General features: G+C 45.4%; 1 protein-coding gene across 1 annotated transcript; it reads left to right on the top strand.

The window, feature by feature from the left end:
- The first annotated feature begins 29,508 nt into the window (after positions 1–29,508).
- LOC104571536 (pikachurin) lies at positions 29,509–60,493 on the top strand. The gene is made up of 11 exons (XM_088535449.1): positions 29,509–29,850; positions 34,016–34,133; positions 34,604–34,739; positions 41,083–41,249; positions 45,007–45,122; positions 45,354–45,642; positions 49,885–49,938; positions 52,248–52,348; positions 53,291–53,391; positions 54,484–54,628; positions 60,260–60,493. Exons 1-11 carry the CDS (start codon positions 29,509–29,511, stop codon positions 60,491–60,493), a joined length of 1,803 nt encoding a protein of 600 aa, XP_088391575.1.
- The last annotated feature ends 11,596 nt before the right edge of the window (positions 60,494–72,089 follow it).

The raw sequence follows: 72,089 nt of genomic DNA, 5'->3' as shown, positions 1-72,089 counted from the left end.
TCCATCTGGAAATCATTTCCTTTATCTATCAAGATGCTTCCTCTTTTCTAATGTGCCTTTATAATCTTCCTGTCTGTGGTTATGCTAAAACCTTTCCAGGACTTTAATCATGTAGCTTCATCTTTTCCCTGCAAACAAAGCATATTTCTATTCCTTCTTTTTCTCCTGTTACTTTCTTTTCCTATCTTCCATCTTTATAGTGTTTCCCTTTCTGTTTATATGCTAGGCTATATGAACTCTTCCTCTGTCAAATCTCTCTGATGAGCATTTTGTGATTCTTAGGATGGTAAGTAGCACATAAAATTAGACATCTTACTGTGTTGTGAATAAAGAAGCACCATTCTCTTGTGTGCAACCCTCACTTGTGTTTTTTCTTCCTTCCTCCTAGTGATTCCTCTTGAGTATGCAATACTTTGATTATGCATTTTCTGTGCAAATGGTTAATTAAGCATATTTCCATGCACTATTTTGGCAATTTCACATATTTACCTTGCTTTCATAGAATCATAGAATGCTTAAGGTTGGAAGGGACCTCTAGAGGTCATCTAGTCCGACCCCCCTGCACACGCAGAGTCACCTAGAGCACGTGGCACAGGACTGCATCCAAGCGGCTTTTGAAGATCTCCAGAGAAGGAGACTCCACAACCTCTCTGGGCAGCCTGTTCCAGCGCTGTCACTCTCACTGTTAAAATTTTTTTCCTTAAGTTCCTGTGGAACTTTTGGTGCTTCAGTTTGTGGCCATTACCTCTAGTTCTGTCAGTGGCCACCACTGTAAAGAGGCCAGCACCATCCTCCTCACTGCCTCCCTTGAGGTACTTATAGACACTGATTAGATCCCCTCTCAGCCTTCTCTTCTCCAGGCTGAACAGGCCCAGCTCCCTCAGCCTCTCCTCATAGGGCAGATGTTCCAGGCCCCTGATCATCCTTGTGGCCCTGCGCTGGACTCTCTCCAGCAACTCCACATCCCTCTTGTACTGGGGGGCCCAGAACTGGACACAATACTCCAGATGTGGCCTCACCAGGGCTGAGTAGAGGGGCAGGATCACCTCCCTCGACCTGCTAGAGATGCTCTTCTTAATGCATTCCAGGATCCCATTGGCCTTCTTGGCCACGAGGGCACACTGCTGCCTCATGGTCAACTTGTCCACCATGACACCCAGGTCTTTCTCTGCAGAGCTGCTCTCCAGAAGGTCAGTCCCCAGCCTGTACTGGTGTCTGGGATTATTCCTCCCCAGGTGCAGCACCTTGCACTTGGCCTTGTTGAATTGCATGAGGTTTTTCACCGCCCAGTTGTCCAGTCTGTCCAGGTCCCTCTGGATGGCAGCGCAGCCCTCTAGGGTATCAGCTACTCCTCCCAGTTTGGTATCATCAGCAAACTTGCTGAGGGAGCACTCTGTGCCTTCATCCAGGTCATTGATGAATAAATTGAACAGGACTGGACCAAGGACTGACCCCTGGGGGGCACCGCTAGCTACAGGCCTCCAACTAGACTCGGCACCGCTGATCACCACCCTCTGAGCTCTGCCATCCAGCCAATTCCTATTCCACCTCACTGTCCACTCATCTATCCCACACTTCCGGAGCTTGCCCAGGAGGATGTTGTGAGGGACGGTGTCAAAAGCCTTGGTGAAGTCGAGATAGACGACATCCACCGCTCGCCCCTCATCTATCCAGCCGGTCATTCCATCATAGAAGGCTATCAGATTAGTCAGGCAAGATTTCCCCTTGGTGAATCCATGCTGACTACTCTTGAGCACCTTCTTGTCCTTCACGTGCCTGGAAACAACGGCCAGTATGAGCCGTTCTATCACTTTTCTGGGGACAGAGGTGAGGCTGACTGGCCTGTAGTTGCCTGGGTCCTCCTTCTTGACATTTTTGAAGACTGGCGTGACATTGGCCTTCTTCCAGTCCTCCGGCACCTCCCCCGTTCTCCAGGATCTTTCAAAGATGATGGAGAGCAGCTTAGCTATGACATCTGCCAGCTCCCGCAGCACTCTGGGGTGCATCCCATCAGGGCCCATGGATTTGTGGGTATCGAGGTTCCTTAGGTGCTCTCTGACCCAATCTTCCTCTACCCAGGGCGAGTCTTCCTCTCTCCAGGCTTCTTCTCTTGTCCCTAGGGCCTGGGACTCTAAAGGGCTGCGCTTGGTAAACACCGAAGCAAAGAAGGCATTCAGCATCTCTGCTTTTTCTGTGTTATTTGTAACAAGGGTGCCCATCCCATTCACCAGCAGACCCACGTTTTCCCTGATCTTCCGTTTGCCGTTAATATATTTTAAGAAGTTTTTCTTGTTATTTTTAATGTCTCCTGCCAGATTGCGTTCCAAACGCGCCTTAGCTTTCCTTGTCGCATCTCTGCATTCCCTGACAACGTTCCTGTATTTCTCCCAGGGGGCCTGTCCTTTTTTCCACGTTCTATATACCGCCGCCTTCTGCTTGAACATCGCCACAAGCTCCTTGCTCATCCATGCAGGTCTCCTGCCCCCTCTGCCTGACTTCTTACACACAGGGATGCACTGTTGCTGAGCGTGGAGGAAGTGCCGCTTGAACACTAACCAGCTCTCTTGGGCCCCGCCATCTTCCAGAGCTCTAGCCCATGGGATTCTTCCGAGGAGGTCTCTGAAGAGGCTAAAGTTGGCCCTCCTGAAGTCCATGGTTGCAAGGCTACTTACAGCCCTGCCTCCTCCTCGTTGGATCCTGAACTCCACCAGCTCATGGTCACTGCAGCCGAGGCTACCTCCCACCTTCACATCTCCTACAAGTCCCTCTCTATTTGATAGCACGAGGTCCAGTAGCCCACCTCTCCTCGTCGGCTCCTCCACAACCTGCGTCAAAAAGTTATCGTCGACGCTCTGCAGGAACCTCCAGGACTGTTTGTGCCTGGCCGTGTTGTCCTTCCAGTTGATGTCAGGGTGGTTCAAGTCCCCCATGAGAACCAGGGCCTGTGACTGTGAGGCAATATCCAGCTGACTATAGAAGGCCTCATCAACCTCCTCGTCCTGGTCAGGTGGCCTGTAGCAGACACCCACCACAGTGTCTCCCACATTATCCTGCCCTCTAATCCTTACCCACAAGCTCTCAACTCGCTCATCATCCACTCCCAGGTTGAGCTCCATGCATTCCAGTCGTTCTCTCACATAAAGAGCAACTCCACCACCTCGCCTTCCCAGCCTGTCCTTCCTAAAGAGCACATAGCCTTCCATGGCAGCGCTCCAGTCGTGCGAGCTATCCCATCACGTCTCTGTGATTCCAATGAGATCATGACGCTGGGACCGCACACAGATCTCCAGTTCATGCTGCTTATTCCCCATGCTTCGCGCATTGGTATACAGGCATTTCAGGGAAGTAATCGAGCCTGCAGGTTTCCCAGGAGGGGTGAAAGAGGACCCTCTGTGATCATTTCCTATCCTCACTTCCCCACTAGTATACTCCTGCTGGAGGCCATCTGACCTAGGCTGCGCCGTACTGTTTGCCGTGTCTGTGTGACACTCCCCTTCCCCCTTCTTGTCTAGTTTAAAGCCCTCCTAACCAGGTTGGCCAGCCTTTTGGCAGAGACGTGTGCCCCTCTTGCTGAGATGGGTCCCATCATTCCCCACTAGCTGGTGGTCATAAAAGAGAGTCTCATGGTCATAGAAACCAAAACCCTGTTGCCAAGCCCAGTGGCGCAGACAGTTGTTAATCTGCCATATCCGCCTTCTCCTCCTTGAATCCATTCCCCTCGTTGACAGGATAGAGGAGAACACTACCTGGGCTCCCATACCTTTGATGGCCATCCCTAGGGCTCTGAAGTCTCGCTTGATATCCCTCAGTTTCCCCATGGCATCATTTGTGCCCGCGTGAAACAGTACGAGCGGGTAATAGTCAGACTCCTGAACAAGCCTTGGGAGCCTTTCTATAACATCCTTTATTCGGGTCCCTGGCAAGCAGCAGACCTCTCTGGATGAGGGGTCCGGTCTACATATCGGTGCCTCCGTGCCCTGTAGCATGGAGTCACCCACAACAATCACCCGCTGCTTCTTCCGGGTGCTCCTTTTCTCCTTAGGGGGAGCAGCCTCGCAGCATGGACCTGACTGCCTCTCTGTAGACAGCCCCCTAGATGGGCCTTGGTTCAAGGCCTCCTCTCTCTGATCCCCAAGTTCCAGGGCCTCGTACCTGTTGGATGTGGTCACAGGTGGAGGTGAGGCGGGCCGTGGAAGGGTTCTCCTGCCACCTCGAGTAGGGACCTGTTTCCATTGTTGATCGTCCCTTGATACTGTTAATTCTGACCCCTCTGCCCTATGGCAAGAGGGTACTGGATTTACAGACTGAATTGGGGGGTTCTCTGGGTGGCTTTCCTGGGAAGACTGCAGAACACAGCTCCACCAGTCTATTTCTTTTTCACATTCCCTGATGGCCCTCAGCCTTTCTACCTCCTCCTTTAGCTCCACCACCAGGCTGAGCAGGTCATCCACCTGCTCACACCTAAGGCAGGCTGTGTTTTCACTACTCCCCGGTAACATGGAGAGGCTCAGGCATTCCCCACAGCCAGAAACCTGGACCGCTGCATGTTTCTGTGGCGGTTCAGTCTGTGTCACCACAGTCTTCCTGGGGGAAGCTCTCTGCCAAGCGGAGACCACGGCTTCATCTGATCTCCCACTGCCGGAAGAGTCTGGGGAGAGGATTCTTTTCCAAACCTGGGAGGAGACACCCTGACCCCTGCCTGCACCACGCTCTGGTCACCGCGTTCCCTGGGGGCAGCTTTTAAATTCCCGCCTGCCCTGCTGGCTCCGCCCCCGCTGAGTCAGAGCCGCCTCTGGCCGGGAGCTCAGCACTGCCCGGACGGGGGTTGGCGATGGGGCTGCCTCTCGCTCTGTTGTTCGCCTCTAGACAAGGAGCTCCAGCACGAGCATCCGCTCCAGAGCCCTTCCTTTTGAGATCTGCTTTGAAGTGCTGGCTTTCACTATTTAATGAATTAGCTATTTACATTGAAGATCATGGCATTCGGTCACTAGAATTTGCACATTTCACATTTCCACCAACTAGAAATGCGCCTGTTTTGACAAAATAGTGCTTAATGGGCTACACAGACTGGAGATCTTCCCCTAGGATAAGTAAGGGACATCTCATAGAGCCAGTATCCTACAAGCAGAGCAAAATTGGCAAAAGTCCGTGCCCATTTTAAGTCACAGTTCTTCCCTTTCTGCAAAGAAAGGTACACTACTGCTGTTACTGGTGTAGATGTCTTTCTTTTTAGCACTTCCTTCATTTCAAAGGGTAAAAGACCAAGTAAAAGAGACATATCCCCTCTCAGCCCATGCAGTTTCTGCCCAACTGTTTGAGAGGATCAGCAGCAGCCACCACAGCACATGGTTGTATCTGAGAGTTATGGGCAATGCTCCACGGCAGGGCTCATGGAGATGGGGGTCACTGGAAATGGCTATTGGAGGGAACCAGACTGTGAAGGAGAAAGGAACCTTTAACCTTTTGTATTGGAGATGGAAATTTCTGTGATCTGTAGAGTCATAAAAATCTCCTGTGGGAAGCAGAGGCCAAACCTTGTGAAAGAAGATGTTTGCCTGCCTAGGCTGAGCGATAAGGAGCATGGATGCAGCTGCTCAGCCTGGTTCACAGGCAGCCACCCCGGAAACCTGTTGAAGCCGGCCACTCGGCCGGGCTTGTAGCCAACTTAACCGCAGATGTCCTCCAAACTAGCTTTGGAGGTCAAACACGTGGAAATGAGGAAGAAGAGGAGGAAGGCAGGACCCTCGAATTGAGAGCTGGGACCCCTGACTGGTATGAGCGCCTGCACGCCCAGGGTGGGGGAGAGTTGCGCAACTAGAGGCGGAGTTTGTCTGCCCCCCGGGCTGCCTCCTGGGTCGTACTGACCCTACGTGCCAGGATGCACAGGGCATAGAGAGGACAGTGCGGAGAGAGCGGGCGGGGGGAAAGAGAAACTCGTAACTCTGAGGCCTGTGCTGTCTCCGCGGGAGCCAGTCAGCAACTCTCTCTCTCTGATCTGCCAGCTCGAGAGGATGTTCGGGTCCAATGTCTCGCCGGCAGGTATCATCTCGTGAGTAGTTATCCATACTTTGCTGCTTTTATGTGCTTTCACCTGAATAAATGCTCGATGTAGTCACCTCGTTCTGGCGTGATTATTGCCAAATCCCAAGCCCATCCGGAAAACCTTTCCTTTTAGTTCACTTTTGGAGATCAAACCATTTTCCTGATTGTGCTTCTTTCCTTTCTCTCCTAGTCACTTGCTGGGTATATTTCCTCAGAGTTTTCCAGCTTTCTGATCCTCTTTTCTTCCATAGGAGAAAAAGATTTTTTTCTATAGGAAAGCCTCTCTAACCCATCAAATCTAGGAGAAGAGAACAAACTCTGGGGCTGGACTCTGAATCTCCAGTATAAGCTGCACTGGACAAGAGGTAGCAGCATCACCTCAGGTAGAAACCAAAGAGTAGGTTTACCTCCTGACCCCAATCTTGTTCTGAGAAGTATCACTTCTCTAAGTAATATATATATATATATTCTGCTTCAGTCACCAACTGTTGTGTCTTTTTGGTTGTGCTCGACAGAGAAAATTGTATTTATTTAAAATGTAAAATCTGAATCAATTTAGCATCAGTTTATTAGTGAGTAGAAAGGTTACAGTATTAGTTTTGGATGGTAAATATCAATGTAATATCTCTCTAAATAAAGGCAAAGTCATGTTAGGCTCTTAAGTGTGTGCCACATGCATAAAATCCAGTATATTTGGTTAATCCTGATCTTGAGTCATTGACAGTCTATGGAAGAGTGAAACTGCTTATTGGACAGAGAGGTTAAAAGAATGATCCTGGAAAAAAATGGAATTTTATTGTATGTAGAGAGGACAGCATTAGACAGATCCAGATGTATCTCTCAATAGAAAGTAACATGGTTTACCTCTGGGATTGGTACAGGAATAGAAATAAATCAAAGAAAAATGATTCCCAGAAAGCTACAGAACAATAAGTTTGGAGAAGAGTAGACCTGAATATGCCACCAGCAAAATAGGGTTCAATATCTTTTAAATTGGCTTCATCCAAGAAGCAGCATGATGTGTCACAGGTGTGATACAACGGATGCAAACCTCGATCCATTATCTATTTAACAAAGTGCACATGGAAGCCCATGTAGAACTGAAAAGTCTTTATGGGCTTAAGCTTATTCTGAACTTCTTTCTTTTGAAAATAGATTTTTTTTCTTTCTTTTTTATTTTTTTCCCTGAAAATAGCCTAATGGAGAACAAACACAAATATATATTCGCTGTGTGAAGTAAAAAGTAAAAATAGTTTGTAAATATAATATTAAAAAACTTTTAGCTAATAGAAAGACAGTGATCATTAGTCTTTCATCTGGATCAGGTGAGAAAAGAAAACTTGAGGATTTTGAGGAAGGATTTGGAAAACACAAGCAACGTCAGCACTAGAATCATCTATTGTGAAGAGGCTCTCTCTACTCCTCATGCCACTGCAGACTAATGTGCCAGGGCCTGACCTCAGTCACAGCAAAAGGGTATGTTTTTTCTGAAACTGCAGTCTCTGGGGACCTGTCCTGGCTTAAACCCACAGAGGATCTAAACTAATATGCTACAAAAAACAGTATAATTGATGTAAAGAAGACATGCATTTATAGCCTTGTTGGCTGTCTGTCTGTTCAGTAGCAGTGATAATGATGTTGGGAAGGTGGCTGCAAAACAAAGACAATTGTTCGTGGTCTTTGTTATCACAGGTCCAGATGAAGCCATAAATTGAGAGTTGTATAGTAAATATCTCAGTATCTCCTCTTAGTAAGATCCTTGGATTTTCTGTATACCCAGTGGTATGAGACTGACTGTTTTATATGGGGGGTCCTTTTTGCCAAAAAAAAAAAAAAAAAAAAAAAACGAAAGAAAAGAAAAGAAAAGAACAGTATAATACTATGATTTACTAGGTAGAATACTGAAAAAATAACCCGGTTCATTACACTTAATCTATATTTATTTATATGCCCTTTATCACTGCTCTGTCTAGAGCCTGATTCTGAACTGAAACATGGTGGTTTAAATCCAGAATAGCTTCACCGATATAAGTAGACATGGATAGATTACTCTGTGTGTTTTCATTTTTCAGACTGTGTAAAGGTCAGTATTTGCTTCCTTCTCCATTATTTAGAACAGTTGCTATCATTCTTTCCACTAAGGCACGTATCAATTGTATGAGACATGGCAAATACATACAAGGGATTATGATTACAGTTAGCACTATACATCCCATTACAAATATTCCTTTGAGTCCGGTTCCCCAGGTGCGCCAAGGTTATCCACACATTCTCTCGAGGTTGAAGTGGTGGTGCTGGCATTGCAGTGATCACTTTGGTTGCATCAAGTCCATAGAGGATTAGTCCTCCGATGATTGTTGGAACTCTTCCTCGAGATCTTCTCCTCTCTCCGCAGCTGTTGGTGTTGATAATGCCAGCTTTATCCATCGCACTGGTACCTGTAGAGAAATGCTGTGCTGAGGATCTGCACCACCTGCGCCTTGCTGATAATGTACAGGGGAGTGTTAGTGAATTGTCCTTGGCCGGTGGGGAATGAGGAGCTAGCCATTTCGGGTAAACAACTTTGCAGAGCTGAGAAGAGCCTATGCGGTCGGGACCTAGCAACCCTCCTAGCAACCAATCATAACTAGCCTGGAAATCCCTCAGATGCTTGTAGGTATAAATATATGCGCACTTCGGCTAATAAATGGAGCAAGACCTAACCTCATATTGAGTCCGCGTCTTGTAATCTCAGCCCGGCTCCTACTAGCCCTTGTGGGTCCCAACATCTGGTGCCCGAACAGGGACCCAGCGAGGAGGGGGCTGCGACGGGTGAACGATCCCCGAGGTCGCTGGATGCGGGGGAAGGAAGAGTGGGAGCCGGGAAGCGGCGGTGAGTGCAATGGCACGCCGGGACTAGGTGCAAGGGCACAGGTCCGGGGGCGAAAGTAAGGGGGCCCTTCCGCAAAGACCGCCTTAACCATGGATAGGGAGGCGGCAACACAGCTGCTATTGCAGATTCTTGCCAAGTGAGAGGCGGCTGTGAGTACGAAGAAACTCTATGAGTTGTTAAAATGGGCCAGAGAATGAGGCCACCTTTCGGATCCTGCCAGGATATTTAGCGTTACAGAATGGCGGGAGATCGGGGACTCGCTTTGGGAGTCCACGCTCAACGGGAGCAAATCAGCTAAAGAGATGGGGGTCCACCTGGAGAGAGGTTGCAAATCACCTCCGACAGATGGCCGCTGAGAAAAAGATGGCTATGGCAGCATCGGAGATGTTGGGGTCTGAATCGGAGGTTTCGCCATTTAGCAACGGTGTCAATGCCACTCCAAGGGGCATCGTTGCCAGATCCCGAAAGACTGCAGCAGATTGCTGATGATGAACAGACCTTCTACAAGCTTTTGATCTGGTGCAGAGAGAATGGGTTCAAAGCTGAGTCCCACCTAGTATTCGATGTGGAGATGTGGGAGAACGTAGGGCGGCAGCTCTGGAATCATAGCGCTGACGGGGATAAGCAGGCCAGGGACCTTGCTACTACATGGCAGCTGGTCCTTGCTACCTTATCCGATGTGAAAGCCAAAAAGAAAGTGGCCGTCGGAGCCACGTCCGCCTTTGCGAGCACTTCAGGACCGGGAGCACCACGCCACCAAAAACCGCCGGTGTGGTGTTCGGAAGATCTATCGCCAACCCCCCACCCGCATCCTCGCCTGTGCCTGCAGCGCCTGCACCGTCTGTGCCCCTGCTTCCGGACCCACCCCCCGTCACGCCTGAAGAACGGCCTGGCTGGGTCCAGGACTTGTTAGATCACCTTGAAAAAAAGGAGAAAGGGGGGCCGGGGAAGAGAAGGCGAATGAGATCAAGGAGACTTACGTTGCTGCGGGCTTGACAACAGCCAGGGGGGAGGTCCAGGGGAATTTGATCCGTCTTTTAAAGTGGGGGTTGAAGAACTGTAATGCTTTAAGTGAGGACAGAAACCGTTATTAGGGCTATTATTTCTATTTGCTATGTCTATCTCTATTATGTGTTGTATTGTATCCTTTGTATATTGATGCTGACATGAGGTATGGTTGAAAGCTGGAAATTCGTATGATCTGTAGAGTCATAAAACTATTGTGCGAAATAGAATCCAGACCTTGAGAAAGAAGATATTTGCCTGCCTGGGCTGAGCGATAAGGAGCACGGAGGCGGCTGCTCAGCCAGGCTCACAGCCGACCTTCTCCGAAAGCAGTTGAAGGCGGCTGCTCGACCGGGCTTGTAGCCAACTTAACTGCAAACATCCTCTAAACTAATTTGAAGGTCAAACACCCGAGAGGGAGGGAGATGAGAAAGGCAGGACCCTCAGACTGACGGCTGGGACCACTTACTAGTATGCGCACCTGCGCACCCGCGCACCCAGGAGGGAAGGTTATGTGACTGAAGGCGGAGTTTGTCCGCCCCCCCGGTCTGCCTGCTGGCACGTACTGGCCCTATGTGGCAGGGTGCACTGGGCATAAACAGACAGTGCAGAGAGAGGGGGGGTGAGACTCCTAACACCGAGGCCTATGTTGTCTCCGCAGGGACGCCCGCCAAGTTAGGAGCCTGTCAGCAACCCTCTAATCTGCCAACTCGAGAGAATGTTCAGTCTCAGTATCCTGCCAACAAATATTACCTCAAGAGTAATTAGTCATACTTTGCTTCTTTAACGTGCTTTCACCTGAATAGCCGTAGCCACCTTGTTTTGTGTGATTATTGCCGAATCCCAAGCCCATTTGCAACCTAATTGGCAATGAGGATGGGATTCGGCAATTGAGACAGTGGAACTCACTAGTGGAGTGCACAGCTACGTGAGGTCGTGCCACTGAATAGAAACTGTGTTTGTGCTGTTTGTGTCTGTGGTCTGTAGATCTTTATTGTGTAATATATATCAACAGAGAGGGCTGACTAAGCACAACAAGTAAATGCAGAATTTGAAAGCGAGAAAGCTAGGAATAACTCAGACTGCGGCACCCCCCCCACCTCCCTCGCCCACCCCCCCCACCAGTGGAGGACTGGGAGCCGTACTCTGACTTGTATCCTTGGAAAGAGATTAGGGAAATACTTCAGCATGGGAAATAAGAACTACACTTAAATGCGGATCGCTTAAATGCGGAACTACGCTTAAATGCGGATCGCCTAAATGCGGAAAATCCCCTCGAATCTGCATCCCGAAGACGCTAGTTAAGGAGGCAGACGGAGGGGCGGAAGTCAGAAGCAGGCAGGCATCTGCGGTAGCAGATAAGCTGGACCCGGCCCCCCCCCAAAAAAAAAAAAAAAAAAAGGCACGGAGCTGCAACAGTCCTTACGAATTGTAAAAGCCTCAATTGCTACTGGAGCGAAGGCCTCCTTAATATATGGAAATCCCAAGCAATTTTTGGGGAGGAAACCAAATTGAAGCTATGCAAACATAAATAGAAATGGAAATAGAGAACCTTCCAAAATGATTGGGACATCTTAATAATTGATTTAAAAGATTGTTTTTTCACCATACCATTGCCTCCTGAGGACCATGACATAGCGGAACATATGAACCAAACGCTGAAACGCCAGCTACAAAAAACGAAAAATTGGCAAGAGCAGTATATGTTTTAAATTTTTTGAGATTACCCCAGGACAGCCTAGTCCCTCTGATGGTCAAACACAGGGCTGGGCTAAAGGGAGCCCTGACAGAAGTAAAGTCGGGTCCGTGTAAGGTGATGCTGAGAGACTGGAACACGGGAAAATGGATGGGACCTTTGGACTTGATAACCTGGGGAAAAGGGTATGTTTGTGTTGTTACAGATACTGGAACCAGATGGGTGCCAGCAAAATGGCTGAGACCTTGGCTGGAAGCAGACTCGCATACATCAGACGTAGCAGGCAAGCAGCCGGTACCCTAGCTGTGGAAAGTGTGAGCCTGCAGAAGAACAACATGGGAGGAAGAAGTGTTACTATTATTATTAGCTGTATATTGTGGCCTTTAGGAGGTAATGTTGCTTTTAACGCTATTATAGAAGCTGATGCTACTTTTAACGCTAATGGATATGTTATGCTTCTTAGGCATATTGTTAATTATACCCAAATTAAGAGTTGTTGGCTTTGTGGGACAGCAGATCAATTTTGTGCACTGGTGTTAGGTATTCCTCTAAGCAACTGGACAGGCCTGAATCCATATAGCCTACTCAATACATCATATCAGTGTAAAAAAAGGGGGAATTGTGGGAGCATATCTAAGTAACGGAGGCTTCCCGATAGAAGACGGATACAATGAGCCGGACTGAGACCAAGGTGAAAAGATCATGGGAAAGTCACCAGCGGCAAGAACATAGAAGTAGGAGAGGAAGAACCTGTAAACAAGCTTATCAGTGCAGGATAGAGGAATGTGTGCGGGGCAATCATGTAAACGTGTGCCCCGATATCCAGGAACAATGCATCCATCGCCTAGGACAGCTCATCTCCACCCAGTGGGCAGGACGGCGATGCTCTGAGCTTCCGATACGTCTCATGGTCGTCTCCAACCCAATCTTGGTGTTTGCCCTCATCATGCAGTGGCAAAAGAAAAAAGGGGGAGAGGATGATCATCACTACACTCATCGCTTTATCATTCTGGAATGGGTATTTTTAGCAATGCAACCAAAAAAGAGTGTTCAAACTTGAATGGAAGCGCTCAGTGAAATAATCAAAAAGGCATTAGAGATGTGGCAAATGGATGTCACACATGTACCTGAATTTGGACGCCTCAAGTATGTCCGCGTGTCCATAGACACCTACTTTAAGTTTGTGTAGGTCACGGCGCAGACCGGCGAAAGGGCCCTACACGTCTGCAGGCATCTAACCACATGTTTTGCGGTCATGGGCTCGCCCGAGCACATCAAGACAGATAACGGTCCGGCCTATGTCAGTGAGTCTGTCCGACGATTTCTGATGACCTGGGGAGTAAAGCATACCACCAGGCTCCCAAACTCTCCAACTGGTCAGGCTATAGTGCAGCGCACAAACAGGACACTCAAGGACTATTTGCAAAAGTTCAATTTGATAGTGGACCCAAGAGAGCGTTTGGATAAGGTTCTATTTGTATTAAATCATCTCTGTGTCTTCGGGGACAATGTCGATCCGCCCGTTGTAATCCATGCCACCTGTGTTAATGCAGGCACTCCCACTAAAGAAATGATGGTTAATTATTGTAACCCTAGAACGGGGATCTGGGAGGGCCCCGCCACTGTCATATTTAATGGTCGAGGGCATATGTGTGTTTCTATGCCCACAGGTCCGCTATGGGTTCCCAGCAGATGGACTCACCCTGCGAAAGGAGTCGCGGATGCGAGGGAGCGTCCTGTCAAAAAGGACATGCAGGACAGTGGCGGGCAACAGCGTTGCTGATGTTCTGGGTACTGGGCTCTGGGACGGAAGGGTCTCCAGTGTACGATCCACGGTTGTTTGAGCCTTGACAGAACATCTGGGTGACCTTAGCTCGAGAGCTAAATACCATGCATTTTTGCGCTAGTCTGGCCACCCCTAGTACCCCCTTTGTAACATGTCTAGTCGGGGTACCCGTAAACGAGACCACGTGGAAGGATTTCTGGAATGCAGTAAGGGCAATGCCATCATTGGGGAAGCCCAGAGCTTGGAAGGATTTGGAAGGATTTAAAAGCTTGACAATGGGAATCAACCGTTTCGATCTTTGGAGCCACAACCTGCCTGCAGGGCCTGAGCCGCAGAAGATAGAGCTATTAGACTCCCTTAATGCTTCTGCTTACTAGGGCTGCAATCGACTTCCTGCTGCTAGCCCACGGGCACAGATGTGAAGACTTTGAAGGAATGTGCTGCATGGATCTGCAGGACCATTCCAGAGCAATCCACCAGTAAATCCAACATCTGATGGAACACACCCAGAAGATACAGAAAGACGTGGGCTTCTTTGGGCTGGATGGGTTAACTGATTTATTGGGTATTGGTAGGTGGCTAAAATCCTTGCTTAAGACAGGATTGATGCTTTTGATTGTTATGCTTTTTGTCCTATGTTTATTCAGCTGTGCCTTCGCGTGCTTAAGGCGAATGTTATCCTCCCTTACTAATAAAGCCTGGGTATTGCAAAAGAAAAATGGAGGACTTATAGAGGAAGGGCTTGGAGATCGACAACACCTTACGGCTCCAGGCGGTCAGCACAACCCCGGCTTTGAAATGATCGAGAGTCCTTGAACTGCCCATCAGCAGATCAATAAACAACGGACGCTGCACAGCATGACGCCGGACTCTTCAGCTGGGAAGGCTTTGCAGACCAACATGGACTTGGGGATGGGTGTATGTATTAGTAAATCAAGGCTAATGTTACTAGTTGTTTTATTGTTTATGCTTTGTATCTTTAGCTGTGCTTTTGCATGTATTAGGCGTATGATATTCTCGCTCACCAGCAAGGCTTGATTAGTGCAAAAGAAAAAAGGGGGAATTGTAGAGAAATGCTGTGCTGAGGATCTGCACCACCTGCGCCTTGCTGATAATGTACAGGGGAGTGTTAGCGAATTGTCCTTGGCCGGCTGGGAATGAGGAGCTAGCTGGGAAAGAGTAGCTAGTCGTTTCGGGTAAACAACTTTGCAGAGCTGAGAAGAGCCTATGCGGTCGGGACCTAGCAACCCTCCTAGCAACCAATCATAACTAGCCTGGAAATCCCTCAGATGCTTGTAGGTATAAATATACGCGCACTTCGGCTAATAAACGGAGCAAGACCTAACCTCATATTGAGTCCGCATCTTGTTATCTTGGCCCAGCTCCTAGCCCTCACGGGTCCCAACAGGTACCCAACGGTTTTGTCCTGCAACATGAATACAAGCATACCCTCGCCTCCAGGTTATTAGAGGTCTTCATTAATTTTACGTAGATCTTGTAGTAATCGCCATTTCCCACTTTTCTTTTTAATGACAAACACAGGTGTGTTCCACGGGCTGGTGGATGGCCGAAGGTGGCCTTGACATAGTTGGTCTGCGACAAGTTCTCCAAGGTGGTGCAGCCTCTCCGCAGGGAGGGGCCACTGATCCACCCACACTGGCCTGTCCGTGAGCCACATGACAGCGGGAGTCAGCTGCGCGTCAGTGGCCCCTAGGTAAAATGCAGTGTCGCTCCCCATTGGCCTAGAACATCCCGGCCCCGGAGGGTTACAGGGACAGGCAGGATATAGGGGCGTAGAGTTGCTACCCGCCCCTCTGGACCTTCAATCAAAATCAAATGGGAGCTGACGAGCGGAGCTACCGCGCCTGCCACTCCCGTGACTTCCAGGGGCGTGGCTTGGGTCGGCCGTGTTGGTGGCCAATCTTTCTGTGCAATAATTGTTACATTGGCTCCGCTGTCTATTAAACCCGCAAATGTGCACTTGGCCGCCCCAGCTGTCAGCTGGGCAGACCACATTGGTCGTTGTTCTGCTCGCATCTGGGTCAACCAATAGACCTGGGCTATCAGATCCCCGGCACGCACCTTTTGGGGTGGACAAGGTGCCGAAACTTGAGCATATATTCCGTGCTTTTCGGGTGAGGGGATTAACAGAGGTGTTACCCAAATGCCCGACCCTTCTGATCCCAATACTAGAACTGGTCCCTCCTTTCACTGTATGACCCGCAAAGGAACCTTTTGGGGATCAGCGGTGGTCCACTTTACTGTTCGTCCTGCCTCGGCGGCCGTTCCCAGTTGAAATTCATGGGAGCCGCTATCTCGGGTTCCACATCCGTGGCGTGCATTATTTGTGTCCTCACGCGAGCACCCCCTGCGCTGCGCTGCCTGTTTCCCCGCCTAGGCAAAATTCGCCCATCTCGATGAGTTAAAGAGCGACATTGATGTGCGTAATGCCTTCCCTTTTCACAGCGGGGGCAGGGTCCCGATGCGGCAGGCAGTTTACTGTGCTGTGGACAGTCTCGCTTAAAGTGACCCATCTGCCCACACGCATAGCAAGCCCTGGAACCCGCCAACCGAGTTGTGGCAAGAGACGCATAAGCACCGGCAAGCATCTGCAACGGATTAGCCAAGGTATCCTCTATCTCCTGACAGGCTTTAACCATATCAGTGATGGTCGGAGCCCCTCCAATTCTCTGCCGAACCCCACGGATTATATCACGGCAGACTCTATTAGCATTTCTCTCCGCCAGTTGTTCAAATATCAGCTGCCTAGGGCTGTCCCCAGTCACCTGTCTGTCCACAGAAGCCTTGAGTCGATCTAAAAATTTTACATAACGTTCCCCTTTTTCCTGCGTAACTTTTGAGAAGGGCTCTAAAGCCTTCCCTTCTCTTTCATCTGGGACACTTTCCAGCGCCTGGAGGAAAAGTTCTCGTGATTGTATAATTGCCTCAGCCGGACAGCACACCTGCACTTGGGGTTGTTGGTATACTCCCTCTCTTATTAACATCTCGGCATTAACCCCTTGCAATGCCGGATTTTGAGAATGTAAATTATCGAAAGATTTTAGGTTAGCCAACTCGCGCGCCTCTTGGAGCACAACCGTCTGTTGTACTGGCGTTAGTATCATTCGAAACAGCATTTTAAAATCATGAGCAACCAGCCAGTTGTCTTTCGCGGTTCCTCGAATTAGTGCTTGGGTAAAGGGTGCCTTTAATCCATAATCTGTCACAGCCTTTCGCATTTCCTTAATAATTGTGTAAGGAAGTGGGGTGTGTTGGGGCCCGTTTGTATTACCGAAAATCACAGGATATGCGCCGATTCCTCGCTCTGCCACCTTCCCCACATCAATATCACCGTCCCGCAATGCCTCACGCCTAACCGTTGCCCACAGATTCTCAGTTCTTCCCTTTGTACGACCCCCACCCAGCTCCACTGGTGGTGACACCACAGCCTCCTCCAATTCCCTGTGTGGGGGTGGGGGGGGGCTGCGGGTGAAAACCCGAGCCTGGAGGGGGTGGATAAGTATAGGTCAGTGGATAGCAGTCCTCCAGGTGCAAAGGTAGAGGTTTTGAATCGTTTAGAGGGGGTGGGGGGGCAGTTGCTTCTATCCCTGTTTCTGATGTACCCGCATAGTCTCGCAACGCCTCACATACAATACGCCACAAGCGCAACAGTGATGATGCCGAATTGTGCGGAAAATCTCGCTGTCAAGAACTGAATGTCGGAGAGACTTCACAAGAAAAAGTATTCTGGCCACATATTGCTTTAAATATATATCACTTATCTCCACCTCCCTGCCAGGTTGGGTGTTAGCAGGATAGGGAATCCCAAACATTATTTCAAAGGGGGACAGCTGAATGTCTCCCCTTGGTTTTGCTTATTCTTGCTAAAGCTAATGGGAGAAGTCGTGTCCACGGCATCTTAGTTTCCAACACCAATTTTAAAAGATGCTTTTTAATGTTCCCATTCATCCTTTCCACTCTCCCAGAACTCTGAGGATGCCAAGGGGTATGCAAGTCCCATCGAATCCCTAGGGCAGTCATGACACCTTGAAGGACCTTTCCAGTAAAATGAGTGCCTCTGTCTGAATCTATTGCCTCTACCAACCCATATCTTGGAATTATTTGTTCTAAGAACACCTTAATTACAGATCCAGTTGTTGCTGAGGCAGTTGGAAATGCCTCGGGCCATCCCGTCAACTGACATACTATTACCAGAAGATACTTAAGCCTCCCTACATGGGGAATCTCAGTAAAGTCTGCTTGGCATCGTTGGAATGGGCATACAGCCCAGGGTCGTCCTCCCCTTGCAACTTCTCTTGCGGCTCGGCCGTTGGCCTTCCCATTCATCTTTTTCCAGCACCCTCTTTTGGCTTCCCTTTGCTGCCTTCCCTGGCTGTCCATATCGGGGTCGTCACCCCTTTTGTTCCCCAGTCCCATAGTACTCACCAGTGTGATTTCAATGGTCCTTTCCGTCAGACCTGGTCCTTTCCTGTAGGGGGACATTGTACAGGGGGGTGCCTCTGACCGTCCTTAACCTGGACTGAAAAGGCTGACATGCAGAATCACTGAATTTCGGTAAACAACTTTTAAGGAAGTGTCTCCTGTACTTGAGGAAGTTCCTAGGACTGAGATGCTGTTTTTAAATCTTGCGGTTAGACGCTTGGATACGGCTTAGCAACCTATGATATGTTAGCACATTAATGCTTGTAACCAATTACTGATGCTCTGCCGAGATGTTGCTATGCTAATTGCTATATATTGTGATACGTAACGCGGAATAAACGAAGTCAGTTCCAGCTTCTATGAAGTTGCTGTCTGGCATTCCTGACCCGCTCCAAGCTGCAACAAGTGGCGCCCGAACAGGGACCAGAACAGGGTCCAGTACAGGAACTTGGCACAACGGTGCGGGATTCCGGAGGACGACGTATGGGTGCAGCCGAGTGATCCGACCAAGAAGGTGGACCGGAGCGGGTAAGCCGGCCGTGAATGCGCACACGGGAAGACGGCGTGGGGTAACGGCTAGAAGCAGAATTCCCAGTGCACGTGTACATGGAGCGAGAAGCTGCTGAACAACTGCTGCTGGAGTTATTAGCAAAAAGGGAGGCAGCAGTGAGCACGAAGAAGCTGTATGAGTTGATTAAGTGGGCAAGGGGGAAAGGACATTTAAAGGAGCCACAACTTGTTTTTAGTATAACAGAGTGGCGTGAGATAGGGGACTCATTATGGGAAGCCACTCTGGAGGGCAACAAAACTGCCAAAGAACTGGGTCAAACTTGGCGCGAGGTGGCGAATCAGCTCAAGTGTATGCAGGCTGAAAAGAAAATGGTAGCAGCTGCGACGCAGATGCTGCAAGGGGAGGAATCGTCTCCCGAGGGATTGGCAGTGCAGAAGGGCCCCCTTGGACGAGGCGCTACTGCAGTCCCAAAGAGCACCGCCAAGGAGTTGATTGACAGCGTTCTCGGAGGCGGGTCGTCGCAATCTCAGCGTCCCTCGGAGCCACCACCTTTACCACCGGAACCTGTGCCAGCCGGATCGACCGCGACTCCCGAATCGCCAGACCAGCCAACCGCGACTCCCGAATCGCCAGACCAGCCGTCGGCGCCACCACCCCCAGCAGGGGCAGCTGGGAATAGACCACAGGAGCAACCGCCGGAGCGAAGCCGGGACCGACCCTCTGATAAACTATTCCGAGAAGCCTCTAGAGCACTGGTTCAAGCTCAGGCAGATGGGCGAGCAACAGATGGGGGGTGGTCTGGGGCTTCCGAGGGACGTTCGGGTCCGCGGGTTTCCTCTTCGCGTTGGTCTGGGGTTATCAGGGATGCGATTCTGGAGGGTCAATGGGAGCCGGCTATGAGGGTAGCGTGCCCGGTAACCTTTGAGCCGGATGGTCAAGGGGGGGCAGCGGGTAAATGGGATCCGTTTGATTGGAAAATTTTGAGCCAATTAAGGGATACGGTCGTGCGTTGGGGGATCAAAGGCGAGCCCTCCAGACAAATGCTATCCTACATTTTTAACAGCGATATGCTTCTTCCTAGTGATTGTCAACAAATCGCAAAATTAATTTTGACACCGGGTCAGTTACTGTTATGGGAAAGACAGTGGGCAGCTCACGCGGCACGTGAATGCGCCGTGCCGCGGGGGCAGGGTGACCCATTGTTTAATTTACGGCCCGAAACGGTCATAGGACAGGGAAACTTCGCGGATGTGGGGGTGCAGATGCAGTATCCTCCTATTCTTTTGAGGCTCGTGACACAGACCACCTTATCAGCGTTTATGTCTTTATCAGAGGAAAAGAAGGGGCCGTCTTTTGTAAATGTTAAACAGGGTGTGAACGAGCCCTTTGGTGAGTTTGTGGATCGTTTGCTTAAAGCTTTAGAGGAGATGGATGCGCTAGATGAAAGAACTAGGAGGCTTATGGCGCAGTCCTTAGCAGTTGAGAATGCTAATAAACGAACTAGGGATGTGCTGGTGACATTGCCTCAGGGAGTGTCCCTTGAGGAGATGCTTGAAGAGATCGTTCGTCGGGGTGTGGGAAACCCAGGAGCATTTTTAGGGACTCGGGTAGAGCAGGCATTGCTTGATTCAGCCGCTCAGCAGGCGCAAGCGACCCGAGTGTTAGCGGCGGCACTGCAACCCCTTGTGGGAAAGGGACAGAGGAAACGGCCGAGTGATGATGGCCCTAAGTGCTTCCGGTGTGGTCGTCGAGGACATATTCGGAAGAATTGTGATGAAGGGCGTGTTTGGTGCCCCCGATGTCAGACAGACACTCATTCCCAAAAGGCGTGCAGATCAGCCCCTGGTACTGTCTTTTCGGGAAACGGGAATGTGAGCGCGAACCCTGCCCGCGCGAGGAGAACAATGGTGCAGGGGGGGAGCTCTGGCTGCCTGCCACAAGGGGAAGCCTGGGCATTGACCTGGCAGCCGCAGTAAGCATCTGTCTACAAGATGCCTCCCCCGTGCGAATTCCTTCCCAGTTTAAAGGCTTACCTTGGTCAGGGAAAAGAATTGGGGGGTTGATATTGGGTCGATCTTCGGCGGGAATGTCTGGTATTTTTGTAATACCTGGGATTATTGATTCGGATTCGGAAGGGGTAATCGAAATGGTGGTATACACATTGACCCCACCGGTAACTATTGCTAAAGGTAGTAAATTGGCTCAATTAGTTCCTTTGCAGAATTTGTTAGGGGCTATTAATCCCCAAGCAGCTTCATTGCCGCCACGGAAGCAAAAAGGTTTTGGGTCCACAGGAGGACAAGCCCTCTTAACTCTAAACATGAAACATAGGCCATTAGTGAAGGTGCAAGTGAGTTTCCGGGGCCAAAGCGTGTGCTGTCAAGGGTTGATGGACACTGGTGCAGATTGCACCATCGTCTCAAGCGAGTGTTGGCCACGGCATTGGCCAAAAAGGATAGCCGCAGCGTGCATTGGAGGTGTAGGCGGGGTTCAACAAACAGAGGAAAGTGTTTACCCTGTACAGCTTACAATAGATGATCAAGTGGCCAGCACTCACGTGTCTATCCTGCCGTTGCCTGCTCCTATTCAAATGTTGATTGGCAGGGAGTGCATGGCTCAGCTAGGAGTGGTTCTCTCAACTGCGTCAAGACAGGGTTTTCCTTAGCGGCTACTGTTGAGCAGCCTGTTGCTATCACCTGGATAACAGAAGACCCTGTCTGGGTGGAGCAGTGGCCACTAACGAAGGAGAGGCTGCAAATAGCGGAAGAGTTAGTAGAGGAACAGTTAAAGGTGGGTCATTTGGTGCCCTCCACTAGCCCATGGAATACACCGATCTTTGTTATTCCTAAGAAGTCAGGGAAGTGGAGGTTACTTCATGATCTTCGTGCAGTTAATCAACAGATGCAGGCAATGGGGGCTTTACAGCCCGGCCTGCCTTCTCCTTCTATGATCCCGGAAAGTTGGTACTTGTTGATAATTGACTTAAAAGATTGTTTCTATACCATTCCGCTGCAGGCCCAGGACTCCGTCCGCTTTGCATTTACGCTACCATCCATAAATAGGGCAGCACCTGCTAGGCGTTATCAGTGGGTAGTGTTACCCCAAGGAATGAAGAACAGTCCGACAATGTGTCAATTGTTTGTGGCCGCGGCCCTGCAGCCATTGCGTACACAGTGGCCACATACATTGATCTATCATTATATGGATGATATCCTTTTTGCACGAGCAGAACCTATTACGGTAAAAGAGGAGGAAGTAATTTCAAAGGCCCTTCGGGAGCAAGGGTTGCAAATTGCACCTGAAAAGGTACAACGTACTCAGCCTTGGAAGTACTTGGGTTGGCTTATATCAGAGGCTACCATTAGGCCACAGAAAGTAGAATTGAAAGTGAGCCTGCGCACGTTGTCTGATGTGCAAACCTTTATGGGGGATTTGCAATGGGTACGGTCTGTCCTAGGTATTAGCAATGATGAGATTGCACCATTAGTGCCTTTACTAAAAGGTACTGACCCAGCGACGCCAATCAGCCTGACAGAGCAGCAACAACAGTGCCTTCGGAATCTCTCCCAGGTCTTGTCTCAGCGGTTAGCCTACCGCCGGAGGTTGGACCTCGGTATAACCTTACTACTGTTAAAGGGGCCGACTAGTTACGCTGCTGTAATTAGTCAGCTCATTAAAGAAAAAGGGGGAGAGACGCAGGTATCGGTGCTAGAATGGGTATTCCCTGCAGTGCGTCCAAAAACAGCTATTGCGACACCCTTTGAGATTCTGGGATCTCTAATTCGGAAAGGTAGGGATCGGGTCGTAGCGATTGCAGGGGAAGAACCGAACATGATAGGTCTACCGATACAAAAGGGAGATTTAGAGTGGGCAATTAGGCACTCGACAGCTCTGCAGTTGGCGTTGTTGGATTTTTCAGGGGACATAATATCGCGCCCAGTGTCGGGGAAAATCGGTCACTTGTTAAACAGTTATGATTGGGTCGAATGCCCTAAGCGATCCAAGCGACCATTGCCAGATGCGGTAACGGCTTTCACAGATGCAGGTAAAAAATCGCGCTTGGCTGCAATTACCTGGCAGGATGGAGATCGATGGGAGTCTCAGACTTTATCCGCGGAGGAGAAGGATTCCCTTCAAACCTTGGAATTGAAAGCAGTAGTTTGGGCCTTCACCAAGTGGGTGTCGGTACCCTTGAATGTGGTCACTGACTCCTTATACGTAGCAGGAGTGGTAGACCGAATAGAAGGTGCCTTGATTAAGGCCATGGAGGATCAGCGATTGGGAAAGTTGTTCCTTCAATTAAGGAAGGCGATTATGATGAGGACTGAGTCTTACTGCGTGATACATATCCGTAGTCACACATGGGAACTAGGCCTAGGGGAAGGGAATGCCCGAGCAGATAGGTTGGTGAGTGTAGCCCCTCGGATGGGACCATTCAATCGGTTTGAAGCGGCAAGAGTGGGTCATGGAATGTTGCATACTAACGCTAAGGGTTTGGCAAGGCAGTTTGGGGTATCATTGGAAGATGCACGGGGAATTGTGCAGGCGTGCCCACAGTGTAGCCACCATGGTCCAGGATTGGGTATCGGGGTCAATCCGAGAGGACTGAGGGCCTTAGAGCTGTGGCAAATGGACGTCACTCATGTGTCGAGCTTTGGAAGATTGAAATATGTCCATGTTTGTGTGGATACCTTTTCTAAGGTCATATGGGCAACGGCACAGCCTGGAGAGAAGGCCATACACGTAAAAAAGCATTTGTTAACATACTTTGCAGCCTATGGGAGGACCTTGCACAATCGGTCGCCTTAGTATGATATGGCCACACGGGCCTCCTGGGAGCCGGAAAATAGCAGTTAGGCGACGAAGGAGTACAAAGGTTACTGTAGGTAGTGATTGCAATGATGATGTTAGTTTATGGAATGATTGGGAAATAATTTTTGCCTCCTTTTTTGTGCCGGGAGTGTCAGCTGCCCGAGCTCACAGGAATATTGAACGTCTTGCATGCTGGGCAGTTAAGCAGGCAAACGCAACCAGTACTGTGCTTAGTGAATTGTCAGATGGTTTAACCCAGGTACAACACGCTGTACTGCAAAACCGTGCCGCTATTGATTTCCTGCTTCTTGCTCACGGGCATGGGTGTCAGGACTTTGACAGAATGTGCTGCATGGACCTGCAAGATCACTCAGCAGCTATACATCGACAACTCCACGACTTGATCAAACATACGGAGAAAGTAACAAAAGATGTTGGGTTTTTCGGACTCGATGGGTTAACTGACTTGTTTGGAATCGGGGGAGGGATGAAATCGTTGGTGAAATCGCTACTAATGTTGTTACTATGGGGACTGTTGCTTGTAGTTGGTTTAATGATCGCTTGGACCTGTTTACGCGCTTTAATATCACGTTTGTTAAATGCCTTGTCACGTAATCCGAATCTGACACCTCAAGGTTGGCTTGCTTCTCGGGGACATTTGATCTAAAGAAAAAGGGGGAAATGTAGGGGGACATTGTACAGGGGGGTGCCTCTGACCGTCCTTAACCTGGACTGAAAAGGCTGACATGCAGAATCACTGAATTTCGGTAAACAACTTTTAAGGAAGTGTCTCCTGTACTTGAGGAAGTTCCTAGGACTGAGATGCTGTTTTTAAATCTTGCGGTTAGACGCTTGGATACGGCTTAGCAACCTATGATATGTTAGCACATTAATGCTTGTAACCAATTACTGATGCTCTGCCGAGATGTTGCTATGCTAATTGCTATATATTGTGATACGTAACGCGAAATAAATGAAGTCAGTTCCAGCTTCTATGAAGTTGCTGTCTGGCATTCCTGACCCGCTCCAAGCTGCAACACTTTCCGTTGGACTATAGCGCTACCCGGAGGTCCTTTCCTTCAGACCTAGCCCTTTCCATCGGGCTTAGCGCTACCCGGAGGTCCTTTCCGTCAGACCTAGCCCTTTCCGTTGGGCTTAGCGCTACCCGGAGGTCCTTTCCTTCAGACCTAGCCCTTTCCGTCGGGCTTAGCGCTACCCGGAGGTCCTTTCCGTCAGACCTAGTCCTTTCTGTCACACCTAGTCCCTTCCATCACACCCCTTGAGGACCCCCTCCCGGTCCTACCTGCAGATCCCCCTGATCCACTTCTCGTCTGTCTCCGGACAGTCTCGGGAACCCAATCGGTCGTCCGGTGCAGGTTGCTGTCGAAGGGAGTCGATCACCAAAAGCTATGGTGAGGCGCGCCGTCGACTCCAATTGCCGTCTGCCGTTCCCGGAAGGTGGAAGGATCCCGGACGAGCCCCCAATTGTGCGGAAAATCTCGCTGTCAAGAACTGAATGTCCAAAAGGAGACAGAGGAGTCCTAAAACTTTATTCGAATAAAGGGAGAGTCCACCGGGCATATCCCTGTGGGGTCTCTCAAATTGCTGGGGGATGCAGCCCCCCTTTTATCCTAATTTCCCGACCGAGGGACGCCCTCTCCTTTTCCCCATTGGCCAAGGTACTCAGAAGTTACAGCCTTCCCGGCCCGCCTACACCGAACTCCGGCCTTCCACCATCTGTTCTCACCTGAGCTCAGCAACTCCTTTGTCCCCCTTGCTGAAGAATGTGGGGGAATTGCCCTTTGTAAAGGCCCCCATCTCCTTGCAGATGGCTCTTTTTGTCCCACTGGGCTCATGGCTCCACTCAGTCTCCCCTCCCTTTGTCCTGCTCTTCAGCCAAACTGTGGAGAAACCCCCTTATTGATGAATACAGAAACTTGAGCATTCCGCTCACCGTGAAATCCCCTTGGGTAGCCCAGTCCCACAAAACTGCACCAAACTCGTCCCAAGCCCCGGGATCGCATATTGTTGTCTCACTTAAAGCGTTACAATTGTCTAATCCCCATTTTAAAAGACAAATCAAATCCCCGGTTTGGATATCCTGACCTCTCCCGGACCTATCTAAAACATGCTGCATAGTCTGCAGCAACTTTTCCTGCTCCTTTGTCATGGATTCCCCCATCGTCCTCGACAGCTAGGCTCCCACGTCCCAGTGCCAGAGCTTCCGAGGCTCGCACTCTCACCGCGCCAGAGTTTCCAAGGCCCGCAATTCCCAGTGCTGGAGTTTCCGAGGTTCACACTCCCGAGTGCTGGAGCTTCCGAGGCTCACACTCCTCCCGCGCCAGAGCTCCCAAGGCCCGCAATTCCCGAGTGCCGGAGCTTCTGAGGCTCGCACTCCCCCGTGGTTCAGAGCTTCATTACCATTTATCACTTGCAGCCGCGTAGATGTTGTCCTTCGTCCGTCCTGTCGAGTTTTCTCCACCTCATGATCTTCTCCATTTGCCTATCTTGGTCCCTGTTTGGGCACCATTTGTGGGAGTCATCAAAAGGAGCAGGGGCTTAAGGTTTAGGACCAGAAGCCATTTTATTGAGCATCAGACCAAACTTATATATTTTCCGAGTACGTGAGCATACACTGTCCACGCGCTGTCCACGTGCTCCTTCCCCCTGCATCCAGCCAATTCCTTGACTCTATTGCTATCTGGGTCCAATCCTGCTAACAGACAACACGTAACCAACCAGAGATCGGTGCATCCAGCCTGTGTTTTAGGTTTCTCTATCTGCTAATCTGTTATTCCTAACTTTCACAGTTTCTCACTCCTAACTTTCACCGTTCCCACAGCTTCCCACAGTTTCTCACGGTTTCTCAGTTTCCCACAGGGAACCATCTCAGCAAGAGGGACATGCGTGTCTTTGCCAAAAGGTTGGTCAACCCAGTTAGGAGGACTTTAAACTAAGCAAGAAGGGGGAAGGGGAGTGTCACACAGACAAGGCAATCAGTAGCACACAGCCAAAGTCAGATGGCATCCAGCGGGAGTATGGTAGTGGGAAAGTGAGGATAGGATATGATTATAGAGGGTCCTTGTGGGGACTGAGAGCTGGTTGCACGGCCTTCAGCTTGTCTGAGAGCTGGGACTTTCTCAAGTTACCCTGTCCTTGAACAATATTGAAAAAACCTGGATTGCAGCAAGTAAACAACTTAAAGGAAGTGAAGACGTGGAAGTTGCCAACGAAGAGGAACTAAGCAGAACAGCCAATCACGAATCAACATGCAGCCATGATGAGGATGAAGGATATAAAAGAAGGACTCAGGAGGGGGAGAGAGTGCACGCATGTGCACGTGCGAGCGTGGGGTCTGAAGTATTGTACCTGCTTGATCAATAAAGGCTTACATATAGCATGCATCCCTGGCTGTCCCAACAACTGATGACCCTGACATGATCTTGTAAATATTGTAAATAAGGGCCGAGGGGAGTTCGGTGGGGACGGTGCCCGGTAGCTGAGTATTGGTGAGGAGAGATGAAGGATTCCGGCGGGAAATGCCTAAGAACCCCGGGGGAGTCGCAGCTGGACTGTGACTAGGTGAGCTACTGGGGACTATAAAAGATGGGAGCAAACCCATCTACGGAGGAAAAGGCTATAGTGAACATTTGGGATCACATGCTGCTGAAAAGAGGGATCAAGTATGATAAAACTGCTTTAAGAACATTATTACTGTGGTGCAAAGGGAAAGGCTTGCAGGGGGACACGCAGGCTGCTTTCGATTCGAAAGAATGGGAGGCAGGCAGGCTGCAGGCAAAGTGCTTTTTGACTCTGCCTCTAAGGGCGATTTAATGGCCACTGGGGTGCTGACCACCTGGCGCTTTCTGGTAGACACTCTGGAGCACTTCAAGGCTGTACGAGAGGCGCAAGTGGCTGCGGATGCGGCCACATAACCTGCGGCTCCACCCCTGGTTGAACCCACTGCCCCCCCGGACCCTACAGAAGACCCTGGGGGAGGAACACCGGTGCCTTTACCACCATCCCTGATGTTACAGCTTGAGAAAGACAGGGGAGGCTGTGCTCCCGTTCCCAGAAGATTCCGACTAGGACTTGCAGGGCGCGCGCCCCAAAGGGAGCGAGCTGCGATCGGTGGGTGGGGCGGTCACGTTCTTGCCTGCTTCGGTCACAGTCTCGGTCGGGGGAGATTGTGTGGTGGAGCAAGCACAACAGGATGGACGGGAGAGAACGTCTTATGCGCAACCGGTAATTTTAGAAGTTCTAACTACAGGCAGAGAAATCTGCAGGGTAGGAGCCGGGCTGTTGAGAACTGTGGGGGGGGTCCATGACTCAAGAGCATGAAAGGGTGCTGCCAGTTATGCAGCATATCTTGGATAAATCTGGGAGGGGTAAGGATATCCATCCCAGGGATTTGATCTGTCTTTTAAAGTGGAGGTTGGAGAATTGTAATGCTTTAAGTGAGGACAGAAACTGTTATTAGGGCTATTATTTCTATTCTCTATGTTCGTCTGTATTATGTGTTGTATCCCTTGTATAATGATGCTGACACGAGGTATGGTTGAAACTGCTATGAAAACGTTATCTGTTCGGGTCCTTCGCTACAATAGATTGACCTCTACAGATCACAGGGTGGCATATATAGGCACATATAAGCACGCGTATAGGCATGTATGGCCTGCGCGCCCAGGAGGGAAGGTTATGTGACTGAAGGTGGAGTTTGTCCGCCCCTCGATCTGCCTGCTGGAATGTACTGGGCCTACGTGGCAGGATGCACTGGGCATAAACAGACAGTGCGGAGAGAGGGGAGGCGAGACTCCTGACACCGAGGCCTACGTTGTCTCCGTGAGGACGCCTGCCGAGTTAGGAGCCCGTCAGCAACCCTCTAATCCGCCAGCTTGAGAGGATGTTCAATCTCAGTATCCTGCTGGCAAGTATTACCTCAAGAGTAATTATCCATACTTTGCTTCTTTAATGTGCTTTCACCTGAATAAAGGCTGGACGTAGTCACCTCATTCTGGCGTGATTATTGCCGAATCCCGAGCCCATCCGGAACATAATTGGCGACGAGGATGGGATTTGGCAATTAAACAGTGGAACTCACTAGTGGAGCGCACAGCTACGTGAGGTCATGCCACTGGATAGAAACTGTGTTCGTGCTGTTTGTGTTTGTGGTCATTAGGTCTTTCTTGTGTAATATATATTAGCAGCAAGGGCTGAATAAGCACAACAAGAAAGTGCAGAATTCGAAAGTGGAAAAGCCAGGAATAACTCAGACTGCGGTCCCCCACCCCTTTTCCTCGCTCCCCCGCTGCCACCAGTGGATGACTGGGAGCTGTACTCTGACTTGTATCCTTGAAAAGAGATTAGAAAAATGCTTCAGCACAGGAAACAAGAATGAAGCGACGGCCAAGCTCCAGTGCAAATGGCGCAGAAGGACCAGCAACGGTCCTCACAAATTGTAAAAGCCTCAATCGCTACTGGAATGGAGGCCTCCTTAATATATAGAAATCCCAAGAAATGTAAAGGACAATCTGTAATTATTACTGGTTTGGGGGGAAAAACAAATTGAAGCTGTGCAAACACAAATAGAAATGAAACTAGGGAACCTCCCAAAAAGATTCTATTCGGTTATGATTATTCCTGTCCCTGAATATATAATTGGAATTGATATTTTAAAGGGACTGCCTTGAACCTTTCTGACGGTTTGTACCAATTTATAACAAAGAACTATATTAGTGCCCAAACAATTTTAGTCAGAAAAGTAAAAAAATCCCCTCTGTGCAGAGTCTTGCTGCAACTAAATTGACGACCATGAAACAGTACAAGATTCTGGGGGAGCATGAAGACATTTCGCAGACAATTAAAGACCTAGTGGATGCAGGAGTTTTAAACCCGCTACCACAGCTTGGAATAACCCTGTCTGGCCCATCAAAAAGAGTGACGAGTCATGGAGAATGATTGTGGATTTCAGAGAATTAAATTCACACACCCCACCTCTTACCACAGCTGTACCAGATATTGTCACCTTGATAGAAAAAATCCAGAAGCATTCTGGAACTTGGTATGCAGTAATTGATTTGGCTAAAGCTTTCTTTACCAGACCCATTGCTGAGGAGCATTGGGGTCAGTTTGCCTTTACATGACAGGGGCGACAATATACTTTCACCAGGTTGCCCTAGGGATGGTTGCACAGTCCAACTATCTGTCATCGAAAAGGGGAACAAAATAACGTATCCCTCGCTCTTAGTTGCACCCAGGCCCAGACATGGGTGCAGAGTGTCGTTGCAGGTATATTCAGAGACGGAGACAATGGAGACCTCCCCACTGAGATCCGAAAAATCATGGGGGACGCAGCCACAGAGAAAGAACGACAAGTGTGGTGGAGACCTGTGACCTTCACCCACGACCAGTTCCTCAGCGCTGTCATCGCCTACGTACTGACTGTGGTGGAGGTCACCATGGAGCAGGTTTACCCCATTGCAGCCCTGGGAATTAACACCAATGAATCTGTGCTCTACCTGCCCCCCTCCCGCCGCCCTGACCACCTAATATGGGCAAGGGTGTCTGAAAAAAAGTGGCAATTGGTAGATCTAGAAGCCTGTATTTTAGAACAGGGGCTGGGCTTCGTATGCAAAGATGACGCCCTTAAAGCGAGCAATGTTTGCTTCGATGCCAAGGAGGGCGTGTGCCATTTTGAGATCAATTCACACAGTAATAAAAAAAACACATTAGCTTATGTAGGGAAAGGATGCATGTGTTCTAGAACAACGTGTAAATACGTGCTAAGTAATGAAAGTTATAACCAGACTGTGTTTAATGACTCTAATATGTGTGCTCACAATGTAGTTATTATTAGAGGCTGTGCTTTTACGTATGTTACCCATGTTTAATGCAAATCTCTATGTGTGTGTTGCCATAATAGCGGCTTGCTCCTACATGAGGCAAGTGAGACTCTACCTTGATCACCAGCTGAAAAGTCTAAGCGCCTCCTACCATAGTCAAGGGCAAGACTGGGTTGGCCTCTGTGTTTGCCACCAAGAAGAACCTCGAGCTCCGCTACTGACTGCAACCCATTAGGCGTTGAGTGGTGGGGACACATGCCATGCCAGACCTTGATGTGAGTGATGGCCACCTCTCTCTCTGAGAGCCATCTAAGAGGTGAATGTAGGCCACACAGCCTGCTGTTGACATGAGTAACTTGTGATTGAACATGTCACCCCCAAATCATCATAAGAAGATGCTGCTCTTGTATGATTTACGATTCTTTAAGCAGAGCAGAAAGGGCCTAAGGAAAGCCAAGGACCGTGTCTTTGGAAGGAAATAGGAAGGAATTTAACACCATCTTGATCATGAAACCCGAGCAAGAACATGTCCCCCCAACGGAATGTTATTAGTGAGACTAACTAGCTGCGTGAAAAAAAAAATCATACAACGTGCATTATTGAATGCTTAGCCATGGTATAAGATTTTTGTCTTGCAGATCTACCTGTTTTTACCGCCACGACCCCTTCAGAAAACGATATTATCCACTACACCTGGTCTGATGAATCAACTTTTGTGAATGGACTTTATCTTTGCTTTTAGACTGTTGGACCCTCAATTATCCCCCTTCTGACTGTTATTCCTTGTTTAGTTCCTTGTGATGTACAATTACTTCAGAGTGCAATACAGGGAATGCAGGTGGCAGTCATATTTGAAGAAATGGGTCAACCAACAATATATGCCACACTTGTGGAACAGCCGTGATTCACCTGTCAGTCAAAGGAAGAGTTGACTTACAGCTGAATACGGCTCTGCTTTTGTAGCTATTCTTAATCTTTTTCGGGATTATGCTTTGTATTCCATGCTTGTTACAGCTAATGCAATTCATTGTTAAACGCACTCTGAAGCAAGTATTGCCAGTGCAAATGCAAAACAAAAAAGGGGGGATATGGGAGAAGATGCTGAAATGGCCAGTCTATTAACCCTGACACTGCATAGGCCCTGATCCAGCAAGAAAGGTCTGATAACCAAGAAGCCGTGGGAATGGACACGACAAAATAAATGGCCTTTTGCTTAGCCATGTCAACGCAAGTTGTAAGGTTTCTAATTCTTGAACTAACCGTAGTTTGTTTATTGCTTGCGTGTCTGCTTTGCTTCTTGTTATGTGTTCAATGATTGATTGATTGATCATGTAAAACTAGCTGTGACAGTACAGCAGTTAAATAAAGAAGGGGGAGATGTGGAGGCCTGCTTCAAGGACAGCAGTACAGGATGCTAATAATAATACAGGATACCCCAGAGGGCTGCGCTGCCATCCAGAGGGACCTGGACAGACTGGACAACCGGGCAGTGAGAAACCTTATGAAATTCAACAAAGACAAGTGCAAGGTCCTGCACCTGGGGAGGAATAACCCCAGACACCAGTACAGGCTGGGGACCGACCTTCTGGAGAGCAGCTCTGCAGAGAGGGACCTGGGTGTCATGGTGGACGACAAGTTGACCATGAGGCAGCAGTGTGCCCTCGTGGCCAAGAAGGCCAATGGGATCCTGGGGTGCATTAAGAAGAGCGTCTCCAGCAGGTCGAGGGAGGTGATCCCGCTCCTCTACTCAGCTCTGGTGAGGCCACATCTGGAGTATTGTGTCCAGTTCTGGGCTCCACAGTACAAGAGGGATGTGGAACTGCTGGAGAGAGTCCAGCGCAGGGTTACGAGGATGACCAGGGGCCTGGAACATCTGCCCTATGAGGAGAGGCTGAGGGAGCTGGGCCTGTTCAGCCTGGAGAAGAGAAGGCTGAGAGGAGATCTAATCAGTGTCTATAAGTACCTCAAGGGAGGCAGTGAGGAAGATGGTGCTGGTCTCTTTTCAGTGGTGGCCACTGACAGAACTAGAGGTAATGGCCACAAACTGAAGCACCAAAAGTTCCACAGGAACTTAAGGAAAAAAATTTTAACAATGAGGGTGCCAGAGCACTGGAACAGGCTGCCCAGAGAGGTTGTGGAGTCTCCTTCTCTGGAGATCTCCAAAACCCGCTTGGATGCAGTCCTGTGCCACGTGCTCTAGGTGACCCTGCGTGTGCAGGGGGGTTGGACTAGATGACCTCTAGAGGTCCCTTCCAACCTTAAGCATTCTATGATTCTATGATCTTTCTCAGTTGAATCTAAAACGTTCAACCAGATCAAGGGTGAAGGTTGGAAAAACAGGATAATAGGCAAACATTCCAAGTTAATTGGCAATGAATATTGGGGCTACAAAACCACAGCTAGAGAAATAATAGATGGCAGGGTGCTGCTGAGCAATATTGTGTTATTGCAATATACTCCCAAAAAACAGAGAGGGAAAGTTTGTCTGAAAGAATATCATAAGGAAACTTCTCAGAAAATAAAATTTTAGGATTGTGCACTATTTTGCTCCACTTGGAAATGCAGGTTTCAGGTCTGTTCCAGCTTAAAGAAAAAGGAGACCTCTGCATTTTCCCATGCATTGTGAATGCTATTTTTAATACTGAAGAAAGAGAAACAGGGAGAAAACTATTGATAAAAAATTCTTTACAATGTAGAAGCACATTTATACTATAGAATTACATTTCTTCACATCAAAATATATCAGACTCTAAGCCACATATTTTATGCTTATTTGCATATACTGTCAAAATTCTTAAATCTGGAATTTGTACTGTCTATGCTACAGATAAAGGATTCTGAATTTTCATATACATATATACATGCTCCTTTCATCTAAAAGTCTGAGGCTGATCCATGCTATTTGGACCAGCCAGTGATATAAGGGTTTGTGTGCTACTTGCTAATATTTGAGAGATTTCAGCAGGTTCCAGTGAATAGTATTGTACAGAACAACCTCTTCATGTGGAAGTGAGCATCACCTTCCTTGTAGTGTGCAGGTGGTGGAGGAATACGCTGAGTTAAGACATCTCAATATGAGTGATAGGCAGTATTCACTTTATTGCCCGAGACAGTGCACATTTATACAGTTACAGCTTGAGCATGCCAACGTGTCAGTCGGTAATTGGTTGCTAGCGGTATTTGATTGTTTGTTAGAAAGATTACTTCAGTACGGCCAGCCCAGATTACGGTCGGTAAGCAACGCAGCTTCTTCATTCTTCCTGCCTTATCCCCTCAAAGTTGTTTACGAAACTAGCCAAGGACAGAGTGTCCTTGCCTTACCAGCACGTCGTCAGCACTTTTCTCCTGAGGCCCAATCTCCCAGAAGGCCCTGCTTGCTCAGTTGCAGGCCTGAACCAAAGTCAGTGGATCCATACTCATGTCCACGCTCTCGTAGCCAATTCCCAACAGTAGTGGTTGGCATTCTGTGTTTATGGCAGAAAGACAAATGTATCTCTGCCCTCTCTTGAAGGGAGCCATTTGTTTCAAGTCAAGGCTAAGAAAATTATAAGAGGCAATTGAATAGGTCTCTGATCAATTTGAAATTAAAGATCATCAACTCTTGCTGTTATATGTTTCTTCATTCTCAGAAGCTTCTACTGTCTCTGGATATATAAAAATAATAATAAAATAAAAAAAGCTCCAAACTCTTTAGGAATGTCAGCAATCGGCTCAAGGCAAAAACATGAGAGCAAATATAAACTATCTGCAACTCCATGAATTATTCTGAAAAGTGGGTCTAGGTCAGCCCTATAGATTTCTCTGGGGTAAAGCTGCAACTTGACAGGAAACGTGATCTTGTTTGTTTTTAGTGTTTCTGAGATGAACTGGAATTGATACAATCCTCCTAGGAGATTACATGGAAAATATCATGTAAAATCCCAGCAGCCTAGGACCCTGTGTCATTTTGAGCTGCATGGAATAACTTTCACAGTATTTCTGTCTTGTTTTCTTTTGACTCTGGTAGGAAGTTGTTATTGGTGATTTAAAACCAGGCACTCCACATCGTGTTAGTGTTAGAGCGTATGGCTGGGCAGGAAAAGGACAACCCAGCATGCTCAGACACGTAACCACCTTATCTCCAGGTAAAAATTCTTGTACATACCTCCTTTTTGCAAAAGTAGCAGGGCAGAGTCAAGCCAAGACATTTCACTGTTCTGTCAGATAAAAACAGACCATGCTGAAACCCCTCTTTGCTCAAAGCCAGCAGTGGTCAGATAGCAGGAAGTGGCTGTGATGGCAAAATGGTCAAAAACATTATTAATGATTTAAAATGATAATAGCCATCATGCTTGGGATGCCTTATGGACCTACTGGACCCTTTGAAGAAAGTTTTATCTTTACACTAGTATATGTTGCACCTGTAACATAGCTAATCGCTCACACCTAAATCAGTTATGTGCAGTTTGGTAATATTTCACTATTACACTTCCACATGCTTGAGGTTTTAGAGAGGCAACAGAACAGGCAGAAAAGCCTATAAATTTACTAAGTTTGTGGTTGTTGAGTTTTTATGTGTCTTAAAGTCTTCTCTAATGCAATTCTTTTGGCTTAGATAAGTGCATGCCCCCTGCACCACCCTACCAGCCCCAGATTGTTGTCGTTTCTGATTCCGAAGTTGCACTGTCCTGGAAACCTGGAGTCAGCGAAGGAAGTTCTCCCATCCAGTACTATATGGTGGAATTTATCAGGCAAGTCTGGCTGTGGAATTAGATTTTCAATGTATACTACTTTTTTTTTTCCTAAACTCTGTTATTAAACTGAATACAGATTCTTTTCCTTATTTATTTACTCATTCAATATAGTACATTTATTTTCACTCTCTGTGTGTGTTGAATTATCATGAAAAAATAAAGTCATAGGCAGAAATAATCTAAATTGATGTAAAATCAGCAATAAGTCTTTCCTTGTATTTGGAAAAAAAAATCTTCACTTATTATGCTCAGTCTAATAAAAGTCTGGGTAAATAAAATTTTAAATGCACCCTGTAGATCATCAAACACTGTCAAATCATGATGAGAAAACAATGTGGAGGAGAGTGGTTCCATTGAGCTGATGTACCCCTAGCTACTATCAGAATAAATCCAGGAATTGCCAAATCAGTATGTTGGGTACTTTTAGCTGGCAAAAGTCTTTTGAGTCTTTAGCTTGCAGGATTCAGATGCACTTCATTACTTCATTTTCCTAATGTTACTGTTTGCAGGAAATGATGGCCCTTCTTTTTTAAAAAAATGTTAAACTCTTTAAAATGTATAATAATAGAAATGCAATTTGAGGAATTGGCATGAATAAAAAGATCTTATTTGAGTTGTTTTTATAAGATACATCTCAATGATCAGAAGCTGATGATTGTATTTGCATGCACAAATGTATTCATAAGCTTGTGTACGCTAATATTTGCATACAAAGCTATCTATCTTCATGGACTTGCACCTGTGTTTACCCTTTCAGTGAATGCAACATTCAGTCTTTGAAAGCTTAATACTTGGGTGAATGTTTGATGACAAATTTTAGTTGAGGCTGCTGAATAAGAAGAGAGAATTACTTCCTTAATTACTCTAAGCTTTAAAGGTCAAATAAAATCTTTCTTCGGAAAAATGCATTATTTTTTTTAAATGAATTGTCATAAAAATGGTAAAAAGAGCTATTGATTGTGCTTTAAATACGATTACAGCTTGGAGAATATAGATATAGTGAAAGGAATGCCCAGGCTGGAAGCCTGCTTGTGAACTTAAATTGCACTTTGTGTTTGAATCAAAGTGCCCCATATTTCTTGAGAAGCCCTATAATATTTTTTCACTTAGAGACAGGACATGAGAACTGAAGATGCATAATGGCCATCATGTAAATTCTGCCACAGAATTACCATGAAATTTCTCTAATGTCTATTTTGCAACATAATGGTTACTTGAATCTTTTTCTCATCTCTTAGCTCAGATTCGCTCAGTGGATTAGAAAGGGATTTTGCTAAGTTCTGACTGACTGCATTTCTCTCATTCTTCAGCCTGGAAAATGGAGTTTTTGTACACTTCTTCATAAAACCACCAGCTTGCTAATGGAAGTAGAAGTGGGCATCATAATCTCCATCTGATACATTGAAATTGCACCCTTGAATGTTTTTGTTCAGCCAGAGAGCAGAAAGTTGCCTTCTCTGTTTAAATCAAGGGATATGAGTAATTGAAATTTCAGTGTCTCATTTTTTTTAGACTTTGGGAAAGAATTTGCTAATAGCATGATGTTTTGATAACACTGTTTAGTTTGAGGTTTAAAGCTAAGCTTGAAGTGTATTTGTTAATTTTGGGATTATGCTGTCTTAGATTTGGAAGCTTGAGTACACATATTTGGAAAAAGTTCAATGAGCCATAAACACTAATGGCAGTTAGAGGTAAAGATTTAACTTCAAACTTCATTGTCTTCTGAAATTGCATATAGTTTTAAAGCTAAATTACCATGAAGTATATTAACAGCAGTAAAAGCCATTGATGTTAAAACAATATTATAAAAAATCAATAACAACAACAACAAAAACACAAAAACAGTACAAGCAAATTTGGAATTAAGCCCACTTATAACAAATAAATACAATTCCAGTATGATACTGTGCTTTTGCAAGATTCTTAAATTTCTTATGTCATCTATAATTTCTCTGGATGTGGATATACCAATAGCACTAACCTATATTGTTTCAATCATGTTAGTTCCCATAGAAGTAACTTTATCACTTTTACCTTAAGAAAAAAAAAATGGTGGGAGACTAAGACAAGGGAAAAATACTCTTTTCAACTGTGGTAGGCTTAAAGTCTCATGAAAATTAAATTTATTAATTGCTTGCACATCAGAATCTAATCCAGATCAGAGGTAGTCTTTGATCTGCTTCTGATCTTTGATGACTATAAATTAGGGCTTTCCTTTAGGCACTTCTCTGGGATTTTTCAGGTCTCTAGAGGATCCCTCTCAGGTTGCTATAGGTAATGGAGGACCCCAGACTGTTTCAGGTATAGCGCAGCCTGTGCTGACTCACGCTCTGGAGATGCCCAACTCTTTCTGCCTATAGGAGGACTCTAAGGAAACCAGACTCCAAAAGTGGCTGAATACTTAAAACTAGGAGAGTGAAACATTTCTATAGAATGTGTAAAAGGAAGTGTTAGACCCCAAATAACTAATGGTGTCTTTGGAAGCTGGAAGCTGGCAGTATTATTACTCTATTGGTTTATGTTGGTTTATGATGAGGAATATTTTCTGATGCAAACATTCTTATGCAAGACCCCCGACGCAAGATGATGCACTTAGATATGCTAGTTTGTTTTCTCTTTCCTCTCTAAAGATGCTATAAAAATAGCTTAGTTTTCAAAAATATCTCGGCCATTTTCACATGAATTATGCTGATTTCTAGTCTATTGAATGCCTAGCCAGACTTCTAAATTCAGAGACCAACTTACCAATTTTTACAGCCAACTACCTTCTACAGAACCACAAAGTATTTCAGCAGCACATCCTGTAATGGGAGCAGTGTGTTTTCTTTTCATCTCCTTGCTAGCTAGACAGAGTCAATAGCTTTAATATGAGTCTTGACATGGAGGGAAAACATTTCACCATCTCAGTAGCAATGTGCTACTGAAAAACATGTGCTGCAAAAAACTAGGTTGGTCCTGCTGATAGAGCTGGAAGGATTTATCAGTATATGGAAGCTGGGGTGGAGCAGATTAAGTGTAGTGACTTCAGCAGATTTCTTGGTTAGTTCCATGTCTTTTCCCCCTCCCCTCCTCAGAAAGTTTCATCCACTAAATCCACTCCGTGTTGAATAATCTGTCTCCAGTGCTGCATCAATCAGGTAGTTGTATTTGAATAGCTCCTCCTTCATTTTGATCAAAACATCTAAAGAATAGTTTGACTTTTCCCAGTCGAAATTATTTCAGTATTTCAGTTTTTCATTCCAGAATAGAACAAAACTGAACACTGGAAACATTATATTTTCTTGTGGGAAATATGGTTCCTGTCATGTACCTCAACTGTGAACCTTCAAATCCTGACATGTCAGCAGTGGTTCAATGTTTGCTTTCATTTGCAAAGAACACAAGAGTCCTCAAGGGAGAGGCATCTTGTAGCACCAAAGAAAAATACCTTTTAATACTGATTTCCTGATTAATGCATGGAAAACACACATGTATCTCAACATTTACCTCACTGCTTGTGAGGATTAAATACCTGGAAAGATAATCAAAGAAAGAGGAACTGAAGATGTAAAACTAAGGAGACACGTTTAACAGTTAGACAGCATCAGAATAAGACTTATTGAAAGAATGAAGTTAGAAAGCAGTCTAATTTTTTTCTCCAGTGTTGACCTTGCTTTTCTTTTTTAGTAGAAAGTGTCACAATAAAGTTAAATAATAATAAATATTAAATAGATTAATAGATTACTAGCAGAAGATTAATAGATTATTAGCAGATGGCTTCACTCTAATAAGTAATTTCCAGGTCATTTTAAAAGCAAGTTTGAGTGAGTATGAAATTGCAGTTCTCTGTGTCAGAAAGATTTCCTTTCTTAATGTGAATCGGTCCATAGATTACAATATAAAGCAATAATCTTGATATTTTAAGGACAGCGTTCTGCCCTTAGTTTATGTGTGCCTGATCTTAATGACTTTACCCATATGTTTAGTATTTTAAGAATGCACTGCCTTTGTTCTTGGCCAAATTCTTACTGCATTACATTTCTGCATTGGAGATGCATGTCTACAATGTAAAGAGCAAAAATGCCTGTGGGAGGCTGCAGATTTCCACATGCCCAGGTATGTGGTACAGAGCAGTCAGTCCTGGGAGCTCATGATCACGTGCACAGCAAGAACAGGAGTGAACCTTTTCCAGGGAATGTAGCTCTGTGGAAAGACTGGAAAAGTGGGATCATTCTCTCTAAAAGAGCTGTTTGATGTAAAAGTTGATATAAACTAAAACTTCATGCAAGAAGGACAACCAAGATATTTTTTCAGCAAAACACTTAGAGTTTAGAAAATGTAGAAGTTGTCTCACTGGGAACATATTAGCCAACTGAGTTTATTGTATTTCTCTCTCCATGTGTTTGCTATTTTATCATGTTGTTCCAATTTATTTGTTCAGGCAGCGTTCTGGAAAAATAGCAAAGGTCAAGTGATAAATCTCACCATTCCTCCTTCAGCTGGAGATACTTACACGTTTGCAGAAATTTCCTTTATTATTCCCTTCTCCAGGAGGAAGTCTTGCAAGAGGCAATCAGTAAAGTCCAGGTTAGCTGACGGTTTGTGGAGATTGCACATTATCTCCTGAATCTCTTTGTAGTGCACAGATCTCCTTAGTATTCCCTCTCCCAGCCTGGTGCAGACCAGCAGCATCTGCTGTAAAGTGACTATAAAGCAGTTTTTGAGCTAGCAGAAATTCTTTGGTTTGTAACTAGAGCCAAACAAATATGTGTATAGGAAAACTGAAAATGCTACAAAGGCAGCAATGTGCAAAGCAGTGATGGGAACAGATTTTACTTGAAAAAACCTAGACATTTTCCTTTTGGCCCAGACAAAGAATGCTCAGAGAAGAGGAAAGAACAGAAGAGTAGCCAAAATAAATGCCCTGTCTACCAGGGAATGGTGATGGAGGGTGACTTAATATAGGATGCTTAGCTGTCATTACATCTTGTTTGTCTGATTTTATTTTTACTATTAGTGCGATAAAGTAATATTCACGTGCTGTGTGCTACTGCATAGCAGGTCGGCAGTTGGGAGGTACACAGAAATGAGACCTCAGTGATCAATAAATCTTGTATTGACTGGTAAAAGAAAACATACGTTAACTTTGGCATTTCCTTCCAGCTGCAAATAAACAAACACAAAATGCCTGCCCTGTGCTAGAATTTTCACTGAAAGACTGTTGGGGACATTTGCAGCAAGTCCTATGTAAACGCTAGTAGATCCAGGGAGCACTTGGAGGTTATTTCCTGTAATAAATATCACAAGGACATCTTAGCAAAGGCCACCAGAATAATTTGATCTGAAAGGTCAAAGCCTATTTTACTTCCATAGGCTTCAATTTGAATATTTTGGATGGCCTAGACTTAATGTTTATATTTTCTATTTTGTTTATGTGTATATGCTTCCTTCACAAGTTTTCCTCTTTGATTAGAAGAGATCACTTTTAGAGAGCTTAGAAGTGATGTGAAAGTATCAGAACACTCTCTCAGAGTGTTTGAAGTAGTCTTTTCCTTTCAGATATCCTTATGCATATAAACTTCAGCATTTTCAGTTTCCCTAGATTGTTGTTCAAACCAAATTGCCATGTGAATGAATATACAGATTTTAAATGGGTTATAACAGCACTCAGAGTGAGCCATTACTGGCAGCCAGCTTGCTGTGTGAATCAGGATTTAAACAGGCATTGCCCAAAGCCAGGCATGGGAATTTTGTTGAAAAACCCATGTACATAGGCTAGGTCCTCTCCATTATTATTCAGTACTTTTCTCATTTTAGGGGAGAAGCATTTGGATCCAGATTTTCCAATGTGGCTGGATTAATTTGCCTGCCTGGTAAATCAAACGTTAGATTCTTGTCCTGCTAATGCTTGTATATGTTTGAAGATATTCACTGACATTAGGATACAAGCTTTTAGGAATAAATTAGAAGAGTCTTTGCCTCCATCGCGATATATTCCTTGCTGTAGACAGCTATGGGATTTGGAACTGCTAGTAATATACCTTTACTTGACATTAAAAAAAAAAAAAAAAAAAAAGATTACGAGAACCTGATTGGTCAAACTCTCTTCTGAACCATCTTCTTGGCTTTAATCAAAATCCAAATAGTGTTTCCATAACACTATATAGTGCAATGTTCCATTATCAGTCTTCTCAGCTTCTAATGGTTGCACAGTCTGACTCCTTAAGAATGAAAGATTTTAATGGTGGTTTAGCAAGCTGATTTCTCATTTATTTCCTGTATTTCCCTGGATAGTTAAAAGGCAATTAACTTACACAGACAGCTTTAATTATTTATGATCTTGATTTTTTTTATCCTGAAGGCCAGACCTTGACAGCAATTGGACAGTAATAAGGGAGCAGATCCAGATGGAGTCCATGGTTCTCAAGGGGCTTCTCCCAAATACCAAGTATCAGTTTGCCATCCAAGCAGCAAATTCTTATGGATCCAGCCTCCCCAGCACACCAAGCAATGTCATCCACACATTCAGTAAGTAGAATTGCCTTTTCAGAGCTAAAGCTGCATATCAAGGGCAGCCTTTACAAGGCACTAGTGGAAGCAGCTTCCCCCTCAGAACTGGAGTACAGAGGCACCCCAGGTCCTAGACCTCTCGTTCCTGTTTGTGATGCTTACATCATCCTGCAAAAGTTGAGCCACTGATGAAAATCTGAAATGTTCCAGGCATCAGCACTCTCCTGCCGTTTCTCTGCTCAGGAGGTCATTGCCAGGTCTTCTTGGTTTTCTGCTTACTGATGTTTGTGCTGGCTTCATACAGAATTGATAAGTGAATATCATGGGGAGAAATAAGAGGAGTAAGTCTATTGTTCATCTTTTTTCACAGTTCCTTAAAACTGAACTGTATATATTTCATGTATCATTCAAGAAACTCAGAAAGACCAAAGCAAATCTATGCTGTTTTCTAGAGTAAAGCTTTTAAACTATTAAGCACGACTGTGAAAATTAGATGAACAAGTAAATATCCCTTTTTAATGAGAAGCTACATAGTGAAAATAGTAGGCGAAATTGTATTCAAATACATCTGACGAATCATGACTTTATAAAAATTATATTTACATTTGTGCAGCAGGGTGTGCCATGCACATGGCAACAAATGGTGGGTCCTGCAGACATTTCCTGACTGCCTTCCTCAGAGTTCGATCCTCCCGACAGTGCCTGTCTGTGAGCTGACTTGGAATCTTATTGCCCTTCATTACCCCCAAAGTGATAGCAGTGTCTGAGGATCGCAGCCAAGCTTACATAGGCCTTTGGGAATTGCACAAAGCACAGGACTTCACTGTGAAAAACACCATGCCACAAAACAGAGTCAAGACAGGCAACAGGGCCAAAGCTGATGAGGACTATATAAACCATATCCTTAATGTGGCAAACCGTGCTGGAAGATTTCAGTACTTCTAAGTTCCACTTTTGAAGGCATTTGTAGAATACGAGGCAATAAAATGCCTGGATATAATTTTAACAGATTAATGAATTATAGAAAAGGGCAACAAGACTGGCATTTTTTTCTTTTTCTCACCTATGTGATGCTTCTTTTACCTGTAAATCCAATTCTCAATGTTACCTCAACTACACTGGACCTTCAGTGGCCCTGCTGAAAAGTCTCTTGTACCTCTTACGGACAAGTGAGTTCAGCAGACACTGAGTCCATGTTACCTGGGAGCTTATCCTGCACTGACCTCTGTGAACACAGGACCTTGGGCTTGTATCGTTCTAAGGTATAATTCTCATACTTTGTTTTCAAATGTGACTTGATTTGCAGTACTCCTGATTGTGCAGTGCTTCAGGTCATCATAAGAAAATGTTGGCTGTGTTTACTCAAATATTCTCCTACAGGGCTGCAACTGTATCACCTAATGTGACAGACCTCCCAAGATACTTGCAAGCAGAACATGTGGCCTTGATTACCAGCATAGTTACCCCCTTACTTAATAAAAAATGTATGCTTGGTTTATGTTACATTGATCCATTCTGAGGGAGGAAGGAGAGGGCAAAGTTCCCCAAGGATTTTCATTTATTTATGACTTGGTTTCATTTTGTTATAGAAGGAAATGAAGCAATGATTTGCTTAAATCAATTTCTGTGCATTTCTTAATTGCAGATGCTCACTACAGGTGTTTTGGTTATATTTTTGTTTGTTTTCTTGCAGTATCAAATCTTTCAGGGTGTCTTAGACAACTGACTTAAAACCAGAAGATTTCACATATCAAGTTTAGTAACAGCAAAAGTAATAAATTACCCTGCAGAGTCCAAGAAAGAAAATGTCCTCATCTGCATCACTTAAATGCCCTTTATCTCCTGGGGAAACAGATGGGGTTTGCACTATGCCCTAAAGGTCAACAGTTGGGCTGTGCCCAACCAACAGAGGAAGCGTACTCTGTTAAAAATACCCTGTGCTCTGTTAAAAATACCCTCCTGTTTGTCTCCACAGTAAACATGGCAAAAGTGCCCGCTTAATCTGTTTACATCACTTCCTCAGGGCCTAGACATCAAAACCTGACATCTCCCAAATGGAGGCATCTCTATCTCTGGCTCATGCTGAAAAAGAAATTGGCATGGGTGCTTAAGTATTCTGCATGGTGCTTGAATGTGTCAGCTGAGTCTCAGGAAATCCCTTAGGGTCAATCCTTGATGTAGATGATGGTCATGATGAACCTTGATTTGCCAGCCAGGGCACACATTCATATTTAGTGCACATACGTTTGATTTTATAATTGTCTCTCAGGATTTCTGGGTTGCAGCCATGGTAGCGGAAGAGCAAGAGTACAAAAAGATTTAGACCAGTGCTTTTCTGTCTGACTTTAGGCCAAACTTCTCCATTTTTCTGCACTGAGGTGAGAGATTGCTAACCTGACTGACACCAGTTCAAATAGCACAAAAACTTCGTGCCTACACTGCTCCGTCTGAATGTCTTGCCAAACCCCATTGTTTTTCACTGGCTCCATTATTTTGCTTAGTGGTGGTAGTGAAAGTCTCGTGACCATCAAGTGGTGAGGTGGCATCTTCTCTCTGAAAGTCTTGCCAAATCCCATTGTTTTTCACTGGCTCCATTATTTTGCTTAGTGGTGGTAGTGAAAGTCTCGTGACCATCAAGTGGTGAGGTGGCATCTTCTGGGCTGACAGGTCTCCTGTAGCAGCCGTTCTTCACCTACCTAGACTTTGCATCTCTCCTTGGTATAATATGGAAGACTTGCTGACTAGAAAATATGGGCAGCTTATGGCTGCTAAGATAAGCAAGCACACATGGTCAGCTCTTACACAGACTTTGTAAAGCAAAATAGCAAGTTATCTATGCTATTTTAAATGACCACAGAATATTTTATGAAAAGGCAAATTTATCAAGTCCCTTGTTTCACTGGTTACCAAAGTCATTATATTCTAAACCTTACCAAAGTGACAAGAAGCAGTTGTGATGAAGTTACCCTGATTGCCTTTCTTCATAAATCATAATTTCCGTTCAATTTTATTAGCTGTAATTTAAGCAGAAATATGCTGCCTAAAGTATGGAAAAACACAGATATTCTCTGTGCTGATCAACTTAGTTTTTCTTGGCATTCTCAGCCCTGAATGTGTCGCAGCACTTAGTGTTCCTTGGGTAGGCAGCTCAGAAGATCACATTTGTGCCTTTTTTTTTTCCAGCTGCTAAATTGCATTAAAAAGCAAAACAAACAAACAAACAAACAAAAAAAGCCTAAAAATGCACTTGAGATGTTATTTTCAAAAGTTTCGGAGTCAGGTTAATTCCTAAGCAGGGTGTCCCAGCGAATCGCTTCCTAGATGCATTTCTTTTGCCATTCCACATACACTTCTGCTCTTATTAATTCACACAAAAGATTTAGTCATCACTAGGGCAAGCAGGAAACTGTGTACTTATACCAGGGAAAAGTTGGGCTAAAAGCAATATAGCTATTAAAAAGTGGCAAGCACTAGAAAAAGTTCAAAATTTCAGAGGTATTTTCTTGAAAGAATGATAGATAAAAGGCAAGTTGCAAAACTGTGCTTCTCCTGAATTTGTTAAGGAGCCACCATAAATGTCTAAATGAAGATCTTCACTTTGTTTTAAATTGTTTAGGTGTAACTTATTTATCTCTTCAACCTGATACATCTGCTGTACGAAATGAATATCAACACTTCTTATTTTAGTGTCCTGAGTTAAGAAGAGGTTTTATTTGAGCTGTGTGTCAAGAGAAAAAAAATCTATGAACTGAATATGCCAGTTGTGTCTTTACAGGCTCTGAAGAACTAGGAAGTGGAAGCTATGGGCATCGATATGTCACAGGCACATTAATTGGTGATGATGAAGGTTTTGATATTGATGATTCAGACTATGACATTTACATAGAAGAGGTAAATTTCAAGGTTTTGCTTCAACATTTCTGATTTCTTTATAGTGTTAATATTTTAAAGTGTCTGATCTTGTGAAATTTCATATCTGAACTTTATATGCACAGATGAGTCTTAATGTTTTTTTTTTTTTTCAGTGAGAATGTATTCGTTACTCCAGATCTGTATCTTAGAAGGTGTTTTTTCATTTCCATTGAGGTTATACTGGATTTATGTTTCTTTATTTCACACTAGCTCAGACCACTTCCTGCTATTAAAGGAGGCAACAGAAAATTTCTCATTGAAACCAAGGTCACTCCAGGGTCCAGTTCAAGGCTCCTTTCGAGGCTCCTTACAACCACCTCAGAATCCGCGACATCCACTCCTACAACCGCACGACCTGTCCCTTCTACCACACTGAGGACTACTATAGCTAGGACATTGAGGAGGAACAGCGTGTCTTCGGTAGCGCACTTCTTTGATCTGTCCTGCGATGAGACCATCTGTTCTACAGATAGCTTCTGTGTCAATGACTATGATCGAGGTTGTTGCAGCTTGGAGCGGGTCAGGAATGCCAGACAACAACTTCATAGAAGCTGGAACTGACTTCGTTTATTAGCTTTTCATGCAGTACATTTATATGATTCTTAACAATTAGTGATGTAATTACACAGGCTCCTAATTGGTAGACAATGATCTAACTCAGACCCTTACAGCCCCCCTTACTTGTTTAGCTCATCCTTTTAGTTCAACAGCTCTTTTATTCCCTCTGACCTTGGTCTACTTTCTTATCTCCTAGTTAGCACTCCCTTTGTTCTTTCACTGAAACCTGAAGGCTGGAATTGAGCAGGCCTGCTGGGCAGCCATGTACGCGGCTCTCTAGCCATCCCTCTACAATTCCCCCTTTTTCTTTTGTACCAGCAAGGCCTGCTTAGTAGTACAGGACACTTCTTCCTCTCATGATGTTCTGCAGGCTCACACTTCCCACAGCTAGGGTACCAGCTGTTTGCCTGCTACATCTGATGTATGTGAGGTTGCTTCCAGCTAAGGTTTCACCCATTTTGCTGGCACCCACCTGGTTCCAGCATCTGTAATGATACAAGCATACCCTTTTCCCCAGGTTATCAAGTCCAAAGGTCCCGTCCATTTTCCTGTGTTCCAGTCTCTCAGCATCGCCTTACACGGACCCAACTTTACTTCTGTCAGGGCTCCCTTTAGCCCAGCCCTGTGTTTGACCATCAGAGGGACTAGGCTGTCCTGGGGTAATCTCAAAATTTTAAAACATATTCTGCTCTTGCCAATTTTTCTGCAGGCATAATTCCCAATTCTCCTCTCTTTTTTTTTTTTTTTTTCTTTTTTTTCCCTTTTTTTTCCTTTTTTTCTTTTTTTTCTTTTTTTTCTTTTTTTTTCTTTTTTTTTCTTTTTCTTTTTTTTTTCTCTTTTTCTTTTCCTTTTTTTTTCTCTTTTCTTTTTTTTTTTTCTTTTTTTTTTTTTCTTATAGCTGGCATTTCAGCGTTTGGTTCATACGTTCCACTATGTCATGGTCCTCAGGATGCAATAGTATGGTGAAAAAACAATCTTTCAAATCGATTATTAAGATGTCCCAATCATTTTGAAAGGTTCACGATTTCCTTTTCTATTTATGTTTGCATAGCTTCAATTTGGTTTCCTCCCCAGAAATTGCTTGGGATTTCTATATATTAAGAAGGCCCCCGCTCCAGTAGCATTGAGGCTTTTACAATTTGTAAGGACTGTTGCAGGTCCTTCCGTGCCAGTTGCACTGGAGCTTGGCCGTCGCTTCCTTCTTGTTTCCCATGCTGAAGTATTTCCCTAGTCTCTTTCCAAGGATACAAGTCAGAGTACGGCTCCCAGTCCTCCACTGGTTGGCGGGGGAACGCCATAGTCTGAGTTATTCCTGGCTTTCCCGCTTTCAAATTCTGCACTTTCCTTTTGTGCTTATTCAGCCCTCTCTGCTGATATATATTACACAATAAAGATCTAAAGACCACGCACACAAACAGCACAAACACAATTTCTATCCAGTGGCACGACCTCACGTAGCTGTGCACTCCACTAGTGAGTTCCACTGTCTCAATTGCCTAATCCCATCCTCGTTGCCAATTAGGTTGCGAATGGGTTTGGGATTCGGCAATAGTCACACAGAACAAAGTGGCTACAGCTATTCAGGTGAAAGCACGTTAAAAAAGCAAAGTATGCCTAATTACTCGTGAGGTAATACTTGTCGGCAGGACACTGAGACTGAACATTCTCTCGAGTTGGCAGATTAGAGGGTTGCTGACAGGCTCCTAATGCGGCGGGCGTCCCCGCAGAGACAACGTGGGTCTCGGTGCTAGGAGTCTCACCCCCCCGCTTTCTCTCTGCAATGTCTGTTTAAGCCCGGTGCATCCTGCCACGTAGGGCCAGTACGTGCCAGCAGGCAGACCAAGGAGGCGGACAAACTCCACCTTCAGTCACATAACCTTCCCTCCTGGGTGCGCAGGTGCGCATCCCAGTAAATTGTCGCAGTCGTCAGTCTGAGGGTCCTGCCTTTCTCATCTCCCTCCCTCTCGGATGTTTTACCTTCAAATTAATTTAGAGGATGTTTGCAGTTAAGTTGGCTGCAAGCCCGGTCGAGCAGCCGCCTTCAACTGCTTTTGGAGGAGGTCGGCTCTGAGCCTGGCTGAGCAGCCACCTCTATGCTCCTTATCACTCAGCCTGGGCAGGCAAACATCTTCTTTCTCAAGGTCTTGGATTCTGTTTCGCACAACAATTTTATGACTCTACAGATCATACAAATTTCCACCTTTCAACCATACCTCGTGTCGGCATCAATATACAAAGGATACAACACATAATAGAGATGAACATAGCAAACAGAAACAATAGCCCTAATAACGGTTTCTGTCCTCACTTAAAGCATTACAATTCTCCAACCCCCACTTTAAAAGACAGATCAAATCCCCCTGCACCTCCCTCCTGGCTGTTGTCAAGCCCTCAGCAACATAAGTCTCCTTGATCTCATTCGCCTTCTCTTCCCCGGCCCTCCTTCTCCTTTTTTCAAGGTGATCTAACAAGTCCTGGACCCAGCCGGGCCGTTCTTAGGCACGTTGGGGTGGTCCGGGAGTGGGGGCACAGACAGTGCAGGCGCCACAGGCACGGATGAGGACGCAGGCGGGGGGGGGTTGGCGATGGATCTCCAGACACCAGCGGTTTTCGGTGGCGTGGCGGTCCTGGTGTCAAGATTAATTTTGCGATTTGTTGACAGTCACTAGGAAGAAGCATATCGCTGTTAAAAATGTAGGATAGCATTTGTCTGGAGGGCTCGCCTTTGATCCCCCAACGCACGACCGTATCCCTTAATTGGCTCAGAATTTTCCAGTCAAACGGATCCCATTTACCCGCTGCCCCCCCTTGACCATCCGGCTCAAAGGTTACCGGGCACGCTACCCTCATAGCCGGCTCCCATTGACCCTCCAGAATTGCATCCCTGATAACCCCAGACCAACGCGAAGAGGAAACCCGCGGACCCGAAAGCCCCCCGGAAGCCCCCGACCACCCCCCATCTGTGGCTCGCCCATCTGCCTGGGCTTGAACCAGCGCTCTAGAGGCTTCTCGGAACAGCTTATCAGAGGGTCGGTCCCGGCTTCGCTCTGGTGGTTGCTCCTGTGGTCTATTTCCAGCTGCCCCTGCCGGGAGTGATGGCGCCGATGGCTGCTGTGGCGATTCGGGAGTCGCGGTCGATTCGGCTGGCGCAGGTTCCGGTGGTGGAGGTGATGACTCCAAGGGACGCTGAAGTTGCGACGACCCACCTCCGAGAACGCTATCGATCAACTCCTTGGCGGTGCTCTTTGGGACTGCAGTGGCGCCTCGTCCAAGGGGGCCCTTCTGCACTGCCGATCCCTCAGGAGTTGATTCCTCCCCTTGCAGCATCTGCGTCGCAGCTGCTACCATTTTCTTTTCAGCCTGCATACACTTGAGCTGATTCGCCACCTCGCGCCAAGTTTGACCCAGTTCTTTGGCAGCTTTGTTGCCCTCCAGAGTGGCTTCCCATAATGAGTTCCCTATCTCACGCCACTCTGTTATACTAAAAACAAATTGTGGCTCCTTTAAATGTCCTTTCTCCCTTGCCCACTTAATCAACTCATACAGCTTCTTCGTGCTCACTGCTGCTTCCCTTTTTGCTAATAAGTCCAGCAGCAGTTGTTCAGCAGCTTCTCGCTCCATGTACACGTGCACTGGGAATTCTGCTTCTAGCCGTTACCCCACGCCGTCTTCCCGTGTGCGCAATCACGGCCGGCTTACCCGCTCCGGTCCACCTTCTTGGTCGGATCACTCGGCTGCACCCGTACGTCGTCCTCCGGAATCCCGCACCGTTGTGCCAGGTCCCTGTACCAGTCCCTGTTCGGAATCTTGTCCCTGTTCGGGCGCCACTTGTTGCAGCTTGGAGCGGGTCAGGAATGCCAGACAACAACTTCATAGAAGCTGGAACTGACTTCGTTTATTAGCTTTTCATGCAGTACATTTATATGATTCTTAACAATTAGTGATGTAATTACACAGGCTCCTAATTGGTAGACAATGATCTAACTCAGACCCTTACAGCCCCCCTTACTTGTTTAGCTCATCCTTTTAGTTCAACAGCTCTTTTATTCCCTCTGACCTTGGTCTACTTTCTTATCTCCTAGTTAGCACTCCCTTTGTTCTTTCACTGAAACCTGAAGGCTGGAATTGAGCAGGCCTGCTGGGCAGCCATGTACGCGGCTCTCTAGCCATCCCTCTACACGAGGTGGCTCACATTGTCATTGTAAGTTGGTAAAAGGAGGAGACACTTGCACAGAAGGTAGGTTACTTCATGCTAGGCCCCTTTTCCGTGAGTCTCTTGGATTTTTTCTTCTCTGGATTCTAGATGAAGGGTCCCTCCAAAAGTAAGCAGCTTGAACATTTGTGGTCTTCATGCAGTGACTGCATCATCCTGAGTGTCTGACAGCTGATCTAAGATGCTGCAGACTGGTTGGAGGTGGATTTCTGTTCTGCCGTTAGTTTCTGCAAGAAACAGCTTCATGGTAAACCAACAAAAATGCATATTTTAAATAGCAGTTTGGGCTTAATGGATCCCTAAGGATAACAGCAGCATGTATTTCCTGATTCAGACATAAGTCACTTTTGTTTCTCTTTCCTTTCCTCAACCTGGAAGAATGTGGCACCTGCCTGCCTCTGTGAGTGGTTATGATTGCTAGATCTGTTCAGCCTGAAAGGGGATAACTACAGAAAATGGTTGAGTTGATCAGTAGCTCTCAAAGAAACAGTGTTTTCTCCTCTGCCACAATTTCCTAGGCATCCCTTCCCCATTAAGTGTCAAACTAGTGATAACAATTGCTTAAAGCCACAACAAATGTTGTTACAATTAAAATGATGATCACAAACAAAGGAATAAATGAAGAAAATGACTTACAAATAAGACCCTTTCTATCAGGACAGTGGTGTGACTTAGGAGTTCCCAGACTATCCTCAGTGGTGAATGCAAGCAGTGATAAGGATCTGTCCTCTTCCTTGTAATGCAGTTAAGAAAAAAAGCTAATTGCTGCCTCTTCACACAGCTCTGGGCCCTTCTGCACAGCAGAGCTTCAGATATGTCCATTTCTTATGCAGTCTCATTTCAGAAATTCTTGATGCACAGTATTATGCATCAGAGCTATTGACACTAGGGAAATTCGATCTTGTATTTTTGATGCTGGAGTAAAGAGAATTCATTCTGAAAAGAATCTGTTGTGATTCAGCCACATGGAACAGCTGTAGATGTGATTTTGGGCCTTGATCAATTATGAAAATTCAAGGATTTATTTTAAACATATACAGCTTGCTGAACCAGTTTGTTTAATGGGAGTCTGAATTTTTGTTAATGTGAGTCCATATTTTTCACAAGGGAGTGTTTTATTCATTGGTAAGCCAAACATTGTGTACCTATATTTCCTTGTACTGAACTTTTCCACAGCAGCCAATATGGCTAAATAGTTCCTTAATCTGACTGAAAATGGGCTTTTCTTTATAATCAATAACTGTGTGGCACTGTGGTCCAGCCAGCTCTATTTGTGAACAGTACCTGAATTGGTTTCCTTTTGCTGTAGCTGCATTCAGGTTTAGATCACCAGTTCTCTTCTCCCCAGTCAAAAATGTATTTTATTTTTTTTGTTTGCTAACAAAACCAAAAAAAAAAAAACCTGAGATAACTGCATCTAGATCCAAATATGCAAGTAAAATCCAGTCAAAACTCAACTATCAGAGAGGAGTAGGGCACCTCATCTTTCCTTTCTCATTATGCTTAGATCCTCTCATTGTGCTTTTATTCATTGCCAAAATAAGAATTCTGGACTGAAACTGGGTCTTTCCTCCCTCCTTAGGAAAAGGAGCTGCAAAGGCAGCAGTAAGGTATCCTTTTGCTTTTCCCAGTGTTGGAGATGATGCTGTGATGTACAACATCATTGAAGAGTGATGGTTGTTAGGGCAGCTAACAACAGCAATACAAACGGTCACTGCTGCAGCCAGGGGGTCCCAGGATGCAGAGGTGCCTTCAGGGACACTCTTCTTCCCATCACTCCCTTTACCTTATACCTTGAGGTTACTGGGGAAGGGTTAGGGGCTGGTGGGCTATCCAGAGCCAGCTTAGAATGCTTGGGATGCTGTATGCAGCAGCTACAGAGCAGCAGTGATTAACGTGGCGTGGAATCCATCCCAGAGTGCTTTTCCCACATATGTTTTTATAATTTGTCAAAATAGAGAATTACTCTGATGTCTCTGCTAAACGAGCACGTAGAAGATAAATAAAAACATAGCCAAATTTTGTCTTCTGTAACAGAAACGAGAATCTAGGGTAAGTTGCACTGAAGCCAGCGATTAAACTGTTGAACAGTGTTTGGCCCTCAGTATCCCTTTTCTTTCCAAGTTCCCCAGAACCTTGGGAATAAAGGAATTAGTTGTGGAAGGTGGTGGGAGGACAAAGCAATAGGTTAACTGATTGCCAACTGCTGCTGACTAATAGTTGTCTCTGGAAGAACTCTGCCTTGCATTTTCACCTGATATTATCTAGTGCTAAATGTGTGTATCAATTTTTATATGGGAGAAAACGTAACAGCATGCTTCTGTGCTTTTCAGATATTATTATCCAGTATCCTCAGTTCTCTGGTTACTCATATATCACCTTTGAACCACTGAAAAACTCCTATCAGACATTTCAAATTACCCTTGAATTTAGGGTAAGTTTATCCTGAGTTCACATAGAAGTTTTACAATTTCTTTGCTTATTCTGATGCTATGGACATTGGAACAATAAATTAGCTTCATTATAGCTGCTAATGTAATTGTGGTGAGCATATACATAACCTTCATCTCTAAAGATCTGGCTTCACATCCAATAAATGTGAATGAATTTGGTGATCTGAGCTAAAATATTTATTATTGATAGCGCATGAGCGAATCCTTGGCATTAGCAATACTGGGCACGGCAGACTAGCAGCAATGTGCCTTGGGAGGACTGTAGTCATCTGAATGAACTACAGACTGAAATACACCTGTATTTTTGCAATTAAAATTTGCAATTTGGAAGTGTCACATGTTGTGTTTACATGTGAGAAATGGTGATCTTGTTCACCTGTGCAAAAGTCTGCTGGAGTACCTATTTTCCCCTCTGAAATATAGGACACCAGCCGCTCTTAACTGCAAGATACTGAACTAGTCAAATTGCAGGCCTGATGCAGTAGAGTAAATCTCACATTGCCTTGTATTAATGCTGTCTGTGTATTATGGAGAGAGCTGGCAGTGTCTCCTGATGGGAAGGTGGCCACGCTTGTGTCACAGGTGCAGTCCTGGCGTCCTCTGCTCCCACATACCGCAGAGTCACCAGCCTCACACTCCAGCTATGAGACTATCACTGGAACAGGGGTAACCCGTTGCCTCCCCTGGTGATCTGTCATAGGAGAGATGGTCCTGAACCATCTAAGTATTAAGGCCATGTGTTTTTTTAGGTTCTTCAAGTGTGGAATTTGAACTAGACCAACCTATTTTTGGTTTTGCAACTTAAAGACTCCATCTGATAAATGTTGTACATTTTCTGGAGAAAAGTACCCCTTCCCTGCTCACATTTGTCTGTCACTTTGAGGCTTACATTTTGATATTTCATGTTGATGTGTTGATTTTAGGTGGAATCAGAAGATGGTTTGCTGCTGTACTGTGGAGAAAATGAACATGGTCATGGCAATTTTATGTCACTAGTAATTATCCGACGTAACCTCCAGTTCAGGTAAAACATTGATTTCTACTAGGCTCACTTCCATCCTGGTGTAAAGGGTCATTGCTGCCTCCGGAGACTCCTTTATGTGTGGAATATCTGTTGTATCTTTGACTTCTGCCCAAGGCAGTGCACAAAATGGATAGTATGACTTCACTGAGCAGTTCTTCAATATTTTGTTCTCTCATCCTTGTGTAGTGCATAGACATATGCCTTGTTGAATCCACTTTACGCAGACTTCGCTGCAAAGGCAAATTGAGTTTTTCTTACACAAAATGAGTTTTCTTAAGAACATTATTATGGAGATCATTGCTGTGTTATCAGAAATGCCAGTGAGCCATTGCACTTGCTCACCCATTTGCTCTGTAGAGTTTCTTTGTTTCCCAGCAAAAGGACCTGAAGAGAATACAGTAAAATAAAGAAAGAGATTTAGTGTGACAAAGGGGCTTGGGACTTCATCTCATACTCATCATTTAGATAGGAGGGGCAGTTCTTTTAGATGAAGATGGAGGAAGTTTCTTGCATTGCCTTAGTATATGAGAGAATATCTCAGAGGTCTCCTTATTTGGGAGGGTGGTTCCTCTGAAAGTGGAGAAAGACCAAGGCTATGATGTATCTTAGTCATGTTTCTATTTACCTCCTGTACTGAGGGGCAATCAGAGAAAATGGTGTGTTTTGTGCATGTTCAGCTCCACAGAGTTTCATATAGAATCCCAGAGTTATTAATCTAACACTGCCTTTCACCAGGGACCTAGAAAAAACCCCAAGAGAAATTATTGTGTTAGCAGGAATTCAGATTGTAATACCCTGCATCTTGAAACAGTTTCTGCTGCTGGCAAGATTTGCATGCACTTGGTAGTGCCAAAAGATGCAAAAACCTTTTCCATGAGAGAAAGAAGTATATTAAAGAAAGTTTAAAATGAAGATCAGATTTAGATGAAGATCAGATTTTCCTGTGTCATTTTAATATGGAATGTGAAACAGAGAGGTTCTCAGAAGGGAAGGGAAGGGAAGGGAATATTCAGAGCCTAAAAATGACTGTTGGTTATTTAAGTTAATGAAAGACTGTCACCCTGAACATGCTTCCTCGTCTCATGCTTCCAGGTTCAACTGTGGCACTGGAGTTGCAGCCATAACAAGTGAAAAAAAAATCAAACTGGGGAACTGGCACAGTGTCATGGTGTTCAGAGATGGGGTGAACGGCTGGCTCAAGATGGACAGCGATGCTCCAGTCACAGGCAAATCTCAGGTGAGTAATCCTGCACCCTGGAGCTCTACCTTGGCCTCTCAAGGTTATGATGACATTTCTTCTTGCCAGAAGTCCGATCAGTTAAAAAAAAAAAAAAAAGTACATTTTTATTCATTAGTATTGAGGAACTTAGTGAACCAGGTTTAGACCATGGAGAGACCACTCTTCCAGATATGCAGTCTAGAAATATACACATAATACACATAGATAAATATCCCAGCAGTGAATGCCATCACAGTCTCCTAGGGTGCTTTTTACTTGCTCAGCCACCCTTCTGCTATATTTTCCCAATCTCAGATACAGGCTGCTGTTAGAAGCTTGCCAGGGTTTACAGCTGCTGTCCCTAATTTCTGTGTTTTTCAAGTCTCAGAGAATATAATCTTGCTCTTTTCTGCTTTCCCATCCAGAAAAAAAATTGCAAGCATACGGGTGTATCTACATATGTATATGATATATTTATATATATATAGCTGGACACCAGATATGTATACATAAGTGTAATGATGTGTATAAAATGAACATGGATTTAAGCACAGTAATATTTTAATGAAAGATATTAAAAGGAAACTCAGATTGATTGGAAACTTGAAGAACACAAATGCGCTGCAGAAGCATCCTTACTGAGGAACAAATTGAAAAGCAAAACAACTAAAAGAAAACAAAGTTAACGTTATATTATAAAGGTTGCCACACAGTTAGAGGGCCAAATTCTGCATGCCCTGGATTATATTAACACCAACAATTTCATATGAGACAGCTGGCATAAAATATAATAGAGGAAGATGTCTTGACTTGCTTTTCTGTTATCAGGCCAGAATCATAGAATCATAGAATCATAGAATGCTTAGGGTTGGAAGGGACCTCTAGAAATCATCTAGTCCAACCCCCCTGCATACGCAGGGACACCTAGAGCACGTGGCACAGGACTGCATCCAAGCGGGTTTTGAAGATCTCCAGAGAAGGAGACTCCACAACCTCTCTGGGCAGCCTGTTCCAGTGCTCTGGCACCCTCACTGTTAAGAAATTTTTCCTTAAGTTCCTATGGAATTTTTGATGTTTCAGTTTCCGGCCATTGCCTCTAGTCCTATCAGTGGCCACCACTGAAAAGAGACCATCACCGTCCTCTGCACTCCCTCCCTTGAGGTATTTATAGACACTGATTAGATCCCCTCTCAGCCTTCTCTTCTCCAGGCTGAACAGGCCCAGCTCCCTCAGCCTCTCCTCATAGGGCAGATGTTCCAGGCCCCTGATCATCCTTGTAGCCCTGCGCTGGACTCTCTCCAGCAGCTCCACATCCCTCTTGTACTGTGGGGCCCAGAACTGGACACAGTACTCCAGATGCAGCCTCACCAGGGCTGAGTAGAGGGGCAGGATCACCTCCCTCGACCTGCTAGAGATGCTCTTCTTAATGCAGCCCAGGATTCCATTGGCCTTCTTGGCCACGAGGGCACACTGCTGCCTCATGGTCAACTTATCATCCACCATGACACCCAGGTCTTTCTCTGCAGAGCTGCTCTCCACAAGGTCGGTCCCCAGTCTGTACTGGTGTCTGGGGTTATTCCTCCCCAGGTGCAGGACCTTGCACTTGGCCTTGTTGAATTGCATGAGGTTTTTCACCGCCCAGTTGTCCAGTCTGTCCAGGTCCCTCTGGATGGCAGCACAGCCCTCTGGGGTATCGGCTACTCCTCCCAGTTTCGTGTCATCAGCAAACTTGCTGAGGGAGCACTCTGTGCCTTCATCCAGGACATTGATGAATAAATTGAACAGGACTGGACCAAGGACTGACCCCTGGGGGACCCCACTAGCCACAGGCCTCCAACTAGACTCTGCACCACTGATCACCACTCTCTGGGCCCTGCCATCCAGCCAGTTCCTAGTCCATCTCACTGTCCACTCATCTATCCCACACTTCCGGAGCTTGCCCAGGAGGATGTTGTGAGGGACTGTGTCAAAAGCCTTGGTGAAGTCGAGATAGACGACATCCACCGCTCGCCCCTCGTCTATCCAGCCGGTCATTTCATCATAGAAGGCTATCAGGTTAGTCAGGCAAGATTTCCCCTTGGTGAATCCATGCTGACTACTCTTGAGCACCTTCTTGTCCTCCATGTGCCTGGAGACAACGGCTAGTATGAGCCGTTCCATCACTTTTCCGGGGACGGAGGTGAGGCTGACTGGCCTGTAGTTGCCTGGGTCCTCCTTCTTGCCTTTTTTGAAGACTGGCGTGACATTGGCCTTCTTCCAGTCTTCTGGCACCTCCCCTGTTCTCCAGGATCTTTCAAAGATGATGGAGAGCGGCTTAGCTATGGCATCTGCCAGCTCCCGCAGCACTCTGGGGTGCATCCCATCAGGGCCCATGGATTTGTGGGTATCGAGGTTCCTTAGGTGCTCTCTGACCCAATCTTCCTCTACCCAGGGCAAGTCTTCCTCTCCACCAGCTTCTTCTCTTGTCTCTAGGGCCTGGGGCTCTAAAGGGCTGCCCTTGGTAAACACCGAAGCAAAGAAGGCATTGAGCAACTCTGCTTTTTCTGTGTTATTTGTAACCAAGGTGCCCATCCCGTCCTCCAGCGGACCCACGTTTTCCCTGATCTTCCTTTTGCTGTTAATGTATTTGAAGAAATTTTTTTTGTTATTTTTAACGTCCCTTGCCAACTTGCCTTCCAGACGTGCCTTAGCTTTCCTTGTCGCATCTCTGCACTCCCTGACTACGTTCCTGTATTTCTCCCAGGGGGCCTGTCCTTTTTTCCACATTCTGTATACCGCCGCCTTCTGCTTGAGCATTGCCACAAGCTCCCGGCTCATCCACGCAGGTCGCCTGCCCCCTCTGCCTCCCTTCCTACACACAGGGATGCACTGTTGCTGGACGTGGAGGAAGTGCCGCTTGAAAACTAACCAGCTCTCTTGGGCCCCCCTTCCTTCTAGAGCACTAGCCCATGGGATTCTACCGAGGAGGTCTCTGAAGAGGCTAAAGTTGGCCCTCCTGAAGTCCATCGTCGCAAGGCTACTTACAGCCCTGCCTCCTCCTCCTTCGGGTCCCCACTCGAGGTGGCAGAAGATCCCCTCCACAGCCCACCTCACCTCCACCGGTGACCACGTTCAACAGGTACGAGGCCCTGGAACATGTGAATCAGATAGAGGAGGCCTTGAACCAAGGCCCGTCTAAGGGGATCTCTACAGAGGGGCAGTCTAATCCATGCAGCAAGGCTGCTCCCCCTAAAGTGAAAAGGAGCACCCGGAAGAAGCGGCGGGTGATCGTCGTGGGTGACTCCACGCTGCAGGGCACGGAGGCACCGATATGTAGACCGGACCCCTCATCCAGAGAGGTCTGCTGCTTGCCTGGGGCCAAAATAAAGGATGTCACAGAAAGGCTCCCAAGAATTGTTCATGAGTCTGACTATTATCCTCTACTATTGTTTCATGTGGGTGCTAATGATGCCATGGGGAAAATGAGGGACGTCAAGCAAGACTTCAGAGCCCTAGGGATGGCCATCCAAGGTACAGGTGCCCAGGTGGTGTTCTCCTCCATTCTGCCAACGAGGGGAATGGACTCAAGGAGGAGAAGGCGGATATGGCAGCTTAACAACTGGCTGCGCCGCTGGGCCTGGCAACAGGGTTTTGGCTTCTATGACCATGGGTCTCTGTTTGATGACCAACAGCTAGTGGGGAATGATGGGACTCATCTTAGCAAGAGGGGCACACGTCTCTTTGCAAAAAGGCTGGCCAACCTGGTTAGGAGGGCTTTAAACTAGACAAGAAGGGGGAAGGGGAGTGGCACACTGACACGGCAAGCAGTACCGCACAGCCCAGGTCAGATGGCGTCCAGCGGGAGTATGGTAGTGGGGAAGTGAGGATAGGAAATGATCCCGGAGTGTCCTCTTTCACCCCTCCTGGGAAACCTGTGGCCTCTGTTGTTTCCCTGAAATGCCTGTATACCAATGCGCGAAGCATGGGGAATAAGCAGGATGAACTGGAGATCTGTGTGCGGTCCCAGCGTCATGATCTCATCGGAATCACAGAGACGTGGTGGGATAGCTCGCACGACTGGAGCGCTGCCATGGAAGGCTATGTGCTCTTTAGGAAGGACAGGCTGGGAAGGCGAGGTGGTGGAGTTGCTCTTTATGTGAGAGAGCAACTGGAATGCATGGAGCTCAACCTGGGAGTGGATGATGAGCGAGTTGAGAGCTTGTGGGTAAGGATTAGAGGGCAGGCTAATGTGGGAGAAAACAGAAGTGAAATTAAAAAAAAAAAGAAAAAAGGAGACATTTGCAATTTGGTTCAGATGCCTTCTCTCTTCTTGTTGATAAGCACTATTAGCATGCCCTAGCCCTGAAAAGGGTGGCTTCAGACATCTTATCACTTTACACTTTCATATGCATGCTCTGAAAGGAAAAAAAAATCTCGAGGACTTGAGTAATAGGAATGGGATGAAGACTGACAGCTTGGGGTCTAACTTCTGCTACATATGGAGAAATCATCAACTGGCAATGACAGAGGAGAGGGAAATTAGCGTCTGTCAGATGCTTCTGTGTGTTACTAATGCAATGAGGCCATGCAAAGGGCAGATGTGATTTTAGGGTGAATCAGGACGGATATTTCCAATAGAGACTAATGCCGCTGTAAAAGGCTTTGGTGGGACTGTATTTGGCTATGTACAGCTGTGAACACCTATACCCAAGATAGACAAAGGCAAGCAAGAAAAGGTGCAAAGAAGAGCCAGCAGAAAGATTATGGTTTGCAGTGATTATTACAAGAAGAATTTGGCAGTGGACGCATGCATTTTTCTAGGTGTGACAGAACCAGAAGATATTACTGCTCCAGGTGTTTCTCTCTGCCAGGGCTTCTGCTCCCTTAGCACGACTGTTCCTGTGAGTCTTCCTTAGCCCACTCTAGTCCAGATAAGGTGCATTAATGTCAGCAGAACAGTAGTCTTCTCTCACCTGGTTCATTTTTGCTTGAACAGGTTAGAGTGATGGAACTTGACAGCCCCAGGTGGCAGGAGCATCAAAGGCGAGGGGTTGTGGCAAGCAGCTAGGACAGGCTTTTTTTTGTTCCTTACTATGTGCTCTAGCAGTGCTAGTTTTGTAGGTTTCCACAATCAGATAAAGACCAAAAAAATAAGTGGGAGCAAATTTAGTGGTAGCGAAGTGAGCAGAAACCCAGTGAAGTTGATGTTGTATCAGTTTATGTCTTGGATCTGTTTTTAACATTTTTTTGTCATTTTATTATTATTTTATAGTAAATATTTCCTGGGTTCTGTCCAAAAGGCAGTGTCACATTGGTATGTGTCCCTCAGGGCTTAGAATTTAGAAGAAAAACAATTTTGGTGAAAGTAGAGGAAGAAATGGCAGGAAAAGACAGATATCCTCAAGCATTCCTCAGAATATAGTAAGTTTTAAGCTTTCTATTTTGCATTAAATAGTCCAACCTATCATAATGGCTGTGGATGCAAAAAGAAACATTTAAAATGACACTAAGAGAAGGAATGCCTAATGGGAAGGAATTACTAATGAGCAGCCTATGTCTCCCCAAGACAGTTCTTCAGGGAGAAAATAATTGATTATGTGCAGTATGGCTTAATTAGTTATCATGTGTTATGTCTGTTCCATATCATGTCATGCTCTGTTTTCTCTCTAGGGCCAATATAGTAAAATTACATTTCGGACTCCGTTCTACGTTGGCGGTGCCCCCAGCGTGTATTGGCTGATCAGAGCAGCTGGCACCAACCGTGGCTTCCAGGGCTGTGTTCAGAGCCTCAGCGTCAATGGGAAGGTCATTGATATGAGACCCTGGCCACTGGGGAGAGTGCTAAGCAGAGCTGATGTAGGTGAGTGTGACGATATGGAGTCCTTAGTGTTAAGCCAGCATTAAGGCCCATTGAAGAAGCAGAGCAGTGATCCAGGTTTGAGAGGGAAGGTTGTGCTCTCTGGTCTTTGCATGGTGTTTCCCTGCACCTTTGTGCATTGCGTTAGTTGACTGCAGTAGAGGGACTTGATCACACTGTGCAAGGATCAGTGTGATGTACCAAAAATCCTTCCTTGTGGACATAGCTATTCAACACAGTAGTAAAACTGTCTAAAAAAATACCATCTTAAAAAAAAAAAAGTGAAACTGAGTGGTACTGATATAATCATGCTTGTACTAGTATTTCTGCCAGCATCTCTCAGGCTGGCTCTTCATGTTCCTATATGACACACTCATATCATCAGAAATCAATGATATGCACATAATGATATGTTTGTGTTTAAAATGCTATGGATACAACAAAATGTGTTTTGCCTAAAGGCGTCACTGCATTTGTGTGAAGTCTGCAGGTATCTTTTAGCCTCCCAGCAGCACTTTTGTCCTTGCAAAGGGCTCTTTCCCACGAAACCCCATTACCACTGAGGCAAATAGGCTTTCCCGTTGACCAGCCATTGCTTTCATTTCCAGGATCACAGTATGTTTAAGAAGTGTCCTGGAATATATTCTCTCAACAGCTTTATGAAGTGGTATTATAACATTATCTCCCCTTCACAGATGAAAAGATGGAGAATCAGGGAAGTTAATGAGCTAGTCTTGTCATCTATACATATTTATTCATCTCTGTTTCATCCGTGTTATGGTGTATTGGAGATGGAAATTTCTGTGATCTGTAGAGTCATAAAAATCTCCTGTGAGAAGAAGAGGCCAGACCTAGGGAAAGAAGATGTTTGCCTGCCTAGGCTGAGCGATAAGGAGCACGGACGCAGCTGCTCAGCCTGGTTCACAGGCAGCCCCCCCGGAAACCTGTTGAAGCCGGCCGCTCGGCCGGGCTTGTAGCCAACTTAACCGCAGATGTCCTCCAAACTAGCTTTGGAGGTCAAACACCTGGAAATGAGGAAGAAGAGGAGGAAGGCAGGACCCTCGAATTGAGGGCTGGGACCCCCGACTGGCATGCGCGCCTGTGCAGCCGGGGGGGGGGGGGGGGGGGGGAGAGTTGCACAACTAGAGGCGGAGTTTGTCCGCCCCCCCCCCTCCCGGGCCTGCCTCCTGGGTCGGACTGACCCTACGTGCCAGGATGCACCGGGCACAGAGAGGACAGTGCGGAGAGAGCGGGGGCGGGGGGAGGGGGGTGGGGGGAGAAGAAACTCCTGACTTTGAGGCCTACACTGTCTCCGTGCGAGCCGGTCAGCAACTCTCTCTCTCTGGTCTGCCAGTTCGAGAGGGCGTTCGGGTCCAGATCGGCAGTTATCACCTCGTGAGTAGTTATCCATACTTGGCTTCTTTTATGTGCTTTCACCTGAATAAATGCTTGATGTAGTCACCTCGTTGTGGCTGATTATTGCCGAATCCCGAGCCCATCCGGAACATCTTGATGTAGTCACCTCGTTGTGGCTGATTATTGCCGAATCCCGAGCCCATCCGGAACATATGGGCACTTGAAAAAAAAATGAAATAAAGAAACAAAATCCTTGCTTTAATGACCCCCCCCCGATCTAAACAGTGTAAGACAAAAACTAAACCACAAGTCAGAAAACAAGTAGTAAAGGCAGGAAACAGATCCCATATCTTCCAACTGTCAGTGCCATGCTTCAGCCACAAAGTCATCTTTCTTCTCATTTACAGCTTTGTGTTTAGAATTGTGAGGAGGAAGTGATTAATGAGAAACCTCCTAACACTGCTCTGTATTCTCTAGATAAAGTGACCAACCTTCTGTGCAATATGAGAAGGGAACAGAGTGGTCCAAGAAGCAGATGGCGAAAAGAATAAGACTTTGGAAACAGAGTAATTTCATGATTCAGTGAGAATCTATGGAATTTATATAGAGAGATGAAAGCCTTGCTAAAGTTCTCTGAGTCCTAATCTCTTATCTGTTGGCTTGCGCTCGCTTCCTTGCCATCCATTAATGCTCCAAGTACTACTGCATTATCCACATCATTGATGAAAGTAAATGCTGGGTTTTGCCATGTGTGACTCAAAGCTGAATGATAGAGCCTTACTGTCCTTATGTGGCTGCACACATTTGTATGAAACTGTACCATGAGGGATTTACAAACAGTATGGAATAATTTTAGCTGAAAATAAGCAAATTGAAAGTGAACTTTATAGAAATTAGGAATGCTTTTTGCTAGCCAGCCTTTTCTTTCTTTCCTGTTGATACTAATCAGTGGTAGTGAGGTACATGGACTGTAGAATTAAGGGTGGGAGGTGAAGGATCTAATTGAAACTGTAGTTACGGCTCTACTGAAATGGAGTACAGTCACATGGAAAACACTGGATAAAAACCCCAGTACTGCCCTGCTTTATTTTACCATGGCCACTAGATGCTCAGAATAGATGGCTCAGAATAGATGGCTAAATTAGTGTTGTGAGTACAGGAGTTCCCACTGCTGAGCATGGGGCAACCTTTTGAAAGGGTTAAGTGTCTCCTTCCAGCTAGAAGGAGTGTTTGCTCTGTTGCAGAGACCTCACATTTTGCTTACGATCTGTGGGTTAGCCTCAGAGCCTAGTATTATGAGCAGCGTACTTATGCCATACATCTCACAATAAAAAAATGGGCCTGACAGGACATCTGTAAATGTATGATCTGAGACAAGTCTGTTTGATAGGGAGCTCTTCCAGATGACCTAAATGTTATTACCGCATCTGTCTTCTGCAACTCAGTAAGCAAAAGTTATTTTACAGCCTGGGTGACTGAGTGATTTTCTCATTTTTGTAACAGAATGAAGCAGCACATCAGTCAATTACACAAGAGGGGTTTCACTGCACTTTTCTTTCTGAATATATGATGGGAAACCAAACTATAAAGCTGGCACTGTACTAATGCCAAGACCTCACTGAAGTTTTGTAGAGTCCTGCTCTGGACGCTGTCTTTATAGTCAGAGTGATCATGTCAGAAAGATGTATTTAACCACAGCAAAGCAAAAAGACATAACATATCCTCTTCTTGCAATAGATTTATCAAGCTCTCCTTGGTCACCCCAGATAACAACTGTTTATTTTTGATAATATTCCACTGGAGAGTCAGAATTGCCTCAGTGCACCTGTCTCATCTCAGAGATGCTCTTCAGAATACCCCCAAATAAATGTGATTCTTAGTTTGTCAGAAATTTTGCCCTGTCAAATAATATGTTTATGCTCATATACCATAGATGTGTTATTTGAGCTTTCTTAATGAATAATTTCAGTTTAGTACTGTGAATAAAGAGGAATGCGAAACTATTTAAAATAAGAAAAATAAAATTAACCATTACTTTATAAAAACACCATGTCATCATGAAATACTCTAATTTTATAGGTTAGAAAGCCCATATCATGGCAATATGGATCCCTTTTAGTGCAGACAGAAGAGTTAACCTCATTTTAGTTAATAAGATTATCTGCTGCTGATTAACACCTTTCCATTGCACAAATTTACCATGAAGAAGGAAGCACTTAAGGTAATTGAAATTAAACAAATCACAATGCTTGTAAGCAGCAAGTGGCTTTTGGAGAGTCTGACATTAACACAAGAAAATAAAGATGAGAACAAAGACAGAAAATTAGTTATCTTGGGAATGAGTGAAATATTTGACTGTCACGGTTTGTTGGTTAGTGATAATTTCTGCTATTTTTAAAGTCTCTTTCTAGTCTGATTTAAAGCCAGTGCTGACAGTGAAGCTCCGTTGCCACAAAGGTGCACTTTGACAAACTGGAAAACAGTCTAGATAGGAGAGCAAATTGTATTTGTCGCTAGTAATAATTAAGAGCCAAATATATCATCTTTGACATCTTTGATACGTTCTGGCCCTGTGTTTAGGTGAATGCAGCAGCGGAATTTGTGATGAAGCTTCCTGTATCAACAGTGGTACCTGTACTGCAAGCAAAGCTGATTCATATATTTGCCTTTGCCCCCTTGGATTTAAAGGCCATCACTGCGAAGAAGGTGAGAGGATGCTAGGTTGCTTATATTTCTTTGTGTGTGTTCTCGTGTTCAGTGCATTTTCTTCATATTAATATCCAAGGCTGCCTTACAATATTACACTGACAGAAGACAGTCCTTGCTATTTCTCCTATTTAGTATCATAAAATGAAACGCTCCCACCATTCGCTCTGGAGCTCTATCCAGCTCATGTGTAATCGGTTTCTCAAATTCCCCTTTCAGAAGGTAAAATAATATACTCCACAGCTATACATTAACTCTAAAATAACACAAATGCGCTTCTCCTAAAAACACTATTGGTTGTATATTCTAAAATGCAAAATACCAAATATCATTTTTCTGTTGAAACCTTGGAGATTTAAACAAATAGCACAATATGTATAACTTTTTTTTTGCTGCAGAACATAGATTTTTCATGAAACCAACCACTGTGTGCATACTTACTACTTTGACGATGGCCATAATACAGAAAAGAGGCAAAGCACTTTATTATACAAATGTATCTTTGAAGAAAGATGGGATTAAGAAGGGAAGCAATGTTGTTGGTTAGGATAAAAATACTTCTAACATGGATAAAGCTTCTAGTTTTTTGTTTTGTTTTATTTTTTTATTGATATTAGCTTTAAATACATAACAAGAAAACTGACACTGGATAGTGGATTAGTCAGTTCCTTTTCTTTGGACCTCAAGTGACCTGTTTGTGTATTCTGGATTTCCAGCAATCACCTTGGCTATACCTCAGTTCAGCGAATCCCTGATGTCATTTGCTAGCACACCCTGGCCCTTGGAACCCCAGAACTACCTTTCCTTCATGGAGTTTGAGGTGATGTTTTATCCAGATGTAGAGAACAGTGTCCTTTTGTACAGCTACGACTCACACAGCAAGGACTTCCTCTCCATTAACATAGTGGCTGGTTATGTGGAGTTCAGATTCGACTGCGGCTCAGGAACGGCTGTCATCAGGTAAATTGTGTTTCTTCTACTTTCTTTCCAGTGCCACAGTGCAGAGCCAAGTGGGCTAGAAAGAATAATAGCCTATAGTGCGGTGTCTGAGTTCATCACCCTCTAGTGGCTACTATTTCTAAGGAAACACATATTTAAGTGTATAAGACTTTCTCCTCCTCTTTCTACATTAATTTCCATCTCGAAGTATTGTTATGAGTGTTATAGTTTTATACCACCATCTTACTGCAGATGTTACCTTTATTTCTGTGTGATATTGCAGAAATTCCCCCATTGCCACCATGATATTATGCCGCAACAAATTATGCGTTAATAAAGAAGGATCCCTGAATATTTCATACATATATTCATATTTTGCAGTCACAGGATGCTAAAATATTGGCATTTCCCCCTGGTTTGACATTTTTATAGTAAGCACTGGGCTAGAGGCATTGCTGGATGAACATATACCTCCAGCTTCCCTCTTTCCTTCTCATGGTGCTGGGATTTTGGGGATCTAAGGGTGGGATCCAATTCACCTAAATTCATGAGCCTAAAATTTAGATGTCTGCCTCCCAGATAAAGACAGGCCTTTTGAGAACAATTCATCCCATCCTAAAATAGGTGTCTAGGATGGAAATGAGGAGATGCCTCAGCAAGGGTTTATCTGCCTGCATAAAGTGAGTGCACAGTCCCTGGGCAGCTGTTCCTTGTGCTCTGAGGAAAAAGCAAAGGGCAAAATAGAAGCGCTCAGTACCTTGGGTCTGATCCAAGAGGCTGCCACTTGGACCAGGCTGACCTAATATATAGAAATAATCTATACAAAGTTTATGCAAAATACGTACATTGCCTGCAACTTTTTGTATACCATATGTTTCCTGTGAACACTGGGAATTTGGGCTGTGCTACGATTAAGAGGAATATACTGATTTTTCCCTGAATGAGGAACCAAGCAAACTCCTTCATATTGGAAAGTGAGAAATGAAATTTCAAGTCAGCAAATGAAAAATGATGCATGATTCTAACAATGCACGATTGTGGCAAGACAGTTATTGCTGCCAGACAGAAATCCAGGAGTCATAAGGCCTTCTGTGAAAGCAACAGAAACAAATAGAAGGAGGCAAGTACAATGCAGAGAATTATTAGGAAGAGAATAAAGAACAAGGCCACTGTAAAAATTCTTGATACATACACCCTGCAGTTTTGAAAATTTCCTGCAGTTCTGATCACTCCATTTCAAAAGAAATCAGTAAAAGTCTGGAAAAGAGCAATGATGATATCCAGGGCAGGGAAAGAAACAGCTTCCACAAATACAGCAGGACCCGTCAGACTGGAGAAGAGACAGCTTGGTGGAAATATGACAAAGATTTTTAAATTGTGAGTGACATTGAAATAAATAAGAAATGATTATTACATATTTTTTAATTATCAAAGAATATGAAGGAATCCAGTGAAACCACAGAACAAGTGAACAAGTAATATAAAACAAAGAAAATCAAGCTTTTTTTTGCAGGCAGCACACAAAATAGTATTGGAAACTAATTGTCACAGCATGTTACAGATTCCAGAACTATAAATAGATTCATAAAAACATTGGGTAAATTTGAAGAAAGATCCATTGAGGGAGATCAAACACAATCATAGGAATGCAGCTTCGCATTCAGGAAATTGCTAAATGACAAGTTGACAGAAGATGGGAGCATATATCAAGAGAAGTATCCATACTTGCACTGTTCTTTTCTCTTGCCCAAAGTGGCAGAAATAGCTAACGTCAGACACTTCTGCTCCATCCCAAATGGCCCTTCTTACAACATCTTTCAACCTCTTTCTGATTAGAGCTGTCTAATTCTTATTAGAGGCAAGCATAAGATGTTAGAGAATGATTTTTTTTTCCCCAAAAAATATTGCAGTACTGCAAAACACCAGGTAGAAAATTTAACTGAGATGTATTTGGCTTGTAAAATGTGGCACGACCTACAAGTATATGACTGAGAGAGGAAAATAACTCTTTCTCCTTAAATGTAGAAGTGAGAATCAGAAGCCAACTGACTTTTGAATCATGTATATTAAGGAGAATGGAGTTTGGTTATGATAGCTAATAATCTCCTGAAGCTGACAGGCTTAGTTAAAAGTCATGAGAATTTTCCAAAGCACAGAGATATTGTTAAACAATACCTTACAGATATTTGTGTTACCTTACAGATATTTGTGTTCACTTAATCATAGAATCATAGAATCATAAAATGTTCAAGGTTGGAAGGGACCTCTAGAGTTCACCTAGTCCAACCCCCGTGCACACGCAGGGTCACCTAGAGCACGTGGCACAGGACTGCATCCAAGCGGGTTTTGAAGATCTCCAGAGAAGGAGACTCCACAACCTCTCTGGGCAGCCTGTTCCAGCGCTCTGTCACCCTCACTGTTAAAAAATTTTTCCTTAAGTTCCTGTGGAACTTCTGATGCTTCAGTCTCTGGCCATTACCTCTAGTTCTGTCGGTGGCCACCACTGAAAAGAGGCCCATCCTCTGCACTCCCTCCCTTGAGGTACTTATAGACACTGATTAGATCCCCTCTCAGCCTTCTCTTCTCCAGGCTGAACAGGCCCAGCTCCCTCAGCCTCTCCTCGTAGGGCAGATGTTCCAGGCCCCTGGTCATCCTTGTAGCCCTGCGCTGGACTCTCTCCAGTAGTTCCACATCCCTCTTGTACTGTGGAGCCCAGAACTGGACACAATACTCCGGATGTGACCTCACCAGGGCTGAGTAGAGGGGCAGGATCACCTCCCTCGACCTGCTGGAGAGGCTCTTCTTAATGCACCCCAGGATCCCATTGGCCTTCTTGGCCACGAGGGCACACTGCTGCCTCATGGTCAACTTGTCGTCCACCATGACACCCAGGTCCCTCTCTGCAGAGCTGCTCTCCAGAAGGTCAGTCCCCAGCCTGTACTGGTATCTGGGTTATTCCTCCCCAGGTGCAGAACCTTGCACTTGGCCTTGTTGAATTTCATGAGGTTTTTCACCGCCTAGTTGTCCAGTCTGTCCAGGTCCCTCTGGATGGCAGCACAGCCTTCTGGGGTATCAGCTACACCTCCCAGTTTTGCGTCATCAGCAAACTTGCTGAGGGAGCACTCTGTGCCTTCATCCAGGTCATTGATGAATAAATTGAACAGGACTGGACCAAGGACTGACCCCTGGGGGACACCGCTAGCTACAGGCCTCCAACTAGACTCGGCACCGCTGATCACCACCCTCTGAGCTCTGCCATCCAGCCAAATCCTATTCCGCCTCACTGTCCACTCATCTATCCCATACTTCCGGAGCTTGCCCAGGAGGATGTTGTGAGGGACGGTGTCAAAAGCCTTGGTGAAGTCGAGATAGACGACATCCACCACTCTCCCCTCATCTATCCAGCTGGTCATTCCATCATAGAAGGCTATCAGGTTAGTCAAGCAAGATTTCCCCTTGGTGAATCCATGCTGACTACTCTTGAGCACCTTCTTGTCCTCCATGTGCCCGGAGACAACAGCCAGTATGAGCCGTTCCATCTCTTTTCCGGGGACGGAGGTGAGGCTCACTGGCCTGTTGTTGCCTGGGTCCTCCTTCTTGCCTTTTTTGAAGACTGGCATGACATAATATTATATAGATTGCATGGTTGGGTACCTGATGAAGAAATGCCAAACTTCTGATTGCCTGCTCAACATGAGTTTTCACCGTAGTTTCATTGATTGAAGCTTTTCTAGCAAGCTAATATTTTGGGAGGCATAGTGCTAGTGCACATTGGAATCCTTTTGATCCCATAAATCTAATCCAAAATAAATCTCTCTTCCCCTTATTACCCATTGATTAGTGGTGTTATATTGTGTCACTCTTTTTCCAGCTGATTACCATCTAGCATCACCCTTCTGTACCACATTATTTGTCTGACTCTATCCATGCACAAGCACACATTCAAGCTTCAGACAGTATAGTTAAATACTAAACTCATGCATTAACCACATAACTTTGAACGACATGTTGAACCTTCCTCAGCCTGCAAAATCCTTCCTGTGGCTGAGTTACATCAAAACTGCAGATGTCCTAGTGAAATTGCCTCACGCACAGATGCTGTCCCCAGTCACCACCTCATGGGCCACAGTGGTCATCCACCACCACCACTTAATGTGCATATTTAGCCGTATGTCCAGTTGCGGTCCTTTTTCTGCATAATGTGTGCAACATAGTCCTGACTGTCTCTGTTTATATGTCCAGGCTGAGATAACAGGCTCTTAAATATTAGAATGTAGTTAGAATATGATTAGAATATCTTTAGAAATAGGGATGAAGCAAGCTCATTTTAGTATGTCAGCAATAGGTGAAGAAAAGCTGAACTTTTTGTTTTGCTTCAGTCTTGGGCTGGCCATTCTTGAGTAGGGGGTTGGAGCAGATGGTCTCCACAGGTCCCTGCCAAAGCCACCCCAGACACTGTGAGTCTGGGCTGAGGTGGAGAAGCACCAATCTGGATACAGAGCTAAGCTATTTACCAAGATGTCTTAGAGGAAAATTTCCTGTCCCCTGGGAATTCATATGTCAGATGTTTGCAGGATCGAGAATTTCATGATTTCTTAAGGTTTGATTTATCTGGGAAAAAAAAATAATTCTCAACCTCAACAGCCAGAAAAGAACCAGAAGTGTTCAAATGCCTGAAAAAAGCATTAAAACAACTCATGCTCATTTAAAAAGGGCTGTGAATCCAAGAAATAACTCTCAGATCTCAAGTGATAGCTCTGCAAGGTTTACTCATCCCTAATTGAAATTAAATCTGGCAGAGCAGGAGGGTTAGCATGGTGATGACCTAATCAGCAGAGGAGATAAAAATGTTTTTATTGCCACTTACTAGGTAGCCAAACCTGTATGGTTTCATTATAAATACTGACTTATGCAAGATGATTAAATTCCATTACATATTTATTTACCCAAGGTAATTAAACCCTAAATGCTACTTAACAAGAAAAAGTACATCAAGTGAATGACATTGCTTGCATTTTTTAAAATCATTGCATTTTTTATTTAAAATCATTGCATTTTTTAAAATCATTGCATTTCATAGCATTTCAATTGCTATTGAATCACTATTTCAAATCACACTTTTCAATTAAATATTCCATTTTGAAATATATCTTTGTTCATCTTTAAATGTAAACAGTCTGAAAACACAAAACTAGAAAGTCTTAAGGTATCCTAAACATTGTTTCTGATTTTTTTTTCCAGTTTGAGCAGTGAATTTTGGAGAAAATGCTACAAGATAATATTTGGACATGAAATGTTTTCAAATGTCATTCTATTGCATTGGTTAAAATAAAATACAAAGTTCTATAGAGCTTCACTGATGAAAGATGTATTTTTACCCATTATACAGGGCCCCATTCATATTAGTGCTGAACTAATAAAGATCATAAGAACGGTTTTTAAATGCTCCCTTTGAGACTGGTGAATGTTTTACACAGTAACTGGGGATTATTGTTCCTAATCAGGATCACATCATTAGGATCATATTTTAGTTATTTCCCCTTAATGTACAGCAGTCTTTGTGTATGTGTGTGTGTCTGAAGATTCCACTTAACAGTCTACACAATTAGCCTTGATAAGCCCACACAAAGTGCTTCTGTTTTAAAAGAAGACAAAGAATGTGTGTCTAAACTGACTGTTTAGTGGGAAGCTTAATCTCCAAACTTACATGAAAAGAGGATGTACAGCTGAGATTATAGTTTGTCTTTGTACATTATATATGATTTAGCAGAAAAATTAGCTCTGAGGTAGATGAAATGCATGTTGATTATTGGTTTCATTTTTTCTAAATAAAATCATAGGAGTTGTCATTTGCTGTAGGAGTGTGGTTTTAGGTTCCTTTCTGATGGTACTCAGAAGTTATGTTACTTTCCTCTAAGGAAAGAAATTCAATGTTTTTTTTTTTTTTAGTCATGCCCATAGTCCTTGACTCTTCATCTTGACAATGATATTTGAAAGTAGCAGAGAGATGGCAGCATAAAATACTTAAGAGTGTTCTTCCCCTTCAAACAGGAGTGAAGAGCCTGTCAGTTTCGGTCAATGGCATGAGATAGGAGTGTCTCGCACAGCGAAGAATGGTATCCTACAGGTTGTATTGGAGATGGAAATTTCTGTGATCTGTAGAGTCATAAAAATCTCCTGTAAGAAGAAGAGGCCAGACCTTGGGAAAGAAGATGTTTGCCTGCCTAGGCTGAGCGATAAGGAGCAGGGATGCAGCTGCTCAGCCCAGTTCACAGGCAGCCCTCCCTGGAAACCTGTTGAAGCCAGCCGCTCGGCTGGGCTTGTAGCCAACTTAACCGCAGATGTCCTCCAAACTAGCTTTGGAGGCCAAACACCCAGAAATGAGGAAGAAGAGGAGGAAGGCAGGGCCCTCGAACTGAGGGCTGGGACCCCCGACTGGCATGCGCGCCTGCGCACCCAGGGGGGAGAGTTGGGCAACTAGAGACGGAGTTTTGTCTGCCCCCCGGGCTTCCTCCTGGGTCGGACTGACCCTACGTGCCAGGATGCAGCGGGCATAAAAGTGGATAGTGTGGAGGGAGCGGGGGGAGAGAAGAAACTCCTCACTCTGAGGCCTACGCTGCCTCCGTGGGAGCTGGTCAGCAA

This window comes from Tinamus guttatus, unplaced genomic scaffold (assembly GCF_059628265.1).
Source record: "Tinamus guttatus ecotype Peru unplaced genomic scaffold, ASM5962826v1 Tinamus_guttatus_pri_ptg000042l, whole genome shotgun sequence".
In the NCBI taxonomy this organism is placed as follows: Eukaryota; Metazoa; Chordata; class Aves; order Tinamiformes; family Tinamidae; genus Tinamus; species Tinamus guttatus.
Note: the sequence above shows the minus strand (reverse complement) of the source record. Positions and strands in the feature narration are given on the sequence as shown.

Coding starts and splice junctions, on each gene's coding strand:
- LOC104571536 (XM_088535449.1), top strand. CDS start 29,509: ATGGGGGACGCAGCCACAGAGAAAGAACGACAAGTGTGGTGGAGACCT. Junction 34,134..34,603: donor CGTAACCACCTTATCTCCAG/GTAAAAATTCTT, acceptor CTTTTGGCTTAG/ATAAGTGCATGCCCCCTGCA. Junction 45,123..45,353: donor ATGACATTTACATAGAAGAG/GTAAATTTCAAG, acceptor ATTTCACACTAG/CTCAGACCACTTCCTGCTAT.